Source organism: Pleurodeles waltl, chromosome 9 (genome assembly GCF_031143425.1).
Source record: "Pleurodeles waltl isolate 20211129_DDA chromosome 9, aPleWal1.hap1.20221129, whole genome shotgun sequence".
Classification (NCBI taxonomy): Eukaryota; Metazoa; Chordata; class Amphibia; order Caudata; family Salamandridae; genus Pleurodeles; species Pleurodeles waltl.
The window spans coordinates 258,009,084-258,081,172 of record NC_090448.1 but is presented as its reverse complement, the minus strand read 5'-3'; positions in this window follow the sequence as shown (position 1 = coordinate 258,081,172).

Sequence of the window (72,089 nt, the reverse complement as noted above, 5' to 3'; positions counted from 1 at the left end):
CCAAGCACAGGGGCTTCTTAACAAGCCCCTTGCACTGCTGGTGCGTCATGTTTTATGACGCTCTGGCAGAGCAGAGTGCAGACCCGTATCTATGAGGCCATGCAAAGCCATTTTGCATTGCTTTTCATGACCTTGTTGATATGGTGCAAGGCAAGGCAGCACAAGTTGCTGTGTTGCCTTACACAAAGCCAGGGTGGCGTTCCATGGGCGCTGCACTGGGTTTTCCCACACAACACCCATGGTTTTTGATGCATCCCCAGATATACAGGGATCTGTAAACCTGGGAATGTGTCAAAACAAGGAGGTGTAACAATGAGAAATATCTTGATTTCTCAGTGTTTTCTCCACTTTCTATGCATTCTGCAGCACACATATGAAGAAGGAAAAGCCTCCATCCATTGTTTTTGTGCAGGAAGGTGTCACATAGACACTGTGCTGACTACACCTGGCCCTTATTACGGGTGTAACATTAATTTTGATCCGACTAGTTACTGCATTTGCCACACGGATAAAAATTATAAATGTTGGTGTTTATTGTAAAACAGCAAAAGAAATATTCTAGTAGAGAGGAAAAATGCAAAAATTGATAAGGCAAGAAATAGTAAACATTAAATATGATAAGAAAAATTAAAATACAATTAAAAATCTGAAAAGAATGCACTGTACCTATGCTGGGAAGTAACGGAATTAGAAAAAGATTAATGGTGAGGGGAATAGATAAAAAAAGGGAGGGTTATTTGATCATGTTGAAAGTATATAACAAGATATACATGAAACAACTGTAAATGCTAAAACAAGTTAAGTGAATTCATCTAAAATATGCGATGTTAAAAATATTAAGATATCAATTTAAAGGGAAACAACAAGTGCTCAGGGTGGTATTCTAACCTCAGCTGATACAGTAATAATCTTACTAATGGAGATTAGGGAAAGATAATTAGTTAGAAGACACCATAACAAATCCCTCTTAATAGCCAATGAAACAGTCAAGCATAGTTAGTGTCCAATCTGTGATGAAAACAAACAGCATACTACTAAGCTGAAAAAGTTACAAAACTGGCTTGTTTCCCATTTGATGTTATGAAATGCAATGCAACTGCTAACAATAGATCTATCAGTTTATATTTCAAAGTTACATCCGGGCTGTGTGAAGCCAAAATACCAAGAAAAATATTTGTGAGGGAAAAGGGAAGGTTGAGTTTAAAATTCTTGTTAATTTGCTGCCAGGCTAATCTCCAGAAAAGGGCAATGGAAGGACATTCAAATACCATATGTTTTAGATCTGCAATTGGATATGAACAGGACCAACATGATGGGCTACTACTTCTAGAGAAGGAATTAAGTAATGCAGGAGTAAATAACAGTCTGTGGTAAACAAAATAAAGTGTTTGTGTGGTGTTAGCCGCGCTTGTAGTTTTATGGATTTTAAGCCATAGTTTGTCCCCTAAAGTAGTTGGCCAGCATTCTGCTCAATCTTTTTCCCAGGCCAATTCCATCTTAGGTTTGATTCTAACCAGGTTCGATTGTAGAGACTTGTAAATCGCAGATGCCAAAGGATTCATGTGTAATAAGGAGCAAAGTTTAGCCAACAAAGAAGGAGGAGGAGCTACAGATGACAAAGTGGAAATGTACTGTGTAATGGAGGTGTGTAAAAGTTTGTATTGTGGTTTACATGCTGAGCTTAAGGAGTATGGGCCTGATTCTAACTTTGGAGGACGGTGTTAAACCGTCCCAAAAGTGGCGGATATACCACCTACCGTATTACGAGTCCATTATATCCTATGGAACTCGTAATACGGTAGGTGGTATATCCGCCACTTTTGGGATGGTTTAACACCGTCCTCCAAAGTTAGAATCAGGCCCTATGTCTTTTGAAGGTTTGTGAAAGATACAGATTGATCATGAGCAAAAAGTTGTGACAACCAGTATAACACTCTGGAGTGCCATGATGTGCAATGTATAGATCTGTTGTTGTCTCGTATGAGTTTATTATGCCAAATAGATTATTGTAAAAAGATAGTGCTAGAGGGGCAAGCTGAAGGCAAAAGAGGAGACTGCAACAGTGGGAAATAACTGGTGTACGGAATTGGGCTATATTGGATGTAAAAGCAAGAGATTCTTTAAAATCAAAAGGAGAAATAAGAGATTTCTTTAGTTGTAGCCATACCGGAGGATGTAGGGTCAGTCAGAGGAAAGCCATCTAGCAGACTGTTTTATAGAAAATGCATGATGATATTTTTAGAAGTCAGGAAATCTAAGACCTCCATTTGACTTATCTTTTTTTAAAAGAGACAATGCAATATGCGGGGTTTGCCTTTCCATAGAAATGTGGAAAGTAAAGAGTTTATTTTATTTTAAATAATAGAAAGGAATATGGACAGGGATCATTGCAAGTATATATAATACCATAGGAGAAAGCATAATTTTAATAGAATCAAGTCTACCCTACCAGGAGAGGAAAAGCGGATGCCAACAAGAAATGTTATAATTTAGGCCCGCGTTACAACCCTGACGGTCGGTGATAAAGCGGCGGTTATACCGCCAACAGGCCGGCGGTAAAAATGTTTGAATTATGACCACGGCAGAAACCGCCAACACAGACAGCCACTTTAGCACACCGACATCCACGGCGGTAGCAACAAGCACTGCTGCAGTAACTGCCAACAGCCAGAAAGAAGACATTGTACTGACCACTGTATTATGAGAGGCAAATCCGCCACATTTTCTGGGGCGGTACCAACGCCATCAAAAGCACAATGGAAACAGTACACAGAAGGGAATCAACTCAGCTCTCGACACTCAAAGAAGAACCACTACGCCATGGAGCCCGAGTTGCACATATTTCCCACGCTGGTCTACCTCCTCCTACACCAGGAACAAGGAGAAGATCACCACGGTGTGTACCGCACCTAGCACATAAGGGAGGGGGGAGGAAAAAGAGAGTGACACACACACGCAACACGCAACACCCCCACCCCAACACCATACACACAAACAGATGCAACAACATTACGTATCCACCCTGTAACCATCAGGAATAACGCAAGGACAAAGGGATGTGAGTAAAGCCAGTGTAATAATACAAATTTAGATAAATACGTTCTTAAAGCACAAAACAGTATCTACAATACATACAAATTGAGGGACAATGTTCAGTCCAAAACGTCTGTGGCCCACAGGGCCATGTCACATAGGTGAAGGCCACACTTGACTCCTGCCTCAATACGGAAAGAACACTGCTGGAGCATCAGGTCGAAGATACACAGGCACCTCAGGAGGAAGGGGAACGGGGGGCACCTCATCCAGAAGATGGTACAACGCCACTGCTCCTGGAGGGGGCTATATGCCCTCTGCGATGTCCTGGGGAGTGCAAAGCTATAGTTTCTCTAGTGGGTGGTCTTCCCACTGCTTGGTCCTGGGGCGTGCAGAGGCACAGTCTCTCTAGTGGGTGGTTTGCCCACTGCTGCGGTCCTGGGGAGTGCAAAGCCGCAGTCTCTCCAGTGGGTGGTTTGCCCACTGCTTGGTCCTGGGGAGTGCAAAGCCACAGTCTCTCAACTGTGTGGTTTGCCCACTGCTTGCTCCTGGGGAGTGCAAAGCTGCGGTCTCTCAAGTGGGTGGTTTGTCCACTGCTTGGTCCTGGGGAGTGCAAAGCCACAGTCTCTCTAGTGGGTGGTCTGCCCACTACTTGCTCCTGGGGAGTGCAAAGCCACAATCTCTCAAGTGGGTGGTTTGCCCACTGCTTGCTCCTGGGGAGTGCAAAGCCACAGTCTCTCTAGTGGGTGGTCTGCCCACTGAGTGGTCCGGGGGAGTGCAAAGCCACAGTCTCTCTAGTGGCTGGTTTGCCTACTGCTTGGTCCTGGGGAGTGCAAAGCCGCAGTCTGTCTAATGGATAGCTTCTCCACTGGTTCTGGAGGGGGCCTTGTGCCCAGTGTGCTTCATCCTGACAAGGAGGCAGTGAGTGGATGCCTTCTTCAACTGGTTCTGGAGGGGGCTTTGTGCCCAGTGTGCTTCATCCTGGCAAGGATGGTGTGAGTAGATGCCTTCTTCCACTGGTTCTGGAGGGGCCCTTGTGCCCAGTGTGCTTCATCCTGGCAAGGAGGGGGTGAGTGGATGCCTTCTTCGACTGGTTCTGGAGGGGGCTTTGTGCCCAGTGATACAGATCTTTGATGGTGCAAGGTCACAATCTCTCACCTGGGTGTCACACCTACAGTTGTTGCAGGGGCCAGGATGCACTACAGCCCTTGTAGTCACGACTACACACTGCTCACCAGCGGTGACGGCTGCTCAGTGGTGGCAGTTGCAGGACTGGCTGAGGTGCTGTCAGTGGTGGGGGGAGGCTCCAGCCCTACCCCTGCAGCCTCGGACAGCTGACCACTGGGGCTGCTGCAGCTGGCAGTGTTGCTGCTGGCGGTGCAGGTGGCTGTGCTGGCAGCAGTGCAGATGGAGGTGCTCTCAGTGGTGGGGGGAGGTTCCAGCCCTTCCCCTGCAACCTCGTACAGCTGCCGACTGGGGCTGCTGCTACTGGCAGTGGTGCTGCTGGCAGTGGTGCAGGTGGCGGTGCGGGCAGCGGGGCAGGTGGCGGTGCTGTCAGTGGTGTGGGGAGGCTCCAGCCCTTCCCCTGCAGCCTCAGACGGCTGCCCACTTTGGCTGCTGCTGCTGGCAGTGGTGCTGCTGGCAGTGGTGCAGGTGGAGTTGCTGGAGGCGGTGCAGGTGGCGGTGCTGCCACTGGTGGGGAGAGGCTCCAGCCCTTCCCCTGCAGCTTCGGACAGCTGAAGTGCCATGGCTGGTGTTGTTTGCCCAGATGCTGCTCCAGCCCCAGGCACCAAATCCATCCTGCCTGCAGTGCCTGTGCCTTTTACATTGCCCTTGGCAGCTGTTGTTCCCTTCATGCCCTTGCTAGCTGGAGGTGTCTCCTTGCTTCTGCCAGTTGGTGTTCCCTTTCTGCCCTTGCTAGCTGGTGGTGCTTCCTTGCTTCTGCCAGCTGGTGGTGGCTCCTTACCCCTGCTAGCTGGTGGTGCCTCCTTGCCCTTGATAGCTGGTGGTGTCGCCTTGCCCTTGCTAGCTGGTGGTGCCTCCTTGCCCTTGCTAGCTGGTGGCCTCCTCTTGCCCTTGGCAGGTGGTGCAGGCACACTGGCAGTGCTGATGGGTGCCTTCTTGGAGCCTCTCACACATGCAGTAGCTCCAGAAACTGCTGTGGCCGTGGACTGAGTGGCTGAGGTGCTGGCCTGGGTTCTGCCCACCCTGGCCCGAAGTGAAGGACAGGGGGAGGGGCAGGGAATAGGTCAAAGGTGAGGAGGAAAAGCCTTTTATGGAACACTGGGGCTGGAAGAGGGAGCAGGTGTGAGAGTGGAGGAAGAGGGAGTGGTTGTAGGAGGTGTCTGCTGTGTTTGGGTGCAGGTGCATGGGCTGGATGCTGTCATGAGGTGGATGGCTGTTGGGTGTCTGAGTGCTTGCGTTTGTGTACTTTGGGAGGAGGGGCACAGACACAGTGGGAGAGGAAGCAGGTGACGTGTGCATGGATGTGGGGGTGGTGACTGCCAGTGAGGGGCATGTAGTGATAGGCGTGCTGGTGATGGAGGAAGTGGATGAGGATGTAGTGCATGCAGGTGTGAGTGGAGATGCTACTGGGAGGGAAGTGGACGAGGAGGAGGAGGGGACACAGTGTAGGCAGTGGATGTTGGTGTGTCTGCATCTGGATGGTGCTTGTGTGAGTGCCTGTGTGATGAAGTGTGGTAATTGTGTTTGCCTTAGCCACTTCTGGGTGTTGATTTGGGTGCATGCTGGTCTGAAGGTGTGCTTGGGATAGGCTGGGGTTAAGGGGAATGGGACTGGGTAGAGGAAGTTGGAGGTGGGAGGCTAGAGACAGGGACAATGGCTGCCATCGGTGAGTTGGCCAGAGCCTGGAATGATCTCTTTTGGGCCGCCACACCAGAGTGAATACCCTCCAGGAATGCATTTGTTTGTTGCAAATGCCCTGCTAGACCGTGGATGGCATTCAGTATGGTTGACTGCCCAACAGAGAGGAATCTCAGGAGGTCAATAGCCTGCTCATTGAGGGCAGCAGGGCTGAATGGGGCAGGGCCTGAGGTCCCTCAGACGAAGGAGATGCCCACCCTCCTGGGAGAGCGGGCACAGGCAACTCGCGGAGGGGCTGCTGGGAGGGTGTTGCTGGTACGGGGGTGGCGGCTGTACTTGTAGCTGGAGTTGCCACAGAGGTGTCCGCCACCACCAGGGAGCTTCCATCAGAGAAGGTGTCACTGTCAGCACTGTACCTCCGGTCTCCGCCGTGGTGCTCCCCTCGTCCTCCGTCCCACAGGTGCTCTCACTGTCAGTGGATTCGGCCTCCAGGACCATGTGGGATGAAGCTCCCTCCATCGCCGGTGCCTCTGCTCCTCCGCCAGATGATGCTAATGCACACAAGGAAATGGTGACAAAACAAAAAGGGGGGGAGAGCCAGAGGATACACTTGGTCAATGCCAGCAACAACACCACTGTTGGCATACACAACTCACAGGGAACAGCCCTATGCAATAGGCCATGCAATACCAGTTACAGTGCTAGTCACCAGGCCATGGGGTACAATGCCTAACACCATTAGCAGCACACCTGAAACCCACAGGACCCTGCCCAGTAGTAGATGCTCACTAGCATTATTGGGGTTGGAGTGCATCTGAGCCTGGCCATCATGGAACCTACCCTTCCATGTTCGTCCTGGCCTGGGGCACCCACAGGCCCACATTCCCCACCCAGGTAACACCTCAACACGTGCTATTTTCTAATTCTAAAACTGTACTCACCCAATTGTGGCTGCTGTCATGCCTTCAAGCGCCCATCCAACTACGGATAGGCCACCACCAGGATGGGGAACATCAGTGGGGTCAGGGTACGACAGGCACCCCTTCCTCGTTGGGAGGCCATCCCCAGCTGGGCCTCCGCCGTCTTCCTTGCCCAGCGGCGCAGGTCCTCCCACCCTTTGCGACAGTGGTGCTCCGCCTGTCAAAGATCCTCAGAGTCCTCACCGCCTTGGCGATGGCATGCCAAATACCCTTTTTCTGATGGGCGCTGACCCGCTGAAAAAAGATACACAAGAAAAGGTATTAGTAATACCGTCCGGAATGTTACACTCATGGCCCACCATATCCCTCCCATCCCTTTATGCACAGACATTGCCCACCAAACATGCAGCAGTCTGCCCAGGACCCATCGGCCCCCCTCTACACAAGGCTTACACGTACAGCACTCCATACATTCATGCCCCACGCATCATACTCACAGTGTACTCACCTGTTTGTCTGGAGGACCATAAAGTAAAGGGTACTGGGGTAGGACCCCATCCACTAGTCTCTCCAAATTCTCTGAAGTGAAGGCAGGGGCCTTTCCCCAGACACTCGAGCCATGGTCACTTCCAGACACAGGTCACAGCAGGACTTGCAGTGTAGGTCCTCTCCTGTTGAAGGTCAGGTAGCAAGTGAGTGAACAGAGAGAAAATGGCGGTCATGTCCGCGGCTGTGCGCACTGTCACTGCCGGCATACATCATCTTTGGCTAGTGTACCCTACAGAGCCCAATGATAACCAATGAGGTGTTGCACAGCGGTCGTCGAGCACATCCCGCAACATCGCAGAACGTAAGCGGAATTACCTAATTTCCACTTGTCCCTCCTCACAGGTCAGGCGGTTGCCATTTCAGGGGGAACAGGCCATGACACCTAACTGTGTCACAGCAGACATAGGCACATCAACGGACCTACACGGTCACATACTGTTTCTGTATAAAAATGCAAGGCATTTTAATCTAAGGATATCCTTGAATATGACCATCTGCTCACCATTTTTCACCCTAGAGTTCAACCGCTGTGGAAGAATAGGAGATGGAGACATACCCCTGTGTACAGACCCCTGGTGGACCTGGCGACAATTGAGGACAGGCACATTATCCTAACCTACAGACTTGATAGGGCCACAATCCATGAGCTGTGTGCACAATTGGAACCAGACCTGATCTCAGCTATCCGCCACACCACTGGTATCCCCCCTCTTGTGCAGGTCCTGTCAGTACTCCGTTTCTTGGCAAGTGGGTCCTTCCAAGCGACAGTGGCCATGGCACCAAGGATGCCACAGCCTATGTTCTCAAATGTGCTGACCAGAGTGTTGTCTGCCCTGCTGAAACACATGTGCAGCTACATCGTATTCCCCCAGGTGGAGGATTTGGCCACAGTGAAGGCTGACTTCAATGCAATGGGACATATCCCCAACATCACTAGTTCTATTGATGGTACACATATTGCCTTTGTCTCCCCCCCAGGAGAAATGAACAGGTGTTCAGAAATCAAAAGAGCTTTCACTCTCTGAATGTGCAGATAGTGTGCCTGGCGGACCAGTACATCTCCCCTATCAATGCAAAGTATCCTGGGTCTGTGCATAATGCCTTTATTTTGAGGAATAACAGCATTCCAAATGTGTTGTCTCAATTCCAGAGGCACAGGATGTGGCTAATAGGTGAGCCCATGATCCCCACCCAGTGTCTGTTGGAATATGGCTGTAGGTTTGACCCTAAGGGTGAGTGTCTGGCTAACAGGTATCCCTCGATACTTACAGGTGACTGGTTACCCCAACCTCTCATGGCTACAGATCCCAGTGAGAAATGCCAGGACAAGTGGAGAGGAACATTACAATGAGGCACATGGGCGAACAAGGAGGATTCTTGAGTGCACCTTTGGCCTCCTGAAGACCAGATTCTGGTGCCTCCATCTGACAGGTGGATCCCTGTGCTACTCACCCAAGAAGGTCTGCCAGATCATCGTTGTATGTTGCATGTTAACAACCTGGCCTTGAGACGCCAGGTGCCTTTTCTGCAGGAGGATGAGGCTGGAGATGGTCATGTGGCAGCGGTGAAGCCTGTGGACACTGACAAAGAGGAGGTAGAGGAAGAGGATGTGGACAACAGAACAACTATAATTCAACAGTACTTCCAGTGACACACAGGTAAGAGACTGTAACTTCACCTTCCATTGCAGTTTTGTGTTGGACATTGTACAGGGCAGGCTGATTTTCCGAATTCTATGGCCACTTACTGTACCCTTTGGCATCTCTGTTTTCAGATATCTGTGCCCCACTCTGGCTCCTGGTGTGTTTACTGCTGCCTACTAAGGGTCATACCTATGTATATATAACTGTACTTTTGAATTGCAATGTTTATAGTTTGTTAAACTAATACATATTTCAATCAATTGACAGACTCAATACATGTTTTAGTTCCAAGGGTGTTTATTTATGTGACAATAAGTGTAGGGGGTATTGCAATGGGCTGGGTTGATGATGGAGGAAAGTCAAGGATAGAGTAGAGTTTATTGGTATCACAGGTCAAGAGTGACATTTAGGGGAGTTTTATTTCCTGGCTGGGGTCTTGGCAATGTTCTCTGGCTTCTGCCTGGATTGCCAAGACCTCTTGCGTGGTGGTTCTCCTTCTGCAGGGGGAGGGGTGCTGGTGACCTGTTGTTCCTGTGGCGGACCCTCCTGTCCACTAGCATCAGCAGAGGTGGAGGGCTGTTCAGCGGTGTGGCAAGTGTCAGGGGCCCATTGGTGTGCCACTGCCTCCCTCATGGTGTTGGCCATGTCTGCCAGAACCCCTGCAATGTTGTCCAGGGTTGTGTGGATGTCCCCCAGGTCCGCCCTGATCCCTAGGTACTGCCCCTCCTGCAGCCGCTGGTGTAGGAAAGTACCATCTTGCCTGGCATGTTACCCCCATTTTCACTTGTGTGTATGTTTGTTTTTGCCTGTGTCACTGGGATCCTGCTAGCCAGGACCCCAGTGCTCATAAAGTATGCCCTGTATGTGTTCCCTGTGTGGTGCCTAACTGAATCACTGAGGCTCTGCTAACCAGAACCTCAGTGTCTATGCTCTCTCTGCTTTTAAAATTGTCACTGCAGGCTAGTGAGTAATTTTACCAATCTTGATTGGCACACTGGAACACCCTTATAATTCCCTAGTATATGGTACCCAGGAACCCAGGGTATTGGGGTTCCAGGAGATCCCTATGGGCTGCAGCATTTCCTTTACCACCCATAAGGCGCTCAGACAATTCTTACACAGGACTGCCAATGCAGCCTGAGTGAAATAATGTCCACGTTATTTCACAGCCATTTTACACTGCACTTAAGTAACTTATAAGTCACCTATATGTCTAACCCTCACTTAGTGAAGGTTAGGTGCAAAGTTACTTAGCATGAGGGCACCCTGGCACTAGCTAAGGTGGCCCCACATCAGGGCCATTTCCCCGTACTCTGTGAGTGCGGAGACACCATTACACGCGTGCAATACAAATAGGTCAATACCTATATGTAGCGTCACAATGGTAACTCCGAACATGGCCATGTAGCATGTCTAGGATCATGGAATTGTCACCCCAATACCATTCTGGTATTGGGGTGACAATTCCATGCATCCCCGGGTCTCCAGCATAGAGCCCGGGTACTGCCAAACTAACTTCCTGGGTTTTCTCTGCAGCTACCGCTGCTGCCAACCCTCAGACAGGTTTCTTCCCCCCTGGGGCCTAGGCAGCCTGGTGCCAGGAAGGTAGAACAAAGGATTTCCTCTGAGAGAGGGTGTCCTCCTTGCATAAGCCAGTGTACACCGGTTCAGGGATCCCCCCAGCCCTGCTCTGGCGAGAAACTGGACAAAGGAAAGGGGAGTGACCACTCCCCTGACCAGCACCTCCCAGGGGAGGTGCCCAGAGATCCTTACAGTGTGTACCAGACGTCAGCCATCTTGGAAGTAGAGGTATGAGGGCACATTGGACAGCTTTGAGTGGCCTGTGCCAGCAGGTGACGTCAGAGACCCCTCCTGATAAGTGCTTACCTCTCTATGTAGCCAATACTCCTCTAAGGGCTATTTGGGGTCTCAGCTGTGGGTATCTCACCAGATAATGAATGCAAGAGCTCACCAGAGTTCCTCTGCACTTCCCTCTTTGACTTCTGCCAAGGATCGACCGCTGACTGCTCCAGGACGCCTGCAAAACCGCAACAAAGTAGCAAGAAGTCTACCAGCAACATTGTAGCGCCTCATCCTGCTGGCTTTCTCCACTGTTTCCTGGTGGTGCATGCTCTGAGGGCTGTCTGCCTTCACCCTGCACTGGAAGCCAAGAAGAAATCTCCCGTGGGTCGACAGAATCTTCCCCCTGCCAACGCATGCACCAAACTTCTGCATCACCGGTCCTCTGGGTCCCCTCTCATCCTGACGAGCATGGTCCCTGGGACACAGGAGCTGAGTCCAAGTGTCTTTGACAGTCCAATGGCCCCTCTGTCCAAATTTGGTGGAGGTAAGTCCTTGCCTCCCTACGCCAGACAGTAATCCTGTGTACTGTGAGAACTGCAGCTGTTCAGGCTTCTGTGCACTCTTGCAAGACTTCCTCCATGCACAGCCTAGCCCAGGTCCCCAGCACCTCGTCCTGCATTGCCCAACTCACTCCTTTGTGGGACTCCCTTTTGTTGTGCTGAGTCGATCACCATCCTCAGATCTTTTGAGCGCCTGTTCAGGTGCTTCTGAGGGTGCTGCCTGCTTCTGTGTGGGCTCTCTGTGTTGCTGAGTGCCTCCTCTGTCTCCTCCTCCAAAAGGGTGACGTCCTGGTCCTTCCTGGGCCCTGGCAGCACCCAAAATCCTCAACCGCAACTCTTGCAGCTAGCAAGGCTTGTTTGTCGTCTTTCTGCGTGGAAACAAGTCTGCATCGTCCAGCACGCCGTGTAACATCTTATGACCAAAGGAGGAGTTCCTGGGACCTTCCGTTGTTGCAGAATCTTTGGCTTCTTCCACCTGGAGGCATCCCTTTTGCACCTTCATCCGGGGTTTAGTGGGCTCCTGCCCCACCTGGACACTTGCGTGACGCTTGGACTTGGTCCCCTTCCTTTACAGGTCCTCAGGTCCAGGAATCCGTCTTCAGTACTTTGCAGTCAGTTGCTGTCCTTGCAGAATCCCCTATCTCGACTTTACTGTCTTTCTGGGGTAGTAGGGTAACTTTACTCCTACTTTTCAGGGTCTTGGGGTGGGGTTTCTTGGACACCCTTAGTGTTTTCTTACACTCCCAGTGACCCTCTACACACTACACTCAGCATGGGGTCCATTCGTGTATCGCTTTCCTCTTTTGGAGTATATGGTTTGTGTTGCCCCTAGGCCTATTTTTCCCTATTGTATTCTAAAGTGTTCTACAGTGTTTGCACTACTTTTCCAACTGTTTACTTACCTGATTTGGTTTGTGTGTGTATATTTTGTGTATATTATTTACCTCCTAAGGGAGTATATCCTCTGAGATACTTTTGGCATATTGTCACTGAGATAAAGTACCATTATTTTTAGTAACTCTGAGTATTGTGTTTTCTTATGATATGGGCCCTCATTACAACCCTGGCGGTCGGTGTTAAAGCAGCTGTAATACTGCCAACAGGCCGGCGGAAAAAAATGGAATCATGACCATGGCGGAAACCGCCAACATAGACAGCCACTTTAACACTCCGACCGCCGCAGCAGTAGAAACAAACAGCTTGGCGGTCACCACCAACGGAGAGGCGGAAGACAATGTACCGCCCACACTATTATGAGAGGAAAATCCGCCACCTTTTCCAGGGCGGAACCAACGAGAACAAAAACACGGTGGAAACAGGACTTGGAAGTGAAAACACTCACCTCTCCACACCCCACGAGATACCAGGACACCATTGAGCCAGAACTCCAAATACTCCCTGCGATGGTATTCCTGCTCCTGTATCAGGAGCAACAAAGACGGCGGCGATGACCATGGTGAGTACTGCACCTACAACACAGGGGAGGGGGGAGGGAAAAGAGAGTGACACACATGCAATTCGCAACACCCCCACCCTCACCCACTACAACATACACACAAATACATGCTGCAACATTACATTTACACCCCCCAACCCCCTTCAAGAACACAAGGACAAAAGGAAATGAGTTGAACAATTGTAATCATTAAAAAAAAAACTGTAGTCAAAACTCGAAATACAGTATATACAATTCTGTACACCAACTACACAAGTCCGGATAGTGCACAAATTATTGTCCGTGGACCACTGGGCCCAAAATGCATGGGCGAGGCCCACACTCGATACCAGACTTCAAACGGAGAGAACACTGCAGGGGCATCAGATCGAAAAGAAACAGACACCTCAGGGGGAAGGGAAGGAGGGGCACCTCAGCCGGATGAGTGCACGACACCATTGCTCCACGAGGGGGCTCCATTCCCATTGATGTATCCTGGGGAGTGTCTATCAAGTCTCTCCAGTGGGTGGTTTGCCCACTGCTGTATCCTGGGGAGTGCAAAGCCACAGTCTCTAAAGTCTCGTCAGTGGATGGTTTGCCCACTGCTGTATCCTGGGGAGTGCAAAGCCACAGTCTCTCAAGTCTTTTCAGTGGGTGGTTTGCCCACTGCTGTATCCTGGGGAGTGCAAAATCACAGTCTCTCAAGTCTCTCCATTGGGTGGTTTGCCCACTGCTATATCCTGGGGAGTGCAAAGCCACAGTCTCTCAAGTCTTAGCAGTGGGTGGCTTGCCCACTGCTGTATCTTGGGGAGTGCAAAGCCACAGTCTCTCAAGACTTGTCAGTGGGTGGCTGTAGGAGGCTTGCCTGGCTTGCAGTGGGTACCAAGGGGTACTTACACATTGCACCAGGTCCAGGCATCCCTTATTAGTGTAGAGGGGTGTCTAGCAGCTTAGGCTGATAGAAAAGGTAGCTTAGCAGAGCAGCTTAGGCTGAACTAGGAGACGAGTGAAGCTCCTATAGTACCACTAGTGTCATATGCACAATATCTTAAGAAAACACAATACACAGATATACTAAAAATAAAGGTACTTTATTTTTATGACAATATGCCAAAGTATCTCAGTGAGTACCCTCAGTATGAGGATAGCCAATATACACAAGATATATGTACACAATACCAAAATATGCAGTAATAGCAATAGAAAACAGTGCAAACAATGTATAGTCACAATAGAATGCAATGGGTGCACATAGGGATAGGGGCAACACACCCATATACTCTAGAAGTGGAATGCGAACCACGAATGGCCCCCAAACCTATGTGACCTTGTAGAGGGTCGCTGGGACTGTAAGAAAACAGTGAGGGTTAGAAAAATAGCCCACCCCAAGACCCTGAAAAGTGGGTGCAAAGTGCACCTAAGTTCCCCAAAGAGCACAGAAGTTGTGATAGGGGAATTCTGCAAGGAAGACCAACACCAGCAATGCAACAACGATGCATTTCCTGACGAGAGTACCTGTGGAACAAGGGGACCAAGTCCAAGAGTCAAGATCAAGTCGGGAGTGGGCAGATGCCCAGGAAATGCCAGCTATGGGTGCAAAGAAGCTGCCACTAGATGGTAGAAGCTGTGGATTCTGCAAGAACCACAAGGGCTAGAAACTTCCTCTTTGGAGGATGGGTGTCCCACGTCGTGAAGAGTCGTGCAGAGGTGTTTCCGTGCAGAAAGATCACAAACAAGCCTTGCTAGCTGCAAGGGTCGTGGTTAGGGTTTTTGGATGCTGCTGTGGCCCAGGAGGGACCAGGATGTCACCAATTGCGTGAGGGGACAGAGGGGGCGTCCCGCAAGACAAAGAGCCCACTCAGAAGCAAGCAGCACCCACAGAAGTGCCGGAACAGGCACTACGAATTGGAGTGAATCGGAGCTCACCCGAAGTCACAAAAGAGGGTCCCACGACACCAGAGGACAACTCAGGAGGTCGTGCACTGCAGGTTAGAGTGCCGGGGACACAGGCTTGGATGTGCAAAAAGGAAATCCTGGAAGAGTGCACAGGAGCCGGAGTAGCTGCAAAACACGCAGTTCCCAGCAATGCAGTCTAGAGTGGGGAGGCAAGGACTTACCTCCACCAAACTTGGACTGAAGAGTCACTGGACTCTGGGAGTCACTTGGACAGAGTTGCTGAGTTCAAGGGACCTCGCTCATCGTGCTGAGAGGAGACCCAGAGGACCAGTGATGCAGTTCTTTGGTGCCTGCGGTTGCAGGGGGAAGATTCTGTCGATCCACGGGAGATTTCTTCGGAGCTTCTAGTGCAGAGAGGAGGCAGACTACCCCCACAGCATGCACCACCAGGAAAACAGTCGAGAAGGCGGCAGGATCAGTGTTACAAGGTCACAGAAGTCGTCTGTGCTACTTTGTTGCAGTTTTGCAGGCTTACAGCACAGTCAGCAGTCGATTCCTTGGCAGAAGATGAAGAGAGAGATGCAGAGGAACTCTGATGAGCTCTTGCATTCATTATCTAAGGAATTCCCCAAAGCAGAGACCCTAAATAGCCAGAAAAGGAGGTTTGTCAACTTAGGAGAGAGGATAGGCTAGCAACACCTGAAGGAGCCTATCAGAAGGAGTCTCTGACGTCACCTGCTGGCACTGGCCACTCAGAGCAGTCCAGTGTGCCAGCAGCACCTCTGTTTCCAAGATGGCAGAAGTCTGGAGCACACTGGAGGAGCTCTGGGCACCTCCCAGGGGAGGTGCAGGTCAGGGGAGTGGTCACTCCCCTTTCCTTTGTCCAGTTTCGCGCCAGAGCAGGGCTGAGGGATCCCTGAAACGGTGTAGACTGGCTTATGCAGAGATGGGCACCATCTGTGCCCATCAAAGCATTTCCAGAGGCTGGGGGAGGCTACTCCTCCCCAGCCCTGACACCTTTTTCCAAAGGGAGAGGGTGTAACACCCTCTCTCTGAGGAAGTCCTTTGTTCTGCCTTCCTGGGCCAAGCCTGGCTGGACCCCAGGAGGGCAGAAACCTGTCTGAGGGGTTGGCAGCAGCAGCAGCTGCAGTGAAACCCGGGAAAGGTAGTTTGGCAGTACCCAGGTCTGAGCTAGAGACTCAGGGGATCATGGAATTATCTCCCCAATGCCAGAATGGCTTTGGGGTGACAATTCCATGATCTTAGACATGTTACATGGCCATGTTCGGAGTTACCATTGTGACGCTATACATATGTCGTGACATATGTATAGTGCACGTGTGTAATGGTGTCCCCGCACTCACAAAGTCCGGGGAATTTGCCCTGGACAATGTGGGAGCACCTTGGATAGTGCCAGGGTGCCCACACACTAAGTAACTTAGCACCCAACCTTTACCAGGTAAAGGTTAGACATACAGGTGACTTATAAGTTACTTAAGAGCAGTGGTAAATGGCTGTGAAATAACGTGGACGTTATTTCACTCAGGCTGCACTGGCAGACCTGTGTAACAATTGTCAGATCTCCCTATGGGTGGCACAAGAAATGCTGCAGCCCATAGGGATCTCCTAGAACCCCAATACCCTGGGTACCTCAGTACCACATACTAGGGAATTATAAGGGTGTTCCAGTATGCCAATGTAAATTGGTGAAATTGGTCACTAGCCTGTTAGTGACAATTTGGAAAGAAATGAGAGAGCATAACCACTGAGGTTCTGGATAGCAGAGCCTCAGTGAGACAGTCATAACACAGGTAACACATACAGGGCACACTTATGAGCGCTGGGGCCCTGGCTGGCAGTGTCCCAGTGACACATATAACTAAAACAACATATATACAGTGAAATATGGGGGTAACATGCCAGGCAAGATGGTACTTTCCTACAGTGGCTTGCCCACTGCTGTATCCTGGGGAGTGCAAAGCCACAGTCTCACAAGTCTCTCCAGTGGGTGGGTTGCCCACTGCTTTATCCTGGGGAGTGCAAAGCCACAGTCTCTCGAGTCTCTGCAGTGGGTGGTTTGCCCACTGCTGTATCCTGGGGAGTGCAAAGCCACAGTCTCTCAAGTCTTTTCAGTGGGTGGTTTGCCCACTGCTGTATCCTGGGGTGTGCAAAGCCACAGTCTCTCAGGTGAATGCCTTTCTCCACTGGTTCTGGAGGGGGATTTGTGCCCAGAGTGCTTCATCCTGCCAAGGACTGAGGTAGTGGATGCCTTTCTCCACTGGTTCTGGAGGGGGCTTTGTGCCCAGAGTGCTTCATCCTGCCAAGGACAGAGGTAGTGGATGTGATACTCCACTGGCTCTGGAGGGGGCTTTGTGCCCAGAGTGCTTCATCCTGCCAAGGATAGAGGTAGTGGATGTGATACTCCACTGGTTCTGGAGGGGGCTTTGTTCCCAGAGTGCTTCATCCTGCCAAGGACTGAGGTAGTGGATGCCTTTTTACACTCATTCTGGAGGGGGCTTTGTGCCCAGAGTGCTTCATCCTGCCAAGGACAGAGGTAGTGGATGTGATACTCCACTGGTTCTGGAGGCGGCTTTGTGTCCAGAGTGCTTCATCCTGCCAATGACTGCTTTTCTCAACTGAAGGTGGTGCATCGTGGAAGCTGCCCAGGCTCCTGGAACTGACTACCAACCTCGGTCGACTGACCACTGGGGATGGCAGCCATTTCTGCGGTGTTGCCACTGGTTCAGGATGTCGCGGGGCCGCTGGCGGTGCTTGCGGCGGTGTCAGTAGCGGCGCTGCTGGCGGCGGGCTTTTTGGCATCGGTGCTGGCAGCGCACTCTGTGGCAGTGGTGCTGGTGGCGGACTCTGTGGCAGCGGGGCTTGCGGCAGACTCTATGGCATCGGTGCTGGTGGCGGACTCTGTGGCAGCGGTGCTTGCAACGGACTCTGTGGCATCGGTGCTGGCGGTGGACTCTGTGGCAACAGTGCTGGCGGTGGACTCTGTGGCAACAGTGCTGGTGGTGTACTCTGTGGCAGCGGTGCTGGTGGCAGTGCTGGTGGCGGTCTTCTCCGCCGTACCGGTTGGCATTGACATGGACAGAAGGTGTGACACTGGTCCCATAGTCAGTGCCACTATGCCCTCTCCTGACCTGCCCTTGATTTTCTGGCCCTTCCCCACCTTGGATGGTGGCGCAGCTGTCTTGCCACCATCCCCTTTTGTTTTCCCTGAACCCTTGGTGGCAGGTGTTTTCGCCTTCTCCCTCTAGGATGTGGGCAACTTTTTTACTTTCACAGGGGGCGGAATGTCCTTGCCCTTTAACGTGGCACACTGGCTGCCCTTGTGCATGGCGCACTCCAAAAGCCCGCTGTTGCTGGGACCACTCTGCCCGGTGATGTAGTTGGGACCTGGAAAGCCTGGCCCTAGGGGACGGACGGGTGGGGGGAGGTGTAGGGAAGAGGTCACTGTTAGACAGGAAAAGTTTTTTTGACACACTGGGACGGGTAGATGGAGGGGGTTTGGGAGTGGAGGAAGAGATAGTGGTTGTAGGAGGTGTACGAATCCTGTATTTGGGTGAAGGTGCAGGGGCTGGAGGCTGTTGTGAGGTGGATGGCTGTTGGGTGGGTGTGTGCCTGCGTTTATGTACTTTGGGAGGTGGGCTCACAGACACACTGGTAGAGGACACAAGGGATGTGTAAATGGTAGTGGGGTGGTGAGTGCACATGAGCTGTGTGTGGTGATGGGCGTGCTGGTGATGGAGGTAGTGGCTGAGGATGTAGTGCATGCAGGTGTGAGTGGAGACAAGACTTGGAGGGAGGAGGACGACTTGGAGGAGGGGGAACAGTGGAGGCAGTGGATGTTGGTATGTCTGCATGAGAATGATGCTTGTGTGAGTGCCTGTGGGATGTGTGGTGCTTATGTTTGCCTGAGCCACCCTCGTGTGATGAGGTGTGTGCATGCTGGTCTGATGGTATGCTTGGGATAGGCTGAGGTACAGGGGATTGGGTCTGGGTGGAGGGAGTTGGAGGGGGGAGGCTGGACACAGGAACAATGGCTGCCATCAGTGCTGAGGCCAGAGCCTGAAATGCTCTCTGTTGAGCTGCCTGGCCAGAATGAATGCCCTCCAGGTATGCATTTGTTTGTTGCAAATGCCTCTTAACACCCTGGATGGCATTCAGAATGGTAGATTGCACACAAGTGAGGGATCTCAGGAGGTCAATAGCCTCCTCACTGAGGGCAGCAGGGCTGACTGGGGCAGGGCCTGAGGTGCCTGGGGCGAAGGAGATGCCTGCCCTCCTGGGTGAGTGGCCACGGGACACATGCTGAGGGGCTGCTGGGAGGGTGGTGCTGGTAGCGGTGGTGGCGGCTGTACCTGTTGATTCGGGGGGGGGCAGAGAGGGGCCTGCCACCACAAGAGAGCTCGTTTCCAGCTTGTTTTGTGATTCAAGGGTGCTTATTTCAGTGCAAAATAGTGGAGGGGGTTGTAAAATGGGCAGGGGTGATGGTGGAGGAATGTCCATGGCAGAGTCCAGTCTATTTGTTTCACAGGTGCTTTGTCCAAAGGGGCATAGGAAGTGGAGCTAGGGCAGTTGATGGATGGACAGGGTGACGAAGTGGGACAGAGGGATGACATTCAGGGGGGTCTCATTTCCTGGCGGGTGTCTTGGCATTGTTCTCTGTCTTTGTCCTGGATCTCAGGGACCGTTGCGGGTGGTTCTCCTTCTGCAGGGGGTGGGGTGCTGGTGTTGTGGTCCTGTGGCAGTGCCTCCTGTCCACTAGTGCCGGCAGAGGTGGTGGGCTGTTCATCATCCAGGCTAGTGTCAGGGGTCCCTTGTTGTGCCACAGTGTCTCTCCTGGTGTTCACAAGGTCCTTCAGCACCCCTACAATGGTGACCAGGGTGGTGTTGGTGGACCTAAGTTCCTCCCTGATCCCGGGATACTGTTCCTCCTGCAGCCGCTGGTCTCCTGAAACTTGGCCAGTACCGTTGCCATCGTCTCCTGGGAATGATGGTACGCTCCCATGATGTTGGAGAGGGCCTCGTGGAGAGTGGGTTGCCTGGGCCTGTCCTCCCCCTGTCGCACAGCAGTATTCCCAGTTCCCCTGTTTATCCTGTGCCTCTGTCCCCTGAACTGTGTGCCCACTGCCACTGCCCCCAGGTCCCTGATTTTTTTGGGTTGGTGGGTTTGCCTGGGTTCCCTGTAGTGGTGGACACACTGCTGCTTGACGTGTTCTGAGGACAGAGGGATGGGCCTGCTGGGTGGGTGCAGTGCTGGTGTTTCCTGAGGGGGGAGGCTCTTTGGTGGCTTGTGCCAGTGTCAGGGGAAGTGACTATCCCAAGGTCCCAGATGGGCCAGGCTGGTCATCTTGATCCAGTTGGACAGAGCTGCTGTCATCACTGTGGGCCTCTTCTGTGGGGGGAGTGGACATGTTTGGAACCTCCTGTCCAGTGGCGTTGGCTAGGGGTCCTGCAGGGGTGTAAAGGCATGATTATTGCATCTGTGTGTGCCATTGTGTGCAATGGGTGGGTGACCCTGTACTCCAGTGCTTGCATTCTTGTGTAGGACCTTGTGTGATAATTGGTTTGGGGATCTGAGTGGGTATCTGTAGTGGACATGCTTTGGTGATGGGTGTCCATGCTTTGGTGTTGCATGCAGGGCTTGGTGTTGGGATGTGTGGGTTGTGATAGTGGGAAATTTGTGAGGTATTGGAGTGATGGGGGTGAGGGGGAGTGTGGGGTATGTGATAGCATGCAGGTAGGGTGGGTGATGTAATAGTTAAGATTTGAATTACCAGAGTCCATTCCTCCTGCTACTCCTGGGAGGCCCTCAGGATGCAGTATAGCCAAGACCTGCTCCTCCCATGTTGTTAGTTGTGGGGGAGGAGGTGGGTGTCCACCGCCAGTCCTCTGAACTGCAATCTGGTGTCTTGCGACCACGGAACGCACCTTCCCCCGTAGGTCGTTCCACCTCTTTCTGATGTCATCCTGTGTTCTTGGATGCTGTCCCACTGCGTTGACCCTGTCTACGATTCTGCGCCATAGCTCCACCTTCCTAGCTATGGAGGTGTGCTGCACCTGTAATCCGAACAGCTGTGGCTCTACCCGGACGATTTCCTCCACCATGACCCTGAGCTCCTCCTCAGAGAACCTGGGGTGTCTTTGCGGTGCCATGGTGTGGTGTGGGTGATGTGTGAGGTGGTGTATGTTGTGATGTGTGAGGGGATGTGTTTGTGTGTGTTGTCTGAGGTGCTTGGATGTTGTGTGAGTGATGGTGTTGTGTGCCTGTGGATGCTAGTATTGTTGATGGTGGTGTCTCTCTCTGGGTGCATCAAGAGCATTGCTGGAGTCCATCAAAAAGCTTACATTGGTGGTGTTGCTTCACTCACTGAAAACTGCCTGGACATCCTGCATCCTGTTGAAGTCTCTGCTCTGAGGCACTTCTACCTGCTGGAATCCATTGGTGGGCCAGTGCCAACGTCTATTTCTTGCACTTGTGGAGGATCATTAGATGGGTTGCCAAGGGACTGTATGTGTTCTCAATCTGGACCAATGCAAGACTGCCGAGCAGCCACTCGCAAGGGTAAATGGGTCATGGTCAAGACATGCTCTAGCCACTAGGATCAGGATGCAGGCTGGGTGAGCAGGTAGTTACTAGCTGACTGATTCTTCAGATGCTTATTGGCGTTTCTTGCCTGTAGTTATGAAAGCAGTGTTGGACTCCACTCTGGTTGTTCACTGACCTATAGGTGGTAGTTATGATGCACTACCCACCTACATGACAGGTGAATATGACTTGTCTTGATGGTCTCAAGTCCTCCTTCTTTGATCATCAACAATTTGGAGTAATGGTGGCCATGTGTTTGCATCCTTTCCTTGTAGAGGAATCCTTCAGCCTGGATGCTGTGAATTGCTGAGAAACCAGTTACTATGTCTGGATGGTGACACTAGGAAGTGAGGGGCAGAGACTCAGTTCATATGTGCTTGCAAATTACACTTGGTTCTCCTGCTGGGCTTGGGGTAGTGACTCGGTTTGTGCTTGCTTTTGGCTTGCTATCAGTGTTCTCGTTGTGCTGTCATTAGGTCATCCTGGCTTCATCTCTGTGAATCGCTTTTGTAGGTAGGTGCACACTGCCAGCAGCCTGAGTGGTTGCTGAGCATTTGTTAGACCTGACAGCCTTAGGCTGGTCTTCCTCTCAATGTTCTGCCTGCGTCCATTACTTTTCTGGCCTAGTTTTTGCTGACTTTAGGACTATGTGCACTTTACCACTGCTAACCAGTGCTAAGGTGCTTGTGCTCTCTCACCTAAAACATGGTAACACTGGCTCATACTCATTTGGCATATTTATTTACTTCTAAGTCCCTCCAGTGCACTACATGTTCCAAGGGAATGTAAATTAAATGTTACTAATGGGCCTGCAGCACTGATTGTGCCACCCACCTAAGTAGCCCCTTAACCATGTTTCAGACCTGCTATTGCAGAGCATTTGTGTGCAGTTTACACTGCCATTTTGACCTGGCAAGATAAACCTCTTGTCAGGACTAAACCTTCCCCTTTTATTCATATACGTCACCTCTAAGGTAAGCCCTATGTGACCCACAGGACAGAGGGTCATGTAGTTAAGAGGCAGGACATGTACTTTTAAGTTTTATATGCCCTGGTTATGAATTTGGTTTTTGCTACTGCAAGGCCTATCTCTCCCACAGGATAACAGTGAGGTTACCTAGTTACATTTTATATGTGTAATTCCCAATCTGGAAGAGATAAGCTGTCAAATGTTGTTTCTCTGAATTCACTATTTAAAATCACAACTTATGGTGAAGTAAGATTTTAAATTGCAGTTCTGCAAATGTGACTTTTAGAAAGTTTGTTAGAAAATACATGACTGAGGTGGTGTGACAGCTGGGCTTGTGCATTTTCTTTAGACAGACACACACAAAAGGAACACAAAGGGAACTTAGGTGTGACTGATAAGCCATCAACATCCTGATGGCCTATCCTGGGCAGGGTGTGTGGAAGGGGCTGACACAAATACCTGATATGACAATGTTCTGCCAAGTACAAAGAGCTGCATACCCTCTGTAGTGGGTCTGGAGCCAGGAAGGGAGGTCCTCTGTGCACTTCTAAGACCCGTCTTTGATTTCTCCCCTACTTCAAAGGTACAACTGGGTATAAGTACTGGACCTCTCACACCACCAACACAGTAAACTTCTGGACCTATGAAGAACTCTGCCAGGAAGAAGGACTGCTGTGCTGCTATAAGGATTGTACACTCTGGGCTGCTACTCTGGAAGAACTATTTTTCTGATATGCTGCCCTGCTGCCTTCTGCCCTCTTCCCTGCTGAGGAAGGACTGGGTTCATCTCATTTGAATGTGCAGTAACTCCCAGGGCTTGCTGGCTTACCTTCTGTTCTGAAGTCTCAGGGACATCAAAGACTTCACTTACCCCTGCTCCAGCCTCTGGACTCTGACATCTGTGAGTCCTGCTCAGCAAAGTGGTACCGATCTAGTCCTGGGCCCTTGGAAGTGGGCTCTGCAGCTAGTCTTTAAAAAAAACATGAATCGCCTTTGCATCACCGGCTGTGCGGCTAGACTAATGACACATTGCCTTCATCACAAAGGGTTTGATGATGCCCTTCTGTGATACTGCATCAACAACTTCACAGCTTGAGGATGATGCATCCCCGACTCCACGGATCAGAACCGACCTATCACCTTTGCATCAGCCATTCTGCTCCTTGCGTCAGATCCTTGACTTTGACAGAATCTTCCATACAAGGCTTTTTCAGTGGGATAACGATGGTCTCTTTAGCTGGCCTGCGCTCCACTGTGGACAGCCTGAATTTTTGGATTAGATTCTAATGCAACTGATAGCTCCGTTTGGAGCTTTAAACTTCTAAGCACTACCTTTGCAGACATTCTTTAAAAATTCATATCTTGACTTCTCTCTGGATTTTTGCCATTTTGGTCTTGTTCTACTCATAAAAATATAATATATTTTTCCAACTTGGTGTGGAGTGTTTTGTGGTGTTTTTACTGCTTTACTGTTTGAAGTGTTGCACAAATACTTTACAAATTGCCTCTTATGTTACGCCTGACTGCTCTGTTCCAACATACCTGCCAGTGAGCACAGGTTAACTTTTATTGTGTATATGACTTACTCAGACTAGCATTGTGGTTCCTGCTTGGACAGGGCACATACCTTTGGCAACCAGAAACCCAATTTCTAACACTGGGGATGAGGAGTGAGGACAGGACTGTAACAAGTGGATGTATATCTGCACCTGTAGAATTTGAGTTTGAGCTGGCCAACCTGCAGTGTTATATGTATCCCAGTGCAAATATTCCTGGAAGGGAGTTGTGCTTCCTGCTAAAAAGTTAAAATGATCTGCAAAAGAGGCTGAGGGCCTGGACAGAAGATTGAGCTGCTTTGGATGTGAACCCAGAAGAGAATAAGGAGATGGATGGCTCTGAACAATGTCCTTCACAGCAACCACCTATAGCATAGGGGAAGGAATGACAACAGAATTGAAACTTCCTGCAAGTGCAGGGAGCATTGTCTCTTCCTGTGGTCTCTCCCCAGAGGATCTGGCAGAGAAGAGGGAGGTAAGAGAATTAAGGCTACAGATGGCAAAATTTAAAATGGAGGAAAAACTTGCTTAGGAGAGGTTGACTCGTGAGAGTAGCCTGAAAAATCTGGAACTGGTGGCAAGGCAATTAGAGTCCAGCAATGGTGGCAGCATATATGCAGAACCTGATGTGGTGGGAGATGACATTAATAGTTGTATTTCTGCATATGAAGTTGCACTGAGTGTTCACAGGGTTCCCGATGAGCACTGGGAGGGTGGTCTATGAAAACACATGCCAGCTCTGAGAGGGACACACTTCTAACATTAGAGGTTGGGGACCAAACCAAGTATGCCCCCATGAAAGTAATCTTTTTTGTCAAATTTAGGCTGACCACTGAGAAGGATTGCCAAAGATTCAGGGACAGCCAGAAGCTCCCCAACCAATCATGGTTAACTTTTGTTGACTACTCCAGTAAGTCACTGAATGGCTGTGCGAGGGAACAGCAAAGTTAATGATTATGGGCCTGATATACAGTTTGGCAAAGGGGTTACTCCATCACAACAGTGATGAATATCACATCCACTGAAATATATATCCCACAGGATATAATGGGATTAACATTTCAGTGGACGAGACATCTGTCACCATTGTGATGGAGTAACCCCTCCGCCAAACTCAAAATCAGGCTCTTTATTGGGTAATACAACTTAATCATGAGAAAGCACCTGCTCAGTGTCTGTTTTACAGAGTTGCACAAGCATCTAGTTGACAGCAAGTTGTCTGACCCCAGGAACCTTGCTGAGGAGGCAGGCCTCTCGACTAATACCAGAGTGTCCAGAAAGGTATCTGGGGGACACACCCAAAAAGGTGGTCAGAGTTCCCACCATAAGAAAGAGGGGGTAGAAAAACTGAAAAATGTGGAGTTCTCTAAAGCCTCCAAAAATAATTGCCAAGGGCGTAGCGGTACCCAGTCCCAGTCTGGTTCTAAAAAGAAAAGGTTCTTTGACAATAGGGAGGTTTATACACCAATGTACAGAGGGCCCCAAGTACGGCCACTCTAAGGGTGACTCCAAATATCCAAACAGGCCTCCCTCTGGTGGGGAGACACCTGGGTTGGCAAGTGAGGCGTTCGGGGAGGAGGTAGTCCCAGCTAGTTTTGGGGAAGGCAGACAGAGGTAACCCTAGTGTCCCTGGGGGATAAATATGAGGTGCCAAAAGTTCACATGCCTACAAATACTTCCAAGTATAGGCAGTGGGACTCCATTAATGGGCATTGGGTGAAGGCTCTGCGTGACACCAGAGCCAGCATGACAACTGTCAAGTGTCAGCTAGATGCAGCAGATCAGGTCCTACCAAACGCCTTCCACCAAGTCATAGTTGCCGACAATCATGAGAGCCATCTACTGGTGGCTCTGGTTCCCTTTGAGCAAGGGGGCATTAGGGACTCTGAATGTTGCTGTGAGTCCTGTCATTCCTGTAAATTGTCTGATAGGCAATGACCAGGAGCACACTATCTGGTGGGAGGTAGCACATATGTCTCACTTGGAGATGATGGAATTGCCTGTGTGGATCTGTATGATCGCACAGTCCATGGCTGCCTGGGAAAGGACTCAAGGGCATCTGTAGCCTGAGACAATGGCTCGACAGCTGATAAGGAGATATGCAAGGGGTGCAGGAAACCGGTCCCTAAAGTTCCAGCGGTGGAGGTTGATGGGGACCTTGAGGAGGAGGCCTCTGAGCCAACCAGGGGGGACATTGCCTCCCTGGGTGACCTACCTGAGCTTCCTGGTTGGCAGGTTGAGGGGGCCCCACCAGGGAGGAATTCTGAAAAGCACAAAAAGAGGGTCCCACTCTTGGGGGCGTGAGGCGACAGGCTCAGTCCATGCAGCAGGTGAAGCCTCCGCGGATCACCTAATTTACTGGGAGAATGATCTCCTTTATAGCTAGCCCAAGGCTCCTGGTACTGGGGCAGCCCACGTGCTGGTGGTCCCCCAGTGTTTCGAAACCTTCCTCCTGATTTTGACTCATGACATACTTCTGGCAGAGCATTTGGGGCAAGACAAGACCTTTGCCAGGCTTGTCTTTGCCTCCCACTTTTATTGGCCCAGCATGAATGCAGCCTAAGATGCATATTGTATATCCTGTCCCACCTGCCAAGCCAGTGGGAAGTCAGGGAAAAAGCACAAACCTCCCCTGATCCCACTACCAGTCATAGGTACCCCCTTTAAAAGTGTGTACATCAACATCATTGGACCCTTTGACCTCAAGACAGCCCTAGGCAACAGGTTTGTCCTGGCCTTGGTGGACCATGCCACCTGCTACCTAGAGGCAATCGCACTGAGGTCATTGACTGCACCTGTGTTGGCTAGAGCTCTTATGGGGATCTTTACCCATGCTGGGTGTCCAAAGGAATTAGTGTCTGACTGAGACACAAACATCATGTCCGTATACATAAAGTCCATGTGGGATGAGTGTGGTGTAACCTACAAGTTCACTACACCTTATCACCCCCAAACCAATGGTCTTGTGGATAGAATCAGCAAGTCCTTGAAGGGCATGATTATGGGACTACTGAAGCCCATGAAACATAAGTGAGACACCCTCTTGCCATGTCTTCTCGTCAGCTAGAGGGAGGTACGACAGAAAGGGGTAAGGTTCAGTCCCTTTGAACTCCGCCATGGCTATCCTGTTAAGGGGCCTCTGAGCTTTGTTAAGAAAGGTGGGAGAAAGCTCTCAGGAACCACCCCCAGGATGTGGTCAGGAACATAGTGGCCCTTCATAGCCAGATGCATCGCTTCTGGAAAAAGGCAAAAAGCAATCTTGGGGGAAGCCAAGAAGTATTGAAGCTCAAGTATGACAAGAAGGCTACTTTTGCAGAGTTTTAACCTGGACAGAAAGTATGGGTCATGAATCCAGTAGAAGCACAGACTCTCCAGGACCACTGGACTAGCCCTTATGAGATAAAGGAGTGCAAGGGGCAGACCACCTACCAGGTGGATCTCTAGACCCCTGAAAGACCTAAGGGTCACCAATGTGGACAGACCTAATCCTCACTTTGAGAGGTCTGAAGTGAGCATGCTCCTTGTGACAGATGAGTGGAAGAGGAGTATGAACCTCTCACTGATTGCTACCAATTGCTGGGACAGTTTTCCTCTCTGTTCTCTTGCACCCTTAGACTCACACATCTATGTGTCCACAATATTGACAGTTCTCCTGTAAACAACAAAATGTCCAGGTTGTCAGAAAGGGTGAAAGCCAGCATCAGGAGCCAGTCTTTGAGATGCTGGACTTACGAGTGATTGATCCCTGTAAAAGTCTCTGGTCCAGTCCTGTAGTGTTGATCCCAAAGGCTGCCTCACCAGACACCACACTAGAACTCCGGTTCTGTGTGGACTACAGAGGACGCAACTCAGTCACCAAGAATGATGCGCACCCCATCCCTCGAGATAATGAACTCATTGACTGGTTAGTCGCAGCCAAATTCCTCAGTACCTCTGATTTGACCTCAGGGAGGTCTCCTTGACTAAGGACCTAAAGAGAGGTTAGCAGTTTCAACCACTGAGGGCTACTTCTAGTTTTGGGTGTTGTCCTTTAGATTGAAAGATGCCCCTGCTACCTTTGAAAGGTTGGTTAACTGGGTACTGGCTGGTAAAGAGGCCTTTTGTTCTGTTACCTAGATAACATTGCTGTCTATACTTCCAGCTGGGATGAACATCTGCGCCACCTCCATGAGGTGCTTCAGGCCCTACAATAGGCAGGCTTGACCATCAAGGCCAGAAAATGTCAGATTGGGCAGAGTTCTGTGGTGTATTTTGGACACGTGGTAGGTGGAGGCAAGGGGTACCCTTTCCAAGCCAGGATTCAAACCATCATGGCCTGGCAACCACCTAAAACTCAAACAGATGTGAGAGCCTTCCTAGGCCTCACAGGCTCCTACAGGAGATTTATTTTAATGGTTATGGTACCATTGTTGACCTCTTAACTGAGATGACTTTGAAGAAGCAGCCTAGACTAATGACATGGACAGACACTTTTCAGAAAGCCATGTATACAGCAACTGAACTCAAGGCACATGACTTTTCTAAACAATTCATCATGCAAACAGACACTTCAGAGAATGGCCTAGAGGCAGCCTTAGCACAGCTAAGTGATGTGGGCCTAGGCCAACCAATAGCCTTCATTAGTATTTCCATTGGAACAGAGGTAGGGGGTTATTGAAAGAGAAGCTTCTGCTGTATTCTGGGCACTGAAGAAGTTGCGACCATACCTGTCTGGGACTCACTTCCTGATTCAAACAGACCACGAGCGCCTCAGATGGCTTGTGCAAATGAGGGATGAAAATTCCAAACTGTTGAGGTGGTCCATCTGCCTACAGGAAATAGACTTTAGGGTGGAACACCCCAAGGGTAAGACCTAGCCAATGCTGATGGTTTTTTCTCCTTGGTGAAGCAAATGCCCAAGAGGTTGGGCAGATCTCCCTACCTTCAGCTGGGGCACACATGTTAGATCTGGAAGAATTAGTGTGGTCTTCCCCCAATGTTTTGCCTGCCTCCCTCCATGTTCCAAACTTGTGTTTGCTGGATTTAGGATTCTGTGCCACTTTACCATGGCTAACCAGTGCTTAAGTGCTTGTGCCCTCTCTTCCCTAAAACATGATAATATTGGCTCATACCCAATGGACATTTTTGATTTACTCATAAGATCCTCATAAAGTGCACTACATGTGCCCAGGACCTGTAAAGTAAATGCTACTAGTGGTCCTGCAGCACTGATTGTGCCACCCACTGAAGTAGTCCCTTAACAATGCTGCAGGTCTACCATTGCAGAGCCTGTCTGTACAGGTTACACTGACATTTCAACCTGCAAGATAACCCCTTGCTAGGCCTAAATCATCCCTTTTCATACATATATGGCACCCTTAAGGTAGGCCCTTTGTGACCCACAGGGCAGGGTGCCATTTATTTAAAAGACAGGATATGTACTTTTCAGTTTTACATACCCTGGTGATGAAAAAGAGATACGCTGTCAAATTAGCTTTTTCTGAACTCAAAATTAAAATTCTCAACTTATGGTGAAGTTGGATTTCAAATTGTAGTTCTGAAAATGCCATATATATGTTAACCTTGACTGCTCTGCGCCATTCTACCAGAGGGTGAACACAGGTTAACTCTTAATGTGTATCTGACTAGTATTGTGGTTCCTGCTTTGTCAGGGTGCATAACTCTGCCAACCAGAAACCCAATTTTTAACAGCATGTTTTTCAGACTTGGACACTCTGGATCTTCCTTTCTTCTTAGCTTGGTCAATTATGAGGTTTACCAGTGTGAACCGGCAGGTCACACTACCTTCTCTTTTTCTTCTCAGAAGTCTATTTTCTTTTTGTTCACTTGGTGCAGCGGTATGCACTAGTCAACAAGGCCTCTCAGTGGCCGATGGTCTCTGTAGTCTGGCCACCTTGATTGGTCTCCTTGTTTTCTTGGGTGCTGTGTAGGGCCTGGCCTTGTGTTGCATGCTCCCACTTCCAGGACTTTCTTCAGGCTCCCATTCCAAGCCCTGGTTCTGCTTGTTATTCTCTAGGTGGCCTAGGACTTGTGCCATGAGGCTTTTGCTACAATCAGTCATGGTCGGTGGGAGTGGCACAGGTTGGTCTGGCCTCACTTTCCTTGGGCCTCCTCTTGCCTGGGATCATGCACATGTGACAGGCTTATACACTCAACAAGGTATCTTTGAAATTCTCAGGGCTGAGTCTCTTTAGTCTGTAGGTTTGGTGGGTCTCACCTTGTGATCTGGGTGCTCTCCTGTGATGCATGTTAGAAATGTGGTAGTGGGTGGACTGGGGTGTGGACCCTGGTCAAGAAACAGCCACAATCTCCTACAGGGTGAACCACAAAATAGTCTAAATTTACCTGTCCCTAACCCTTGGCAGCTGAACACAAAAAGCGGTCATGCCTAAATTAGAGGTGATGTGTAAAGTATTTAAGCAGCACACAAACAGTAATAAAGTGAAAACACAACGCATGAAAAATCCTAAACCACTTCAGAAAAACAGAGCAAATTAAAAAAAATTATTTGACATCGGGCTATCTTGTACTTTTGGCCTGGGTCAAGGTCAAAAGTTCAAACCAACTGCGATGGAGCACAGGTGGGATACAGTCCCAAATTAGTCCCGTTGAAGTTTTTCCGTTTCAAATATTGTGCCAAGAGTCCTGTTCACATTGGTGAGGGTCAAAGGGAGCAAGGAGACCCTCGCGGGCAGCAGGCGGTGTGGTGTGAAGAGCAGACTAGGCGTCACAAACAGAGGGGCTGGAGGTTCACATCGGCGGTCCCCAGTTGCCTGTTGTGCAAAGAGATGGGCTTGGCTTGTTGGCCACTCACATGGATTTTTGGTGTGAGCAGCATGGTTCCAGTGCAAGCGGGTGCATTTACTGGTGGGAAGAGGCCAAAAGCTTAATTTCAAGAGCTTGTGAGCCCCAACAAGTGCCCAGGAGCTGGAAGGTACCACGTGGAGGTCAGGAAATCACCGAAGATGGGTCCAGGAGCTTTTGGGGAGCCTATTATGTCCCTGAGGCTCAAATCAGGAGGCCGGCAGACTGTCAATTTGAAATAATCTGAGGTCCTGATTTTAGGATGAAGTTACAAGTCCAGTTCATGTTCCCCAGGCAAGAGGGCACCAGCTTCTTCAGAGTAGCAGTCAAGAAGAATGACAGTCCTCTCAACAGCACATCAGTCCTTCTTCTTGACAGAGTATCCACAGATCTGGAAGTGTACTGAAGAGGTGGAGTGAAGACCCTATTTTCATACCTTGGTTCCTTACTCCTGGAAAGTGGGAGAAACTTCTGGAAAGATTTTTTAAAGTGCATGGAATTTCTCTAGGTATAAGCCAAATAAACCATGGTTGGGGGAAAAAGCACAAGCACTTAAGCACTGGTTAGCAGTGGTAAAGTGCACAGAGTCCTAAAGCCAACAAAAACAAATTCAGCAAAAAGTGGTGGGTAAAAGGTCAAATGTTTGGGGGTTGACCCTGCAGAGAGGGTCAGGTCCAGCATTACTCTACTCCTCCATCACAGGGAGGCTGGGTCCGAGCGTTCTGCTCCCTTTTGCTGCTCATCTCCACTAGTCCCTCCTTACTTCAGGAAGAATGAACAGGCTTGTGGCAGGGCCAGAGGGGGCTGCATCCATGCTGTGCAGCTAACCACTGTATTTAAGTTCTCCTGTGATGCTCTGGCTGCAACATTGTAAAGGGCCTTTCCTCCCTGGGCATCAGACTGCATCTGCAGGTTTATGTGCTTGGGCACTGTGGTCTGTTCTTGACTGGGTGGTGTTCTAGGCTTTGCTCAGCTGGTTCATCTCTGTGGTCTAACTCACTATCACTAACTTGTTTCTGTCCCCTTTTAGCAGTGTCTCTAGTTTTCTTTGTGGAGTGCTTGTCCTATTCTGGTCTCCCAAATGTATTTTCTTGCCTAACAATGTCACTGGGGGCAGGGCTGTGGGACTCATTGATGGGTTAAAGAACTGGTACCTTCCTTCCCTCGTGATAGTAGACCAAGAGTTGTTTGTCTGCTCCTCTTTGTATCTGTTTCTTTGGCAAGTGGTGAGGCACTGGTGCAGTATCCTTTGGGGTTTGAGAGCTGGGAGGATTTCTGAGGAGCTCCTGGGCTGATCAGCTGGGCTCAGTGGGCCTACCCCTGCAGTCTGGTGTTCTTCTTGGTGGGTCAACTCTCTTGTCAGGTAGTGCTAGGTTGCTCACAGAGCAGCACTTCTCTGCCTCCCGTTGCATGATAGTAACTGAAGGCTGTTGCATTGGGAGGCAAAGTAATTTAATCTCCCAGCTGTACCACTGGGTAACCACTAATGGGCATGTGGTGCTCTCTGTATCTGGCAACAGGAAGTAGCATGTTGTCATGTGGTGCCCCTGGGCCCTTTCCCTTCCTTTTCTGACCAGTGTGGTATGGTCAGTCTGGGCAGGTGAAACTGTCACCACAGTTCTCTGTCCTAATAAATCAATGGCTGCAGCTGGGCCCCTTGTCTGCCATTGTGGTGGCAGGTGACAGGGCTCCTCTCCTTCCTACAGCGGTGGCAGCCACCTGCAAGGGGGCGAGTGGTGTACCACAGGCTTGGATAGCCTCTCACCTTCAACCAACAACAGTGCAGTTGCAGTTGGAGGCCAGTTTACTCTCTTTTCTCCTCAATGTGTGTTTTTGACCGGGCAGCAGGTGACCACCAGGGTGTGTGCTGTGCACGTTTGCTTTCTCAGCTTTTCTCCTTCACAGCCTCCTGCTACTGCATCCTTGGCTTACATGGCAGGCAAGATTTTCTCTTGCAGGGTTGGTGACATAGCTCCAGTTCCCATGCCAGAGACTAGAGATTTCTTCTCAAAACAGCCGCTGGAGGCCTTGAGCTTCAGGTGCAGAGTAGTCTTCACTGTAGACCAGTAGCTTTTGATAACAGGGTAAGGAAGGTTCAGTGCTTTCCTTCATTGTTATTTTTTCTTAGGTATGTACTCCCCATAGTGGGCACCAGGATTCTGAGCTCCTGCAGGTTTCCACTAGGGCCTCCCTCTTTTGGCCTCTGCAGACCTGTGCCCAGGAGCGGCCTGCCTTAAGGCTACACTGCCTTGAGTGCAACACTTTTCCAACTCCACTGGCTGCGGCCCCCTTCATCTGCTCACACAGCCCTGTACTTTTCTTCTCAGTGGGTGTACACTGCTGGCAGAGATGTCTTCTCTCCTCAGGCTAGGTCAGAGTGTATTACTTTCACCGCTTCCATTAAGAGGTAAAAACCCTCATGGTGGGGATGCAGCAGGGGCTGGGTCCAGTCTGCCCCATTGCCAATGTAATGTTGTTGGCTCTAGGCCCACAAACAGAAATACAGATGACACAGACACTGCTTAGGTGGTTACTCAACTAGCCACAAGCACGTGCACACAAGCCCTTTTTATTGGCAGAGTCACCTGACTGTTAACACTTGTGATGGATGGGTGTGGGGTGAGAGTTAGTACACCCTCAAGGGAGAGGCTGCATTGTTACATGTCGATCAGGACACTACAACATTATCCTGCACGAAAATAGAGACCAAAGCAAGGAAGAGGTGTTACTGTCACACTGAAGGACTAAAACAATGTAAAACAATGTTCTCTGTATAATTCAGTACCTTTCATTGATTATCATTTTCAAAATCCTGTTCTCTGACCAATACTATGCACATTAATATGGAACCCAAGCTAAATAATTACAAGTTTAAATGGCAATTTGCTTAGTTCATTCCCCACAATACAATTCTTTTCACCAAAAATATATCACTTAGATACTTTAATATTGATTAGAAAATTTGAAGCCCAATGACTATCTTGAGTTTAAAAAAATCTGCTCAGAGTGCATGGTCTACATCAAAAGTGTTCACTATCAACCCACAAAAAGGATAAACTCACTCTCAATCAAACGTGTTGAATTGTCATTAGTAGTTTTGATTCATTCATTTTTTGCCGCATTTTGTGCACAAAATTACAAGGGCAAAGAGTATAACTTGCAGTATAAGATGAACTAGGTCATACGACATGAGGAAAAAGACATAGGGGAATATTTATGAGTTGTTTGCAGCATGCTTCCACCACACACCCTAAGGGTGGTTCTCTGATGGCACAGGGAGCACAGCAGTGCTGCTGCTGATTTTGGTGGGTGATAGTCTGGCTTTGTGTGGAGGAGAGGACCTCTGCCATCCTGACAGACAGCGGGTCCTCCAGCAGGGTCTCAAACATGTTTTGAGCACAAAAATCTTAGTTCTGCCCCAGAGTGTTAATTATGACAATGCACCAAGGAATTTTCACTGTCTCTTTACTTTTGCTTGGTCGATTGTGCCTTAACTATTTTAAAAAACATGTCTCAGAGACCCCTTGACCTATTTTAATTAACCCGTATTTTTATTCAATTGCTCTCTATTTTTCTAAATTTGTATGGAAATGTTTATGCTGTTTTGTTCCCTAGTTTACAATTGTTGTTACAGCGTGAACTAAAGAGGCCCTTCTCTGGGTATTCCATGCTCCTCGTACAATGGGGACAATGCACTAAGAATGTATTTAGGATACAGGGAAAAAACACTCCAGATCCCACCTGGCAAGTAAAACAAAACTCTTTTCTCAGAAAGGTGACCCATTTCAAAGCCCTCAAGAAAATGAAAGAGAGGAAACATTATTGTCCCCAAAACCAAAGGCACACCCCAGGATAAAAGACCACCTTTAGATTGATTACTGGAAAAGCAGTCAAGAAACTCAGGACTAAATAATATGAGACCTTCAATCCTTTTCAGGGATGAAAAAAATGTCAACAGCAGCCCACTGTACGTAAAGGATAGCTATATCTATACCTGATAGAACCTATCTTTAGAAAACCAAGGACATATATAGGAAGATAAGACAATAACTGAACATCTTTAGCAAAACACCTGGGTATAAACCCAATTGAAAGCATACACTCTTAAATACACTCTTCATTCAACAGACTCTTGGTTGTTAAAGAGAATATGCAGCATCTCCTTAAAAGCTCAACAACACTATCTCTAGCATTTTTCAATTCCAAACCACCAACCTCCTGCTACATAATGAAAGGGCAAACACTCTCGTACACAGAAGTGTTCTGGGAAACAGAGGTAGCACACTAGCTAGAGCCTCAGCCATATTCCGAACATGAAAAGAAAATCCTTTCAAGGCAAGTAAAATTGAACCACCTGAACTAAAAGTTTGTTCTCTGAAATCTTGAGAACCATATGATCCCAATGGGTAATGGAATGACTTTTCTCATGAGGTCCTGAACTGGTGACGATGACCCTTCAAATGCCACTTTTGGTAGTGCAGTGACCCAATGCCTTTTTCAGGCAAAAGGAAAATGATACATCTCCATCTTTTGCTCATAAACTTCTTGAAGGTGCCCAAAAAACAAAAAATGAACCAGAGACTCAAACCTCCAAATTTGAGCACTTATAAATCAAAATGAATTGATGTATGTGGTGTGTTCCAAAAAGGGAAGGTAAGATTCCAGTTGATAAACACATTGCACACCAAGTCATCCTCAAAAAGCTTCTTGCCACCAAATGGTACACACAACAGCAACCCATTTTGCCTACAATTCATGTGCCACTCACATACCCAGCTATTAGTTGGCATAGTAGAGCCACTGGTGAAGGCTGCAGCCCTAATAGAGTTGAAAGACATATCAGATGTACCATCTACATGCTGCTCAATCATGCTGACCTTATCTGAACAAACCATCCTACCCAGCATATGATCAAATCAACAGTAGAAATCTATCATTCGAGAATTGTTTTTATATACGGGGCATAGATGTAATCTCTTATGGGTAAATTAGACCCTGCTTACATCCATTTCAGTGTAGTGTCAACCTAATGGTCCATTGAGTCTCTTGGTAACATTATCCACTGACATGCCCATCAAACCGGCCAAACTGCATAGTATATCATCCACCAGCACTTCTTGGCCATGAGCCTGGCCTTTACTAATCCTTCTGGGTCTCTCGTTCTCCAAGAATTTTACTTTTCATGGACTTGTTGAGTGGAAAAGTAGAAGATAGTTTGTTCTTTTCAAACATGTTGCCCCAGAAACAAGAGAAAGTGACTAAGAACCGAGTTCTGCTTTCCCCCAAAATGACGCAAGAACTGTTGCATCATGTCATTTTCCATGAACCTGGACTGTAGGCTTAGCTTGACATCTTTATCTTCCTTTTCTGAGCATGAAGAAACACGACTTCTACTCCTCATATCATCAGCAAACAGCAAATGCATCTGCTGCATTTATTATTGCTTTTAGCTCATCAACTGAGCCGATCAGAGAGCCCTCAGCTGGAGGACTTCTCTATTTCATGGGAGAGACAGATCATGAAGCAGTAGTTGTAAAGGAGTAGGAACATGAGCAAAACTTGCTTCTATGCACCCTCTGACTTGCCAATTAATTTACAGAGCATTTCCACCCACACCTTGTCCTAGCAGGCAACAATGTAATACACTGTCATCTCAATCTCAGAGTGACCAATGATAAAAGTCACCACCACTGAAAACACTCTGCCATACTGATCCGAGGCTCATGAGATGCATGCTGAGCAGTGTTAGGATGCCACAGACTGCTTTCTTTCGGCACCATTTATTGCAGGATGCACTGCTTCACTCCAGATCAACTAAGTTACCTCTGCCTGGACCAGACATGCCCGAACCCTTACCACAATGTGTCACACAGTAAATGATGTACAACACCTTCTGACATGCTGATGTGCCCTGGAGAGACAGCTCACATTTTTATCCCAAACAACAACAGGTCCATCTTGCTGCCATTAAGCTGGAGTCATCTTGCATTCATCCAACTGTCAATTTTATTCAGAGGTCTACTTAGGTTGATACATTTGGGAACCAACTGCATCAACTTCTGTCAAAATCTGCTGATTGACTACATGTGTATGAAAATGAGGATCCAGTGCTCGATCTTAGCCAGTGGTGGTCCATAAGTATCTTGAAGAGACAGGGGGATAGCAGTAATTCTTATGGAGTTCTACAGTTCATCTGCATAGTTTCAGACAAGGGGCTAGATGTATGAAACAGTGCATCCGCAAATGGCCCTATGCAAAAAATCACACCATTTGCAAATGCAAAAATGGCTTTTCAGGTGTACAAAGCCCAAATTGTGATTCTGTGACCTATTACCGAATTCAATTTGGGTTTGCCAGCCAGTATTTGGAAGGAGCATATTTAGACATCACTTCCAAATACCAATTTTCATTGGTATGTACGAATCTTTTAGGACCAAAATGCGGTCAAAAAACATTCACACTTTATCGCCAACTCAAAATTTGTGGTAACTCATTGGCAAATGGGAAGTGGTCCTTTTGGGACTGCTTCCCCTTTGAGAATGGTTTAAAAAAGATTGTTTAAGATCAGGCAGTGGTTCCACTGACCACTACCCATTCTTGAAGAATAAAAATGAAACTTTTCATTTTTTTTCCAACCCATCTCATTTTCCTTTAAAGAAAATGAGATGCATTAAAAAATTGCTTTATTTAAAAGCAATCAGAGACTTGGTGGTCTGCTGACCCCAGCAGGCCACAATCCCTGTGATGGTAGCGATTCCTACTGGGTCACAAGTTGCGACCTACCTTATTAATATTCATGAGGTAGGTCTATTTGCGACCCATTACAAATCGCTAGTTAGGGAAAAAGTGCTAATGAACTTTTCTGTACATTGGTAATAGTGATTTCCAACTTGTGATTCACAAAAAGTAGCTATTAGGTAATCGCTATTTCTAATCTTCGTTCATCTAGCCCAAAGTTTGGCAAGGTTTGATTATGAAAACATGATTTAAACCACAAGAAATCCCATGTCATGAAATACTCTGAATAATGCTGCTGATAAGTTAAGTAACACAAAAATGAATAAGTGAGCAAAATGCACAAGAAACCAAATAGTCTCCACTATATTCAATATCACAGATTCCCTCCTAATGCCCGATCAAAAACTCAAATATGCCTGACTATCATTAAGACTGAGATGATCTTCTAGTTGACTGGAAATACATTTTACTAGCATCCTGTTTATTTTCTATGGATATTTAGGAAGTTGGAGTGTCAGAGAAAGGGTTCAATAAATTAGTGAGTGGTAATAAATCACGTTATAGGCAATGTATTTTTATTCAGGGACTGAAGGAGGAAAACAGTTTTTAGGATTGACTGCTGGCTTGATGGTAAAAGCTTTGATAGATGTCATGCCATGACTTGAACATAGGAAAAATGCCTTGATCTCTTTTGGTCTGGGGCCCAATCGGCTCTTTGAAAACAGTTTTTATTTAATTGTGACACCTATTTCAGCCCTGGCTTGTTTTCCTGGTATATTTACATATTTACTTGAATATTGTCTATTTCTGAAATCCGATGTGGGAGGATTTGCATTAATAATGACAGGACATTACCACTACGTGAACCAAGATGAATTTGTCAGGGATCCACATAAGTCATTTGATTGGGGAAAAAGGTAGAGGTCAGTGCAGAAGAGAGTTCAATGTTTGCAAACCTTTTATTGTGACATAACTGTTGAGTCCATAACGCCTAAGAACAGTATATTAATTTTCTGATCATTACGACAATGCTAACACAATCGCATCTACTGTTGAACAAACAATTAATTGCAAATTCAGTCATTCTCAAGCCACCCATACAATTTGTTCATGAGTCTGAACACCTGCTACCTACAGATGGAACCCGTCATTGCTTTCCAGGCTGGCAAGAAAACGCTGCATGGTGAGATTCCTACTGGGAAGGGTGGGTTGTTATGATGGGGTATATATGAGGTGGTGGGGTGATGGGGGTGAGGGTAGATGTAGGTGCATGTGATGGCATGCAGGTTAGGGGGGTGATAATAGTAGAGAGTTGACTTACCAGAGTCCAGTCCTCCTGTTACTCCTGCCAGGCCCTCAGGATGCATGATTGCCAAGACTTGCTTCTCCCACATTGTGAGTTATGAGGGAGGAGGTCAGGGCCACTGCCAGTCCTCTGTTTAGCGAGCTGGTGTCTTGCTGCTATGGAACGTACCTTCCCCGTAGGTAGTTCCACCTCTTCCTGATGTCATCCCTAGTTCTGGAGTGCTCTCCCATGGCGTTGACCCTTTTCACGATTCTCCGCCATAGCTCCATGTTCCTGGCTATTAATATCTGCTGCACAAATGCTCCAAATAGCTGTGGCTCTACCCTGACAATGTCCTCCACCATGACCCTTAGCTCCTCCCCTGTGAAACGGGGGCGTCTTTGTGGTGCCATGGGTGTTTTGTGATGTGTGTTGGTGAGGGTGTTTTGGGTAATGTGTTGGGGTGTGTGATGTGGAGTGCGTGAGTGGTGTATAGGTGTGAGTAATGTGTGGCTCTAGTTGTGTCAGTGGTATGGGTGTCTGTCTTGTGCCAATGCTTTGTAGTCGTATATTTTTGTGGGTGATGTGGGTGTGTTTTATAATGGTGTGGTTGTGTGGGTGTGGTGTGTATATGGGTGTCAGATGTGTGTTGTTTGAATTGTCCAATGGAGTGTTGTTTTGTCTGTGGGTGTCTAATTTGAGAGCAGTGGTATGTACCGCCAATGGTTTATCACCATTGAATGTCTGCCGTGGTGATTCGAAGGTCATAATTTGATAGGCGTTGTTCTGTTGGCGTAACAGTGTGGGTTTTGATACCGCCAGTTTATCACTGACCTTTGGGATGGGAGATTTGTGTGTGTGGCTGAATTCTGTCGGACTGGTGTGTGTGTCATAATAATGTGAACGGATATCCGCGGCTGTGGTGGGAAGTTGGCAGCCGTCACCGTGGTGGAAAGTAGGATTCACTGCCAATGTCATAATGAGGGACATAGGCGGTCATTCTGACCCTGGCGGTCAAAGACCGCCAGGGCGGAGGACCGCGGGAGCACCGCCGACAGGCCGGCGGTGCTCCAATGGGGATTCCGACCGCGGCGGTAAAGCCGCGGTCGGACCGGCACCACTGGCGGGCTCCCGCCAGTGTACCGCCGCCCCATTGAATCCTCCACGGCGGCGCAGCTTGCTGCGCCGCCGAGGGGATTCCGACCCCCCCTACCGCCATCCAGATCCCGGCGGTCCGACCGCCGGGATCCGGATGGCGGTAGGGGGGGTCGCGGGGCCCCTGGGGGCCCCTGCAGTGCCCATGCCACTGGCATGGGCATTGCAGGGGCCCCCGTAAGAGGGCCCCTAAATGTATTTCACTGTCTGCTGCGCAGACAGTGAAATACGCGACGGGTGCAACTGCACCCGTCGCACAGCTTCCACTCCGCCGGCTCGATTCCGAGCCGGCTTCATCGTGGAAGCCTCTTTCCCGCTGGGCTGGCGGGCGGCCTGAAGGCGACCGCCCGCCCGCCAGCCCAGCGGGAAAGTCAGAATTACCGCCGCGGTCTTTCGACCGCGGAACGGTAAGCTGACGGCGGGACTTTGGCGGGCGGCCTCCGCCGCCCGCCAAGGTCAGAATGAGGGCCATAATCTCCAAACATCAACTAAGGAGTTATGGTGTATGCAAGATTTAAATTGAGAGTGCATCTTGGAATGTACAAACTTAACTGTTGAGTGTTGGTCCAATACAGGGTCCAAAATTTGATTACAGTCTCCGCCAAATATAAAATATTCATCCTCTCATGAATGTAATTTATCTGATATGTTGTACCAAAAAATATTATCTACTGAAACAGGACCATAAACATTCAAAATAGTAAGAGGTATATCATTTATCAGGAGCTTGACAGTAATCCAGTGACCCCTAGAATCAGTTTCTTGGTGTATTTCCGTAAGATGCAACTGATTATGGTAAAGAATAACTACTCCATTTTTCTTCCCCAAAGCATGAGAAGCAAACACATTACCTCCCCAACATTTTCTTAATTTAGTTACTTCTGTCTCAGAAAGGTGTGATTCCTGAAGAAGCGCAACTTCTGTTTTTAGTATGGCTAAATGAGATAACACCCTAGTCGTTTGGTAGGATTACTTAACCCTTTAATATTCCATGTAGTATTCCGGAAAGTAACATAAAAACATTAGTAAGCATATATTGTATGTTTACATTTTCATTAATATTTACGGTAAAAAATAGAGAATGAGAAAAATAAGAACATTTATGAATAAAGGGAAGAAAAGAGAAAAGGACTAAGGAGAAGAAAACAAGAAAAGTTAAAGAATAAATTAGAAATATAAAGTAAAAAGTCAGAAAGTTGCAAAGGTCAAAGAGACAGTACAAGTCATACAAATGATGACTGAAAGCCATACCTACGAAAATAGAGAACAGAAGGGGAGTGTGGCAACACCCGAAGATGACGATGATAGCAATCAAGATCCACAGAAATGCAGGAACGACCCCAACTTGGATGAAGATGTCATATAAAGGGTGGCAAACCGGAACGAGACGCATTGACATATACCTACATTAACCCCTTCGCTGCCAGGCCTTTTCCCCCTCCTGTGCCGAGCCTTTTTTTGGCTATTTGGAGCAGTTAGCGCTTAGGCCCTCATAACTTTTTGTTCACGTAAGCTACCCACGCCAAATTTGCGTCCTTTTTTTCCAACATCCTAGGGATTCTAGAGGTACCCAGACTTTGTGGGTTCCCCAGAAGGAGGCCAAGAAATTAGCCAAAAAACAGTGAAAATTTCGTTTTTTTTTTAAAAATTGGAAAAATGGGCTGCAGAAGAAGGCTTGTGGTTTTTTCCCTGAAAAGGGCATCAACAAAGGGTTTGCGGTGATAAAATCACCAGCTTCCCAGCTTTCAGGAACAGGCAGACTTGAATCAGAAAACCCAATTTTTCAACACAATTTTGGCATTTTACTGGGACATACCCCATTTTTACGATTTTTTGTGCTTTCAGACTCCTTCCAGTCAGTGACAGAAATGGGCATGAAACCAATGCTGGAACCCAGAAACCGCAACATTTCTGAAAAGTAGACAAAATTCTGAATTCAGCAAGGGGTAATTTGTGTAGATCCTACAAGGGTTTCCTACAGAAAATAACAACTGAAAAAGAAAAATATTGAAATTGAGGTGAAAAAAACATCAATTTTTCTCTAAGTTTTACTCTGTAATTTTTTCCTGCAATGTCAGATTTTCGAAAGCAATATACCGTTACGTCTGCTGGACTCTTCTGGTTGCGGGGATATATAGGGCTTGTAGGTTCATCAAGAACTCTAGGTACCCAGAGCCAATAAATGACCTGCACCCTGCAGTGGGTTTTCATTCTATGCCGGGTATACAGCAATTCATTTGCTGAAATATAAAGAGTAAAAAATAGCTATCAAGAAAACCTTTGTATTTCCAAAATGGGCACAAGATAAGGTGTTGAGAAGCAGTGGTTATTTGCACATCTCTGAATTCTAGGGTGCCCATACTAGCATGTGAATTACAGGGCATTTCTCAAATAGATGTCTTTTTTACACACTGTCTTACATTTGGAAGGGAAAAATGTAGAGAAAGACAAGGGGCAATAACACTTGTTTTGCTATTCTATGTTCCCCCAAGTCTCCCGATAAAAATGATACCTCACTTGTGTGGGTAGGCCTAGCGCCCGCGACAGGATACGCCCCAAAACACAACGTGGACACATCGCAGAAAACAGACCTGTTTTTAGCAAAGTGCCTACCTGTAGATTTTGGCCTTTAGCTCAGCCGCCACCTAGGGAAACCTACCAAACCTGTGCATTTCTGAAAACTAGAGACATAGGGGAATCCAAGATGGGGTGACTTGTGTGGCTGGGACCAGGTTCTGTTACCCAGAATACTTTGCAAACCTCAAAATTTGGCTAAAAAAACACATGTTCCTCACATTTCTATGGCAGAAAGTACTGGAATCTGAGAGGAGCCACACATTTCCTTCCACCCAGCGTTCCCCCACGTCTCCCGATAAAAATGATACCTCACTTGTGTGGGTAGGCCTAGCGCCCGCGACAGGAAACGCCCCAAAGCGCAACGTGGACACATCACAGAAAACAGACCTGTTTTTAGCAAAGTGACTACCTGTAGATTTTGGCCTGTAGCTCAGCCGCCACCTAGGGAAACCTACCAAACCTGTGCATTTCTGAAAACTAGAGACCTAGGGGAATCCAAGATGGGGTGACTTGTGTGTCTCGGACCAGGTTCTGTTACCCAGAATCCTTTGCAAACCTCAAAATTTGGCTAAAAAAACACATATGCCTCACATTTCTGTGGCAGAAAGTTCTAGAATCTGAGAGGAGCCACAAATTTCCTTCCACCCAGCGTTCCCCCACATCTCCCGATAAAAATGATACCTCACTTGTGTGGGTAGGCCTAGCGCCCGCAACAGGAAACGCCCCAAAGCGCAACGTGGACACATCACAGAAAACAGACCTGTTTTTAGCAAAGTGCCTACCTGCGGATTTTGGCCTGTAGCTCAGCCGCCACCTAGGGAAACCTACCAAACCTGTGCATTTCTGAAAACTAGAGACCTAGGGGAATCCAAGATGGGGTGACTTGTGTGGCTGGGACCAGGTTCTGTTACCCAGAATCCTTTGCAAACCTCAAAATTTGGCTAAAAAAACACATGTTCCTCACATTTCTGTGGCAGAAAGTTCTGGAATCTGAGAGGAGCCACAAATTTCCTTCCACCCAGCATTCCCCCACGTCTCCCAATAAAAATGATACCTCACTTGTGTGGGTAGGCCTAGCGCCCGCGACAGGAAACGCCCCAAAGCGCAACGTGGACACATAACAGAAAACAGACCTGTTTTTAGCAAAGTGCCTACCTGTGGATTTTGGTCTGTAGCTCAGCCGCCACTTAGGGAAACCTACCAAACCTGTGCATTTCTGAAAACTAGAGACCTAGGGGAATCCAAGATGGGGTGACTTGTGTGACTGGGACCAGGTTCTGTTACCCAGAATCCTTTGCAAACCTCAAAATTTGGCTAAAAAAACACATGTTCCTCACATTTCTGTGGCAGAAAGTTCTGGAATCTGAGAGGAGCCACAAATTTCATTCCACCCAGCGTTCCCCCACGTCTCCCGATAAAAATGATACCTCACTTGTGTGGGTAGGCCTAGCGCCCACGACAGGAAACGCCCCAAAGCGCAACGTGGACACAACCACATTTTTGAAGGAAAACAGAGGTGTTTTTTGCAAAGTGCCTACCTCTAGATTTTGGCCTGTAGCTCAGCCGCCACCTAGGGAAACCTACCAAACCTGTGCATTTCTGAAAACTAAAGACCTGGGGGAATCCAAGATGGGGTGACTTGTGTGTCTGGGACCAGGTTCTGTTACCCAGAATCCTTTGCAAACCTCAAAATGTGGCTAAAAAAACACATGTTCCTCACATTTCTGTGGCAGAAAGTTCTGGAATCTGAGAGGAGCCACAAATTTCCTTCCACCCAGCGTTCCCCCACGTCTCCCGATAAAAATGATACCTCACTTGTGTGGGTAGGCCTAGCGCCCGCGTCAGGAAACGCCCCAAAGCGCAACGTGGACACATCACAGAAAACAGACCTGTTTTTAGCAAAGTGACTACCTGTAGATTTTGGCCTGTAGCTCAGCCGCCACCTAGGGAAACCTACCAAACCTGTGCATTTCTGAAAACTAGAGACCTAGGGGAATCCAAGATGGGGTGACTTGTGTGGCTGGGACCAGGTTCTGTTACCCAGAATCCTTTGCAAACCTCAAAATTTGGCTAAAAAAACACATGTTCCTCACATTTCTGTGGCAGAAAGTTCTGGAATCTGAGAGGAGCCACAAATTTCCTTCCACCCAGCATTCCCCCACGTCTCCCGATAAAAATGATACCTCACTTGTGTGGGTAGGCCTAGCGCCCGCGACAGGAAACGCCCCAAAGCGCAACGTGGACACATCACAGAAAACAGACCTGTTTTTAGCAAAGTTCCTACCTGTGGATTTTGGTCTGTAGCTCAGCCGCCACTTAGGGAAACCTACCAAACCTGTGCATTTCTGAAAACTAGAGACCTAGGGGAATCCAAGATGGGGTGACTTGTGTGGCTGGGACCAGGTTCTGTTACCCAGAATCCTTTGCAAACCTCAAAATTTGGCTAAAAAAACACATGTTCCTCACATTTCTGTGGCAGAAAGTTCTGGAATCTGAGAGGAGCCACAAATTTCCTTCCACCCAGCATTCCCCCACGTCTCCCGATAAAAATGATACCTCACTTGTGTGGGGAGGCCTAGCGCCCGCGACAGTAAAAGCCCCAAAGCGCAACGTGGACACATCACAGAAAACAGACCTGTTTTTAGCAAAGTTCCTACCTGTGGATTTTGGTCTGTAGCTCAGCCGCCACTTAGGGAAACCTACCAAACCTGTGCATTTCTGAAAACTAGAGACCTAGGGGAATCCAAGATGGGGTGACTTGTGTGGCTCGGACCAGGTTCTGTTACCCAGAATCCTTTGCAAACCTCAAAATTTGGCTAAAAAAACACATGTGCCTCACATTTCTGTGGCAGAAAGTTCTAGAATCTGAGAGGAGCCACAAATTTCCTTCCACCCAGCGTTCACCCACATCTCCCGATAAAAATGATACCTCACTTGTGTGGGTAGGCCTAGCGCCCGCGACAGGAAACGCCCCAAAGCGCAACGTGGACACATCACAGAAAACAGACCTGTTTTTAGCAAAGTGCCTACCTGCGGATTTTGGCCTGTAGCTCAGCCGCCACCTAGGGAAACCTACCAAACCTGTGCATTTCTGAAAACTAGAGACCTAGGGGAATCCAAGATGGGGTGACTTGTGTGGCTGGGACCAGGTTCTGTTACCCAGAATCCTTTGCAAACCTCAAAATTTGGCTAAAAAAACACATGTTCCTCACATTTCTGTGGCAGAAAGTTCTGGAATCTGAGAGGAGCCACAAATTTCCTTCCACCCAGCATTCCCCCACGTCTCCCGATAAAAATGATACCTCACTTGTGTGGGTAGGCCTAGCGCCCGCGACAGGAAACGCCCCAAAGCGCAACGTGGACACATCACAGAAAACAGACCTGTTTTTAGCAAAGTGACTACCTGTAGATTTTGGCCTGTAGCTCAGCCGCCACCTAGGGAAACCTACCAAACCTGTGCATTTCTGAAAACTAGAGACCTAGGGGAATCCAAGATGGGGTGACTTGTGTGGCTCGGACCAGGTTCTGTTACCCAGAATCCTTTGCAAACCTCAAAATTTGGCTAAAAAAACACATGTGCCTCACATTTCTGTGGCAGAAAGTTCTAGAATCTGAGAGGAGCCACAAATTTCCTTCCACCCAGCGTTCACCCACATCTCCCGATAAAAATGATACCTCACTTGTGTGGGTAGGCCTAGCGCCCGCGACAGGAAACGCCCCAAAGCGCAACGTGGACACATCACAGAAAACAGACCTGTTTTTAGCAAAGTGCCTACCTGCGGATTTTGGCCTGTAGCTCAGCCGCCACCTAGGGAAACCTACCAAACCTGTGCATTTCTGAAAACTAGAGACCTAGGGGAATCCAAGATGGGGTGACTTGTGTGGCTGGGACCAGGTTCTGTTACCCAGAATCCTTTGCAAACCTCAAAATTTGGCTAAAAAAACACATGTTCCTCACATTTCTGTGGCAGAAAGTTCTGGAATCTGAGAGGAGCCACAAATTTCCTTCCACCCAGCATTCCCCCACGTCTCCCGATAAAAATGATACCTCACTTGTGTGGGTAGGCCTAGCGCCCGCGACAGGAAACGCCCCAAAGCGCAACGTGGACACATCACAGAAAACAGACCTGTTTTTAGCAAAGTGCCTACCTGTGGATTTTGGTCTGTAGCTCAGCCGCCACTTAGGGAAACCTACCAAACCTGTGCATTTCTGAAAACTAGAGACCTAGGGGAATCCAAGATGGGGTGACTTGTGTGGCTGGGACCAAGTTCTGTTACCCAGAATCCTTTGCAAACCTCAAAATTTGGCTAAAAAAACACATGTTCCTCACATTTCTGTGGCAGAAAGTTCTGGAATCTGAGAGGAGCCACAAATTTCCTTCCACCCAGCATTCCCCCACGTCTCCCGATAAAAATGATACCTCACTTGTGTGGGTAGGCCTAGCGCCCACGACAGGAAACGCCCCAAAGCGCAACGTGGACACAACCACATTTTTGAAGGAAAACAGAGGTGTTTTTTGCAAAGTGCCTACCTCTAGATTTTGGCCTGTAGGTCAGCCGCCACCTAGGGAAACCTACCAAACCTGTGCATTTCTGAAAACTAGAGACCTAGGGGAATCCAAGATGGGGTGACTTGTGTGGCTGGGACCAGGTTCTGTTACCCAGAATCCTTTGCAAACCTCAAAATGTGGCTAAAAAAACACATGTTCCTCACATTTCTATGGCAGAAAGTTCTGGAATCTGAGAGGAGCCACACATTTCCTTCCACCCAGCGTTCCCCCACATCTCCCGATAAAAATGATACCTCACTTGTGTGGGTAGGCCTAGCGCCCGCGACAGGAAACGCCCCAAAGCGCAACATGGACACATCACAGAAAACAGACCTGTTTTTAGCAAAGTGCCTACCTCTGGATTTTGGCCTGTAGCTCAGCCGCCACCTAGGGAAACCTACCAAACCTGTGCATTTCTGAAAACTAGAGACCTAGGGGAATCCAAGATGGGGTGACTTGTGTGGCTGGGACCAGGTTCTGTTACCCAGAATCCTTTGCAAACCTCAAAATTTGGCTAAAAAAACACATGTCCCTCACATTTCTGTGGCAGAAAGTTCTGGAATCTGAGAGGAGCCACAAATTTCCTTCTACCCAGCGTTCCCCCACGTCTCCCGATAAAAATGATACCTCACTTGTGTGGGTAGGCCTAGCGCCCGCGACAGGAAACGCCCCAAAGCGCAACGTGGACACATCACAGAAAACAGACCTCTTTTTAGCAAAGTGCCTACCTGTGGATTTTGGTCTGTAGCTCAGCCGCCACCTAGGGAAACCTACCAAACCTGTGCATTTCTGAAAACTAGAGACCTAGGGGAATCCAAGATGGGGTGACTTGTGTGGCTGGGACCAGGTTCTGTTACCCAGAATCCTTTGCAAACCTCAAAATTTGGCTAACAAAACACATGTTCCTCACATTTCTGTGGCAGAAAGTTCTGGAATCTGAGAGGAACCACAAATTTCCTTCCACCCAGCGTTCCCCCACGTCTCCCGATAAAAATGATACCTCACTTGTGTGGGTAGGCCTAGCGCCCACGACAAGAAACGCCCCAAAGCGCAACGTGGACACAACCAAATTTTTGAAGGAAAACAGAGGTGTTTTTTGCAAAGTGCCTACCTGTAGATTTTGGCCTGTAGCTCAGCCGCCACCTAGGGAAACCTACCAAACCTGTGCATTTCTGAAAACTAGAGACCTGGGGGAATCCAAGATGGGGTGACTTGTGTGTCTGGGACCAGGTTCTGTTACCCAGAATCCTTTGCAAACCTCAAAATTTGGCTAAAAAAACACATGTTCCTCACATTTCTGTGGCAGAAAGTTCTGGAATCTGAGAGGAGCCACAAATTTCCTTCCACCCAGCGTTCCCCCACGTCTCCCGATAAAAATGATACCTCACTTGTGTGGGTAGGCATAGCGCCCGCGACAGGAAACGCCCCAAAGCGCAACGTGGACACATCACAGAAAACAGACCTGTTTTTAGCAAAGTGCCTACCTGTGGATTTTGGCCTGTAGCTCAGCCGCCACCTAGGGAAACCTACCAAACCTGTGCATTTCTGAAAACTAGAGACCTAGGGGAATCCAAGATGGGGTGACTTGTGTGGCTGGGACCAGGTTCTGTTACCCAGAATCCTTTGCAAACCTCAAAATTTGGCTAAAAAAACACATGTTCCTCACATTTCTGTGGCAGAAAGTTCTGGAATCTGAGAGGAGCCACAAATTTCCTTCCACCCAGCGTTCCCCCACGTCTCCCGATAAAAATGATACCTCACTTGTGTGGGTAGGCCTAGCGCCCGCGACAGGAAACGCCCCAAAGCGCAACGTGGACACATCACAGAAAACAGACCTGTTTTTAGCAAAGTGCCTACCTGTGGATTTTGGCCTGTAGCTCAGCCGCCACCTAGGGAAACCTACCAAACCTGTGCATTTCTGAAAACTAGAGACCTAGGGGAATCCAAGATGGGGTGACTTGTGTGGCTGGGACCAGGTTCTGTTACCCAGAATCCTTTGCAAACCTCAAAATTTGGCTAAAAAAACACATGTCCCTCACATTTCTGTGGCAGAAAGTTCTGGAATCTGAGAGGAGCCACAAATTTCCTTCTACCCAGCGTTCCCCCACGTCTCCCGATAAAAATGATACCTCACTTGTGTGGGTAGGCCTAGCGCCCGCGACAGGAAACGCCCCAAAGCGCAACGTGGACACATCACAGAAAACAGACCTCTTTTTAGCAAAGTGCCTACCTGTGGATTTTGGTCTGTAGCTCAGCCGCCACCTAGGGAAACCTACCAAACCTGTGCATTTCTGAAAACTAGAGACCTAGGGGAATCCAAGATGGGGTGACTTGTGTGGCTGGGACCAGGTTCTGTTACCCAGAATCCTTTGCAAACCTCAAAATTTGGCTAACAAAACACATGTTCCTCACATTTCTGTGGCAGAAAGTTCTGGAATCTGAGAGGAACCACAAATTTCCTTCCACCCAGCGTTCCCCCACGTCTCCCGATAAAAATGATACCTCACTTGTGTGGGTAGGCCTAGCGCCCACGACAGGAAACGCCCCAAAGCGCAACGTGGACACAAACAAATTTTTGAAGGAAAACAGAGGTGTTTTTTGCAAAGTGCCTACCTGTAGATTTTGGCCTGTAGCTCAGCCGCCACCTAGGGAAACCTACCAAACCTGTGCATTTCTGAAAACTAGAGACCTGGGGGAATCCAAGATGGGGTGACTTGTGTGTCTGGGACCAGGTTCTGTTACCCAGAATCCTTTGCAAACCTCAAAATTTGGCTAAAAAAACACATGTTCCTCACATTTCTGTGGCAGAAAGTTCTGGAATCTGAGAGAAGCCACAAATTTCCTTCCTCCCAGCGTTCCCCCATGTCTCCCGATAAAAATGATACCTCACTTGTGTGGGTAGGCATAGCGCCCGCGACAGGAAACGCCCCAAAGCGCAACGTGGACACATCACAGAAAACAGACCTGTTTTTAGCAAAGTGCCTACCTGTGGATTTTGGCCTGTAGCTCAGCCGCCACCTAGGGAAACCTACCAAACCTGTGCATTTCTGAAAACTAGAGACCTAGGGGAATCCAAGATGGGGTGACTTGTGTGGCTGGGACCAGGTTCTGTTACCCAGAATCCTTTGCAAACCTCAAAATTTGGCTAAAAAAACACATGTTCCTCACATTTCTGTGGCAGAAAGTTCTGGAATCTGAGAGGAGCCACAAATTTCCTTCCACCCAGCGTTCCCCCACGTCTCCCGATAAAAATGATACCTCACTTGTGTGGGTAGGCCTAGCGCCCGCGACAGGAAACGCCCCAAAGCGCAACGTGGACACATCACAGAAAACAGACCTGTTTTTAGCAAAGTGCCTACCTGTGGATTTTGGTCTGTAGCTCAGCCGCCACCTAGGGAAACCTACCAAACCTGTGCATTTCTGAAAACTAGTGACCTAGGGGAATCCAAGATGGGGTGACTTGTGTGGCTGGGACCAGGTTCTGTTACCCAGAATCCTTTGCAAACCTCAAAATTTGGCTAACAAAACACATGTTCCTCACATTTCTGTGGCAGAAAGTTCTGGAATCTGAGAGGAGCCACAAATTTCCTTCCACCCAGCGTTCCCCCACGTCTCCCAATAAAAATGATACCTCACTTGTGTGGGTAGGCCTAGCGCCCGCGACAAGAAACGCCCCAAAGCGCAACGTGGACACAACCAAATTTTTGAAGGAAAACAGAGGTGTTTTTTGCAAAGTGCCTACCTGTAGATTTTGGCCTGTAGCTCAGCCGCCACCTAGGGAAACCTATCAAACCTGTGCATTTCTGAAAACTAGAGACCTGGGGGAATCCAAGATGGGGTGACTTGTGTGTCTGGGACCAGGTTCTGTTACCCAGAATCCTTTGCAAACCTCAAAATGTGGCTAAAAAAACACATGTTCCTCACATTTCTGTGGCAGAAAGTTCTGGAATCTGAGAGGAGCCACAAATTTCCTTCCACCCAGCGTTCCCCCACGTCTCCCGATAAAAATTATACCTCACTTGTGTGGGTAGGCCTAGCGCCCGCGACAAGAAACGCCCCAAAGCGCAACGTGGACACATCACAGAAAATAGACCTGTTTTTAGCAAAGTGCCTACCTGTGGATTTTGGCCTGTAGCTCACCCGCCACCTAGGGAAACCTACCAAACCTGTGCATTTCTGAAAACTAGAGACCTAGGGGAATCCAAGATGGGGTGACTTGTGTGGCTGGGACCAGGTTCTGTTACCCAGACTCCTTTGCAAACCTCAAAATTTGGCTAAAAAAACACATGTTCCTCACATTTCTGTGGCAGAAAGTTCTGGAATCTGAGAGGAGCCACAAATTTCCTTCCACCCAGCGTTCCCCAGCGTCTCCCGATAAAAATGATACCTCACTTGTGTGGGTAGGCCTAGCGCCCACGACAGGAAACGCCCCAAAGCGCAACGTGGACACAACCAAATTTTTGAAGGAAAACAGAGGTGTTTTTTGCAAAGTGCCTACCTGTAGATTTTGGCCTGTAGCTCAGCCGCCACCTAGGGAAACCTACCAAACCTGTGCATTTCTGAAAACTAGAGACCTGGGGGAATCCAAGATGGGGTGACTTGTGTGGCTGGGACCAGGTTCTGTTACCCAGAATCCTTTGCAAACCTCAAAATTTGGCTAAAAAAACACATGTTCCTCACATTTCTGTGGCAGAAAGTTCTGGAATCTGAGAGGAGCCACAAATTTCCTTCCACCCAACGTTCCCCCACGTCTCCCGATAAAAATGATACCTCACTTGTGTGGGTAGGCCTAGCGCCCGCGACAGGAAACGCCCCAAAGCGCAACGTGGACACATCACAGAAAACAGACCTGTTTTTAGCAAAGTGCCTACCTGTGGATTTTGGCCTGTAGCTCAGCCGCCACCTAGGGAAACATACCAAACCTGTGCATTTCTGAAAACTAGAGACCTAGGGGAATCCAAGATGGGGTGACTTGTGTGGCTGGGACCAGGTTCTGCTACCCAGAATCCTTTGCAAACCTCAAAATTTGGCTAAAAAAACACATGTTCCTCACATTTCTGTGGCAGAAAGTTCTGGAATCTGAGAGGAGCCACAAATTTCCTTCCACCCAGCGTTCCCCCACGTCTCCCGATAAAAATGATACCTCACTTGTGTGGGTAGGCCTAGCGCTTGCGACAGGAAATGGCCCAAAACACAACGTGGACACATCACATTTTTTCATAGAAAACAGTGCCTACGTGTGGATTTTGGCCTCTAGCTCAGCCGGCACCTGGGGAAACCTAGCAAACCAGTGCATTTTTGAAAACTAGAGACCTAGGGGAATCCAAGATGGGGTGATTTGCGGGGCTTTGACCAGCTTCTGTTACCCAGAATCCTTTGCAAACATCAAAATCTGGCCAAAAAACACTTTTTCCTCTCATTTCGGTGACAGAAAGTTCTGGAATCTGAGAGGAGCCACAAATTTCCTTCCACCCAGCGTTCCCCTAAGTCTCTCCATAAAAATGGTACCTCACTTGTGTGGGTAGGCCTAGCGCCCACGAAAGGAAATGGCCCAAAACACAACGTGGACACAACATATTATTTCACAGAAAACAGAGGTTTTTTTTGCAAAGTGCCTACATGTGGATTTTGGCCTCTAGCTCAGCCGGCCTCAGGGGGGGGAAATGCCCTAAAATAAATTTGACACCCCACCCCCCCAAACCCCCCCTGCCCAGGTGCGACCCTTGCCTACGGGGTCGCTACCCCTGCGTGACATTGGCGCCAAAAAACAAATTCCCGGTGCCTAGTGGTTTCTGCCCCCTTGGGGCAGATTGACCTAAAATCGACCAATCTGCCCCCAAGGGGGGCAGAAATGGTCTAAACACAGTTTGCCCCCCAGGGGAGCGACCCTTGTCTGATGGGTCGCTCCCCATCTCTAAAAAAACAAACAAACAAAAAAAAAAACACAAAAAAAAATTTGCCCTGGCAACAAGAGGTTTCTGCCCCCCCTGGGGGCAGTTCGGCCTAATAATAGGCCGATCTGCCCCCAGGGGGGGCAGAAATGGCCTAAAATAAATTTGCCCCCCGAACACTCCCCCCGTTCCCCTCCCCCCCCGGAGCGACCCTTGCCTACGGGGTCGCTCCCCCTGCGTGACATTGGCGCCAAAAAACAAATCCCCGGTGCCTAGTGGTTTCTGCCCCCTTGGGGCAGATTGACCTAAAATCGACCAATCTGCCCCCAAGGGGGGCAGAAATGGTCTAAACACAGTTTGCCCCCCAGGGGAGCGACCCTTGTCTGATGGGTCGCTCCCCATCTCTAAAAAAACAAACAAACAAAAAAAAATTGCCCTGGCGCCTACAGGTTTCTGCCCCCCCTGGGGGCAGATCGGCCTAATAATAGGCCGATATGCCCCCAGGGGGGGCAGAAATGGCCTAAAATAAATTTGCCCCCGAACACCCACCCCCCCCACCCCCCGGAGCGACCCTTGCCTACGGGGTCGCTCCCCTTGCGTGACATTGGCGCCAAAAAACAAATCCCCGGTGCCTAGTGGTTTCTGCCCCCTTGGGGCAGATTGACCTAAAATCGACCAATCTGCCCCCAGGGGGGGCAGAAATGGCCTAAAATAAATTTGCCCCCTGAACACCCCCCCCGTTCCCCTCCCCCCCCGGAGCGACCCTTGCCTACGGGGTCGCTCCCCCTGCGTGACATTGGCGCCAAAAAACAAATCCCCGGTGCCTAGTGGTTTCTGCCCCCTTGGGGCAGATTGACCAAAAATCGACCAATCTGCCCCCAAGGGGGGCAGAAATGGTCTAAACACAGTTTGCCCCCCAGGGGAGCGACCCTTGTCTGATGGGTCGCTCCCCATCTCTAAAAAAACAAACAAAAAAAAAAATTGCCCTGGCGCCTACAGGTTTCTGCCCCCCCTGGGGGCAGATCGGCCTAATAATAGGCCGATATGCCCCCAGGGGGGGCAGAAATGGCCTAAAATAAATTTGCCCCCGAACACCCACCCCCCCCACCCCCCGGAGCGACCCTTGCCTACGGGGTCGCTCCCCTTGCGTGACATTGGCGCCAAAAAACAAATCCCCGGTGCCTAGTGGTTTCTGCCCCCTTGGGGCAGATTGACCTAAAATCGACCAATCTGCCCCCAAGGGGGGCAAAAATGGTCTAATACAATTTGCCCCCCAGGGGAGCGACCCTTGCCTGATGGGTCGCTGCCCATCTCTGAAAAAAAAAAAAAAAAAAACACAAAAAAAACACAAAAAAAATATTTGCCCTGGCGCCTAGAGGTTTCTGCCCCCCCTGGGGGTAGATCGGCCTAATACCAATAGGGCGATCTGCCCCCAGGGGGGGCAGAGATGGCCTAAAATAATTTTGCCCCCCCCAACCCCCCACCCCCCCGGGGAGCGACACTTGACTACAAGGTCGCTCCCCTTGTGTGACGGCGCAAAAAAAAGATCCCTGGTGCCTAGTGGTTTCTGCCCCCCTTGGGGGCAGATTGACCTAAAATCGGCCGATCTGCCCCCAAAGCGGGCAGAAATGGCCTTAATAAATTTTGCCCCTCCAGGGAAGCGACCCTTGTCCAAGGGGGTCGCTCCCCATCTGTAAAACAGAAAAACAAAAAAATCCCTGGTGCCTAGTGGTTTCTGCACCCCTTGGGGGCAGATCAGCCGAATCAAAATAGGCTGATCTACCCCCCCAGGGGGGCAGAAATGGCCTAAAATAATCCCCCCCCCCTTGCGTGAAATTCAAGCAAAAAAAAACTCCCTGGTGTCTAATGGTTTCTGCCCCCCTTGGGAGCAGATTAGCCTCATCAAAATAGGCCAATCTACCCCCAAGGGGGGCAGAAATGGCCTAAATATAATTTGCCCTCTAGGGGAGCGACCCTTGCCTAAGGGGTCGCTCCCCACCTAAAAAAAAAAGAAAACATAACAAAAAGAAAAAAAAAAAAAAGATCCCTGGTGCCTAGAGGTTTCTGCCCCCCCCCCGGGGGCAGATCGGCCTAATAATAGGCCAATCTGCCGCCAGGGGGGGCAGAAAAGGCCTTCCTAAAAAAATGCCCCCCCGGGAGCGACCCTTGCCCAGAAAGTGATCCTAGGTGCAGCTGTTTAAAAAAAATATTCACAAAGGAGAAGAGATCCTGGGGGAGCCTTTCCAGTTTGCAAATGGGTTACCAGTACCTTTCAGTTGTGGGTAAACTATTATTGTTTTACCACTGGAATTGAGTCACAAAACATCAGTACATCCCACTTGAATCACTATTTGGAAGGGACACCCTAACATGCCTCTTCCATATTTGTGATTTAGTGTGAAGTCGCAAACCCAAATTGCCATTCGATACCATGTTAATACATACAAGAAGGACGTTTTGTGGGTGCATTCTTAAAATTCTTTAGTACATCTGGTGTTTTGACTGCCAGGGTTAATGTGGCAGGATCACAGCCAACAGGCTGGCGGTGTATACCTCCACATTATGCTGAGCCAGCAGATGAAAAATAAAACAATAGCTTGCTATTGTTTTATTTTTCACCATTTTTCATCTGCTGGCTCAGACAGCAAAGTGTACGAGGTGGGGCAGTGCTGGGCCACGGGAGGTGGTGGGAGGGGTGTGAAGGGGAGAGAGCACTAAGTGCGCATGTGTGTTAAGCTGGCCATCTGAGGCCGGCTAAACACACATGGGCACTTAGGTGTCTCCAACCCGGCTGTATACACAGTCGGGCTGGAGAAACAGCACAGAGCCCAGGCTTGTGTCTCAGCGGCAGTGACTGCCACTTAGACCAATCCTCATGCTGCTTACATGCTACGTTAGCATGTAAGCAGTAACAGGATTGCTGTGGAGTCTGTGCTGGTGTCCCAATGAATGCTGAGACACCACAAGAGGAGCGGGCGTCAGAAAACGGCGATGGGAGACCCCTCTGTCATCCGCCCCACACTCCCTTGACATATGCGGGGGCCACCGCTGCATATTAATAACCCGTTCCTGACACCTCTGTAAGAATCAAGGGAAAGATCACAACAGATAAGCATTAGGCAAAATACAGGAAAAAAAAAAAAACACTCCAGGTCCCACCTGGCAAGTAAATCAAATCTCTTTTATAAGGAAGGTGATCCATTTCAAAGCCATTTCAAAGTCCTCAAGAAAATGAAAGAGAGGAAACATTATTATCCCCAAAACCAAAGGCACACCCCAGGATAAAAGACCACCTTTAGATTGATTACTGGAAAAGAAGTCAGGAAACTCAGGACTAAATAATATGAGACCTTCAATCCTTTGCAGGGATGAAATAAAATGTCAACAGCAGCCCACTGTACGTAAAGGATAGCTATATCTATACCTGATAGAACCTATCTTTAGAAAATCAAGGACATATATAAGAAAATAAGACAATCACTGAACATCTTTAGAAAACCACCTGGGTATAAACCCAATTGAAAGCATACACTCTTAAATACACTCTTCATTCAACAGAAACTTGGTTGTTAAAGAGAAAATGAAGCATTCCCTCAAAAGCTCAACAACACTATCTCTAGCATTTTTCAATTCCAAACCACCAACCTCCTGCCACTTGATGAAAGAGCAAACACTCTCATACACAGAAGTGTTCTGGGAAACAGAGGTAGCACACTAGCTAGAGCCTCTGCCATATTCCGAACATGAAAGGAAAATTCTTTAAGGCAAGTAAAATTGAAGCACCTGAACTAAAAGTTTGTTCTCTGAAATCTCAAAAACCATATGATGCCAATGGGTAATGGAATGACTTTTCTCATGAGGCCCTGAGCTGGTGACGATGACCCTTCAAATGACACTTTTGGTATTGCAGTGACCCAATGGCCTTTTCTGACAGAGACATCTCCATCTTTTGCTCATAAACTTCTTGCAGGTGCCCAAAAAACACAAAATGAACCAGAGACTCAAACCTCCAAATTTGAGCACTTGGAAATCAAAATGAATTGATGTATGTGGTGTGTCCCAAAAAGGGAAGGTAAGATTCCAGTTGATAAACACATTGCACACCATGCCATTTAAGTCATCCTCAAAAAGCTTCTTGCCACCAAATGGTACACACAACAGCAACCCATTTCTTCTACAATTCATGTGCCACTCACATACCCAGCTATTAGCTGGTATAGTAGAGCCACTGGTGAAGGCTGCAGCCCTAATATAGTCGAAAGACATATCAGATGTACCATATACATGCTGTTCAATCATGCTGACCTTATCTGAACAAACCATCCTACCCAGCATATGATCAAATGGACAGTAGAAATCCAATATTAGAGACTTTTTTTGATATACTGGGCATAGATATAATCTCTTATGGGTAAATTAGACCCTGCTTACATCCATTTCAGTGTAGTGTCAACCTAAGGGTCCATTGAGTCTCTTGGTAACTTTATCAACTGACATGCCCATGAAACCTGCCAAACTGCATAGTATATCATCCATCAGCACTTCTTGGCCATGAGTCTGGCCTTTACTAATCCTTCTGGGTCTCTCATTCCCCAAGAATTTTACTTTTCATGGACTTGTTGAGTGGAAAGGTAGAAGATAGTTTGTTATTTTCAAACATGTTGCCCCAGAAACAAGAGAAAGTAACTAAGAACCGAGTTCTGCTTTCCCCCAAAATGACACGGGAACTGTTGCATCATGTCACTTTCCATGAACCAGGACTGTAGGCTTAGCTTGACATCTTTCTCTTCCTTTTCTGAACATGAAGAAACACTACTTCTACTCCTCATATCATCAGCAAACAGCAAATGCATCTGCTGCATTTATTATTGCTTTTAGCTCATCAACTGAGCAGATTAGAGAGCCCTCAACTGGAGACCTTCTCAGTTTCATGGGAGAGACAGATCGTGAAGCATTAGTTGTAAAGGAGTAGGAACATGAGCAAGACTTGCTGCTATGCATCCTCTGACTTGCCAATTAATTTACAGAGCATTTCCACCCACACCTTGTCTTAGCAGGCAACAATGTAATACACTGCTATCTCAATCTCATAGTAACCAATGATAAAAGTCACCACCACTAAAAACACTCTGCCATGCTGTGACGAGGAACATGAGATGCATGCTGAGCAGTGTTAGGATGCCACAGGCTACTTTCTTTCGGCACCATTTATTGCAGGATGCACTGCTTCACTCCAGATCAACTAAGTTACCTCTGCCTGGACCAGACATGCCTGAACCCTTACCACAATGTGTCACACAGTAAATGATGTACAACACCTTCTGACATGCTGATGTGACCTGGAGAGCCAGCTCACATTTTTATCCCAATCAACAACAGGTCCATCTTGCCGCCATTAAGCTGGAGTCATCTTGCATTCATCCAACCGTCAATTTTGTTCAGAGGTCTACTTAGGTTGATATATTTGGGATCCAACAGTATCAACTTTTGTCAAAATCTGCTCATTGACTACATGTGTATGAAAATGAGGCTCCAGTGCTCGATCTTACCCAGTGGTGGTCCATAAGTATCTTGAAGAGACAGGGGGATAGCAGTAATTCTTATGGAGTTCTACAGTTCATCTACATAGTATCAGACAAGGGGCTAGATGTATGAAACATTTTTGCATCCGCAAATGGCCCGATGCAAAAAATCACACCATTTGCAAATGCAAAAATGGCTTTTTCAGATGTACAAAGCCGAAATTGTGATTCTGTGACCTATTACCGAATTCAATTAGGGTTTGCCAGCCAGTATTTGGAAGGAGCTTATTTAGACATCACTTCCAAATACCAATTTTCATTGGTATGTACGAATCTTTTAGGACCAAAATGCGGTCAAAAAACATTCACACTTTATCCCCAACTCAAAATTTGTGTTATCTCATTGACAAATGAGAAGTGGTCCTTTTGGGACTGCTTCCCCTTTGAGAATGGTTTAAAAAAAGATTGTTTAAGATCAGGCAGTGGTTCCACTGACCACTACCCATTCTTGAAGAATAAAAATGAAACTTTTCATTTTTTTTCCAACCCATCTCATTTTCCTTTTAAAGAAAACGGGATGCATTAAAAAACTGCTTTATTTAAAAGCAATCAGAGACTTGCTGGTCTGCTCACCCCAGCAGGCCACAATCCCTGTGGTGGTAGGATTCCTAGTGGGTCACAAGTTGCGACCTACCTTATTAATATTCATGAGGTAGGTCTATTTGTGACCCATTACAAATTGATAGTTAGGGAAAAGGTGCTAATGAACTTTTCTGTACATTGGTAATAGTGATTTCCAAATTGTGATTCACAAAAAATAGCTATTAGGTAATCGCTGTTTCTAATCTTCGTTCATCTAGCCCAAATTTGTCAAGGTTGTGATTATGAAAACATGATTGAAACCACAAGAAATCTCCAAAACCACCAATTCTATTAACCCTAGCGAGAAGTATGTCATGAAATACTCTGAATAATGCTGCTGATAAGATCTGTAACACTAAAATGAATAAGTGAGCAAAATGCACAAGAAACCGAATAGTCGCCACTATATTCAATATCACAGATATCCTAATGCCCTCCCAAAAACTCAAATATGCCTGACTATCATTAAGACTGAGATGATCTTCTAGTTGACTGGAAATACATTTTACTAGCACCCTGTTTATTTTATATGAATATTTAGGAAGTTGGAGTGTCAGAGAAAGGGTTCAATAAATTAGTGAGTGGTAATAAATCACGTTATAGGCAATGTATTTTTATTCAGGAACTGAAGGAGGAAAACAGTTTTTAGGATTGAGTGCTGGCTTGATGGTAAAAGCTTTGATAGATGTCATGCCATGACTTGAACATAGGAAAAATGCCTTGATCTCTTTTGGTCTGGGGCCCAATCGGCTCTTTGAAAACAGTTTTTATTTAATAGTGACACCTATTTTCAGCCCTGGCTTGTTTTCCTGGTATATTTACATATTTACTTGAATATTGCCTATTTCTGAAATCCGATGTGGGAGGTTTTGCATTAATAATGACAGGACGTTACCACTACATGAACCAAGATGAATTTGTCAGGGATCCGCATAAGTCAATTGATTGTGGAAAAAGGTAGCGGTCAGTGCAGAAGACGGTTCAATGGTTGCAAACCTTTTATTGTGACATAACTGTTGAGTCCATAACGCCTAATAATAGTATATTAATTTTCTGATCATTACGACAATGCCAACACAATCGCATCCACTGTTGAACAAACAATTAATTGCCCAATTCAGTCATTCTCAAGCCACCCGTACAATTCGTTCATGAGACTGAACACCTGCTACCTACAGATGGAACCCGTTATTGCTTTCCAGGCTGGCAAGGAAACGCTGCATTGTGAGAAATGGGCTTTAGGAATGTAAATCATAATTTTAAATATTATAAAGGACTAGTTTTATAATGCAAATAATAAAATGTGACTTTTGCCCTGTTCTAAAATGAGTATAATCATTAGCATCTTAGTAAATATTTTAGGCCAGATGTGCAAAAGTGCAATTTTGCATTTCTTAAACAGCGACTTCATAGAAATCGCTATTTAGGAAATGTAAAACGTTAACAGAGAGACTCGTTTCCTAATAGCAATTCCTACAAATCGCTAGGAATCGCTAGGAAGTAGGAATCACTATTAGGGAATCGGTTTTAAGAAATCACATTGCATTTTAGTCAATGGGATGGAAAAACAGGGATGGAAAAGGGCAAAAGGCCCCTATTGGTGCACCGCAAAAATAGGGGTGCACCTGTAGAGCACACATATGCCTAAGGGGCATGTGTGTGCTCTGTTGCAATTTAATAACAAGCATTTGCAATGCAACAGGTCTCCCATTTGTTCGAGTTAGCCTTATTAGCATTGTAAACTCTTAACCAGACTTTTCTTGCCACATTAACTGATAATAAAAAGTAAAACAGTTTTGCATATGCGAGCTAACGGTCCCCATGAGCATGAAGGAGACACAGAAAAGTAAACAGAAGTACACTTGCAGTGAAATGTATCAGCGAAAGTGCAATTATCCGTGTAGCTGGCAAAAGCAGAATTATCCATAAACCAGCAAAAGTAGAATTATCAATGTAACAGAGTCGATGTCATGCACAGTGCTCGAATACTGCCCGGCGAGATCGTGCTGCGTGAGAAATAAAAAGAAATATTGCAGAAGCCATTCAGAAAACACAGAGCCACGTATGTTTTCAGTAGTTTACCAGTGCTGTAGAGGAGCGCTAAACACCGGAAAAGGCATGACATATGCCTGTTTTTCACTAATGAAATCAAGCCAATTTTAAAAGGCATGCCCATGAGCCAACCAAACTGATGGGCGTGGTTAAAAGCTCACAGAGAGATTTCAACAAGGGCCAGAGCGCTTGCTCGTGCTCAACCCTAAGAAGCACTATGGGGCACTTTTTTTTAAATTGCACCTGGTTACCACTGACTTCAAGTCAGTGGTAATTGCATTGCTAAATGCCCAAGACACATTTAGGAAATGCTTTGTACATCAGAAAAAGGAATCTCAAATAGGGAATCCCTATTTGAGATTTCCTGTTCTGGTATTCACAAAGGATTTCTACACGGTAGAAATCACAATTTGTGATTCCTAAGGGGCCTTTGTACAAAGGAAAATACCGTTTTGCATTTCTTAAGGGGCCGAAATATCGATTTGTACCGTTGAGAAATGCAAAAGTGCTTTGTACATGTGGCCCATTGTTTGTCTTATTGTGGAAGATGTTACCATTTTATTAAAACATTATAATAAACAATCTATGCCTTTCATATGTGGGGCCTTTGTACATAAGAGAAGGACGTTTTGCATTTCTTAATGGCCCGAAATACTGATTCGGACCGTTAAGAAATGCAAAAGGGCTTTGTACATCTGGCCTATTGTTTCTCTTATTGTGGAAGATGTAACCCTTTTATTAAAACTTTATATTAAACAATCTATGCCTTACATATACCTTATTCTAAAACTGGGCCCTGTGCCTCTCCTTTTTCTAATAATTAATAACAGGAAAAATGCATTGGACATTTCATTTTGTGCATGTTTTAAGGCAGAATGCATATGAATCTGAATGATGTGTCAGATACATGGCTGGGGTATTCTTGACATGAGCAAAATTGCCTTAAATCATCATCGATGAATCAAATCAGTTCGATTATTTGGTTTATATTTAAATCTGTGCTCAGCCAAAACGGGGAAATTGTTAAAATTGTCATTCGAATTCTAGCAGATCTAATCTAGGTGTGCATGTTACATTTATCATTTGGAGATGCGAAAGCATATTTGCATAATTAAATTCATTCTAATGAGCGTTTTGTGGAGATACAGTAGATTAAAAATTCCTGGCGTGAGAACAATAAAATATGATATATGATTTACAGTTGTTTTGTTCAGCTTTCAGACAGTTTACGTTGGCTCATATGTATACATGGGTGCGTTAAATAATCTCAGGTTATATGTTGGTCCAATGACCGTCAAATCATTCAATGCGAAGGTAATAAAAAAGTATAAAAAACTCTAAGTACAAAGTCTATATAATTATGCAACACATCTGGTCGATAGTATGTCTATTTGGTGACATATTGAATTTGAAGAAGCAAAGCTTTGAGCAAATAAAAAAGATATTACACAGTTGTTGGTGGATCAAAGAGAGGTTGAAAAGCCAACACCACCATCAACATTAGATAGAGTCAAATACACACATGGCCATTTAAACCTTAGCTGGAGGTCCGCCTTTCCACCAGGTCTGAAGAGGCTCCATCCACATTTTGAAACCCTTTGCTACCTGCTCGGATTATGTAAACCTTCAAAGCAAACACTGGTTTGAAAATTACTCTGAAGGCTGAAGAGTTTCCTGAGTTGGTAACATGTTTTTTGCAGCCGTTTGGCAAACCATTTTGTGTTACAGGAAAAAACAGTTGTTCCCAAAATGGGACTTTTTCTTGAAAAAATATAAAAACCAATAGCCCCGAATCACAGAAAGTGTTATACCTGCTGAATGAGTTTTCAAAGAGAGAAGCCTTGCCCTAAATAGGACGGGGTGACTGCCACTATAAATTGATGGCCTATGATAGATAAACTATCAGTTTAGAGGTTTCTAACAGCAAAGCTAGTCGAGTCTCTGCCCAGTGGCAGGTGTGATTGCAAAAAGTGGCAGGGTATAAGTCCATACCAATAGAGAACAAGCCTTGATGCAAGGCCATCCCAGTTCATGAAGTTCCAGCCCAGATGGTCAGATTGCCAGACTACCTTCCCACATCCAATGCTTTTGTCTGAGCTCTGAGAGAAAGTTCATGTCTATCTAAATGGCTATTCCACTCCTGGGTGACAGCCGGAAGCTCATGCAAATGGGCTTCTACAGCCTTTATGAGGCATTGTAGATTTTGAATGTGCAGTTTTAAGTAACAAATTATTCTGAGTATTCATGATTTTTATGATGAATTCTAGTCGTAACCAATGAGTTGATAATAATTCACTTGAAATGAGTTTCCAAAATCATGTAAAAATGTGTTTATTACCGTGTTTTAGTTAGAACACATTTTCTTATTGGGACACCATTTTAGTACTGATCTACTATTCAACACTGCTCCTGTTTATTCCTCCTCCTAATCAGGCCCAGTTGGATGTCTTCTCTCTTGGTTTCTGCAGATTTTGCGGAGCGCACAGTTCACAGTAACATAACTAATTATTTTTCTCAAGCTCAAGTACTACAAATGAACTTTTTTTGTGAATGTAAAGAAACTATTTCCAAAGGCTTTCTGCTGTAGCTTCATGATGCTGCCTAGTTGAAAATGGTTATTGATATTAAATGAAACATATTGTCCAACAGCCGGATTCAAAATAACCCACGCAGCCTTCCCATTCCTGACTATGAACCCTGCTGGCAACTGACAACTCACTTGCATGACTCCCTGCACCCATTTCAGATGAATATAGCAATCAAGCAATGGAAAAATCACAACATCCTAAAATAACACCAGATTAATATATTCATGCTGTATGAATACCTGCATGGAAATCATGGCAGGAGCACATTTTCTGTACCTACTAAACCTACAACCAACACAAGACAATGTGAAAGCACAACAGGACAACGAAACATGCAAAGAAAAGAGATAGTCATTGACATTAATTAAGCAATACAAGGGACAAAAATGTCTATTCGTGTATTGGATTTCAAAGAAGATAGGCAAGATAATGCAGCATTGCAATTGACACTCCTGCAGTGTTGCAGTCTCATTACACGGAGATTCAGAGGCCTGCACATTCTGAGCATCCATATCTGCAAAGGAGTTGCATAGGATCACCAAATCATACAGTTTCAGTTTTTACTGTAAAATAATTAGTTAGGGAACAAAATCACCTATGTACTGCAGAGGCTGCTGTGCCGATAGTTTCCTTGTTTTTTAGGAGATCTGGTGCAGAATTTGTCATAATCATTGTGGATGTGTCTCACAGTTTACCCACAAAACCCTGGTAGAATCACACATTTGGTATGTATGTTAACACATATTATCCAGTCTCTGAGTTATGCCAATGTGATGTGCTTGTGCATTAAATTGTTCACTGATGGTCTCCTAAGTGGACGTCATCCAGTGAATGTCTGCTATGTTAGAATGGATGAGAATCTTCAGGTGTGGGAGTACCTCATTTTCAAGGTGATAACAGTTCTAATTCTATTTTTGTGAAATCTGGAATATTGTTAGCTCCCCCTCATCTCCTTGTGCCACCCCTCATTGGTACTTGTTGATGTGGTTGAGGGGTAGTTTTGCTATTTTAGCTGGTAGTGTATGTGCTAGTGTCCTATGTGTCAGTTGTGTACTGGTTGCACTGCTACAGCACTGAGCAATGTCCCCTTCATGCACTACTTTGAAGTCTCAATGTAGAGCCTTATGATCTTGGTATATGTTAAAACCAGAGCTCTGTATGTTCTTCACTGTTGAATCACCACTTGTATCCAGTAATCATGTGTAGTACATGTGTTTATTCAATGAATATAATGTGATCACATATCCGTATGTCAGTGTTGAGTTACTGTTCCCGTGTACATGCAAGCATATTCAACTATCCCAGTGCATTGTGGGCCGTACCCAGTCTCCAGGGGAAATCATCCTGCAAATGAATACACAGTCCACTGTACAAGAAAGGAGCCTGAGAACATGACAGTTGGGTTATCTTTACACTCCCTCCAGGAAAATCAGGTGATAAAAATCAACATGCTGAGAGTTTTGTAACCACGTGCCCCCAGGTCTATTTCACTCGCTGCCCCAACATTGTTTGTGAAGTTCTCTAATGTAACCAGTGGGAAAATTATCTTAGATGTGATGGTTGAAAGGACTGAAAAGAAAGAGTGACAGCACGACTGCGAGTCTGGAATAAAAATGTGGCAATCTCGTCAAAAGTACCGAGCGTATACCTAAGCTTAAGGTGTTCTTATCCTTGCCCTTTGATTTTCATATTCAAAGTCTCGCTGGTGTGTACCACCTAACCCCATGCTGTTAATCAAGTAAATGTCTAGCAAAAAAAGAGTGTTCTCAGGGCCATATGTACACAAATGCAATTTTGCATTTCTTAAATTGCAACTTCATAGAAATCTCTATTTAAGAAATGCAAAATGCTATGTACAGAGAAACCGATTTACTAATAGCGATTCCTACAAAGTAGGAATCACTATTAGGAAATCAGTATTAATAAATCCCATTGCATTTGAGCCAATGGGCTGGTTTTGCATTTCCCAAGAAATCGCTATTTTGGAAATGCAAAACCAGGGATAGCAAAGGGCAAAAGGCCCCCTTTGTGCATCCCAAAAGTAGGTTGCACCTGTTGAGCACACAAACACTAAGGGGCATGTGTGTGCTCTTTTTCAATTTAAAAAAGCACCTTGAGTCAGTGGTAATTGCATCTCCTAAATGCCAAGTCACATTTAGGAAATGCTTTGTACATCCGAAATGTAGAATAGAAATAGAAATCGCAAATAGGAAATCCCTATTTGTGATTTCCTATTTTGGGAATTGCAAATTGCGATTTCTACAGGATAGAAATCACAATGTGCAATTTCTTAAAGGCCTTTGCACATAAGAAAAGGCCATTTTGCAGTTCTTAATGGCCCAAAATACTGATTCGGACCGTTAGGAAATTAAAAAGGGCTTTGTACATCTGGCCCACGGTAAGAATATTCCCCTGGAAAGGTCATGCATATCGCTATATTTCAACATTCAACATGAGTGTGTATAAAAGTGCTGGAGGTGTCCGTACACTCCCCGCTATTTTGTTAGTCATGGATTCACTGGAATGTTAGTCGGGATATCACTGGTGTAACAACTGAATGCCACGGCCCTGATCATTTAAAGGGGATCAGGTCGCCAAAATAAAGGAAGGATGTACTATTGTCAAATTGCCGGTGTCATATGGTGCACACAATATTTGAACACAAAAAAGTGAAAAGGTGGACATGTAAAAATGGATAAGAAGGAGCTGCCCTAAACCGTAACAAGGTATGATGATTACATAGTAATACGGAGATACATATGAATGAAGGTGAATACAGCAGAGGTGAAAATGAATTCTATGCTTGTGCTTCTCAAAGTAATGGTATCTATGTTCATGCTAATAATTCTGATTCCATAATACGTATCCCTATATCACTGTGGATAGCACTCTTGTGTCATGAATAACCATATTCAACATACAGGTGTATATGTGCCTTTAAAAATGGAAGCAAACATAACCAATGTACCAAAACGGGGTTCCCCATTATTATACCTTCAACTCCGCAGTCCTAAATCTTTTAAGAGCTAAGATGCGATATCAAAGAGAGTACTATCATATAAACTGTAGAAATGAAAATGAAAAACCATATTCTTTTCATAGAAAAAAAACTAAATTCAAATCTGTCATTTAGTCTTCTATGGATCAGTGTGTACAGTCTTTTGACCCAGTAGACATCTATCTGTAATAGTAATTTCCTTATGTCCACTCCTTCCCTGGGATATACTGTCTCTAATACCAAAAGGCTTAGCTGGCAAATGCTGTGCCCAAATGAATTGAAATGTACTGCAACCGCAGACTTGTCATTCTTAATGCGAATGGTACTCTTGTGTTCAGTCAACCTTGTTTTGATTTCACGTTCAGTTTTCCCTACATATTCTAAAATACATGGACATTTCAAAAGATAGAAAACTTTTTTAGAATCACATGTGGCATTGGTCTGTAGCTTGATTTTCGTTCCTTTGTATGAGTGAGTGACTGTAGTGCCTTTGATGATGTTGCTGCAATCTGAGCATGGTTCAGTTCCTTTATATTTTCCCATCTCATGAGTCTTTTTGCAACGTTCCAGAAGTTCTTTTAAGTTGTTGAATCTTTCATATACAAACAGAGGGGAGTTGTGTACTTCTCATGGAGTATTTGGATGGTACACATTCTTTCAGTGTTTCTGACAGGTTTCCTTTATGACAAAGACTGGGTTCTGTCAATGAGGCTAACCCTAGTATCCGCACTACTCATCACTGTTCCTGGATACCCTTGTCCTGTAAACCTGTTACTTATGTGGGTTTTGCCATTCACAAAGTTGTTGGGATCTAAAATAATCTGTTTTATTTGCAGTAATTGAGAATAAGGAAGATGTATTTTCAGTGATGGCTGCTGAAAACTGTTATAGTTCAATAAGTTATTACAGTCAGTTGGTTTTACATAAACATTAGTTTCCAATCCTTGGATTCTCCTGCTGATCTCGACAACGTGGAAGGTAATGGAAGTCTCACTCATGGTGTGTGTGAATCAGATGTGATTGACAATTTGATTGTGTATATCTATGGCTTAGGTAAGTTCAGAATCAGCGCCATTTGATATGATAAATATATCATCAACATGTCTCCAATAACACAGTAGGTCTACTTCTAATATTCAGTTGGTCAAAATATTGTCAAGCTCGAATTTGTGCATAAACAGGTCGGCATAGCAAGGGGCTGCACAATTGCCCATACAAGTCCTTCATGTTTTCACTTTTTTCTGTTCAAATATGGTGTGCACCAAATGGCACAGGCGATTTGGCAAAAGTACGTCCTTCCTTTATTTTGGTGACACAATCCTGTTTAACAATCAGGGCTGTGGTGCTCAGTGGATAGGCCAGTGGGATCCAGACTAACATCCTGATGAACAAAATAGTGGTGAGTGTATGGACACCTTCAGCACTTTTATGCACACACATGTTGAATGTTGAAATACAGCGATATGCATGACCATTCCGGGGGAATATTCTCACTGGCTATTTCTGTACTAAGAGCACTCTTTTTTTGGAGGGGCGTGACCAAGCAGCCAAGACGACCCACGCTTGAGAACGTGGCTCCGGAGGGGCCTACAATTAATCCTTGAAAATAGCCCAATCTCGGGGACCATCGACTTGTAGAGTCGGTACCCGGGGGCGCCATGGGTCCAGAGGGATGAGGGGGAGTCTGATCCCAGAGCGTGGGGGCCCCCGCTGGAACCGGGGCCGCCAGGCTCGCGGCCCTGGCCGAGACCGGGGACTCGCGTAGTGACGCGGTCTCACCGGCGGCTCTGGCGCTTGCCAGAGGAGCACATTGAAGGGCGGACTCGTCCCGACTTAGCAGAGAACACGCTGCAGTGCATTGGATAAAGCGCCCATGTGCGCTGGGAACGCGGTAATGCGGCGGTAACGGTGCGTGCCCGGCACCCATAACGAGGAAGCAACATCGGGGAATGAGGAATGAGGCGTGGAGCAGGCCTCCAGGGGACTGGTAGAAGACGTTGAAGGGCGGTCTCCCCCGGCCTGGCAGAAAATACGCCACAGTACAACGGACAAAGCGCTCGTTTGCACTGAGGGCGCGACGGAGCGCGCGACGGAGCGCGCGCTCCACCGGCGGTGTCGGTGCAGGCCCGGCGCCCACAACGAGGAACTAACACTGGGGAACAAGGATCAAGGGACGGAGCGCACCACCAGGGGAATCGTAGAGGTCGTTGAAGGGCGGTCTCCCCCCGGACGGGCAGAGAACACGCTGCAGTGCATCGGATAAAGCACCTGTGTGCACTGGGGGCGCGGCAGAGTGCGCGGTCTGCCGGCGGTGTCGGTGCGGGCCCAGCACCTACAACGAGGAGGCAACGCTGGTGAACAAGAACCGAGGTACGGAGTACAGCCCCTGGGGACTTGTAGAGGACATCAAGGAGCGGCCTCCCCTTGGCCTAACAGAGAACACGCTACAGTACATCGGATAAAGTGCCTGTGTGCGCTGAGGGCGCGATGGAGTGAGCGGGCCGCCAGCGATGCTGGCACAGGCCCGGCACCCACAGCGAGGAAGTAACGCTGGGGAATGAGGAACGAGGCACGGAGCACGGCCCCAGGGGACTTGTAGAGGACGTGGAAGGGCGGCCTCCCACCGGCTTGGCGGAGAACACGCTGCAGTGCATCGGATAAAAGCGCCCACGTGCGCTGAGGACGCGAAAGAAAACACTGTCCGCTGGTGGGGTCGATGCGGGCCCAACACCAACAATGAGGAAGTAACACTGGTTAACAAGGAGTGAAGCACGAAGTGCGCCCCCAGGGGACTTGCAGAGGACGTTGAAGGGCGGTCTCACACCGGCCTGGCGGAAAATACGCTGCAGCACACAGGATAAAATGCTTGAGGGCACGGCGGAGTGTGCGGGCCGTCGGCAGTGTTGGTACAGGCCCGACACCCATAACGAGGAAGTAACGCTGGACAACAAGGACCGAGGTGCTGAGCACAATCCCACAGGACTGGTAGTGGACGTTGAAGGGCGGTCCCACCTCGGCCTAGCAGAAAACATGCTGCAGTGCATCGGATAAAGCGCCCGTAAACACTGAGGGTGAGGTGGAGTATGTGGTCAGCCGGCGGTGTTGGTGCAGACCTAGCGCCCACAACAGGGAAGGGATGCTGGGGAACGAGGACCAAAAGTAAGTGAAACACCTTGGTGAGCAGAGCAATCTCACACTACGCACGAACCTTAGACACCAGGAGTGAGCCCATCTCCCCATAAGGACGTAAAGCAGAAGTGAGGGGGTGAGTCCTACCGAACTTAGCTGGAAGGAGGGAGCGCACTTGGACTAGGGTGAAGGTGGAAATGAGAAGGCCTGTAATAACCGCTGCTGCCCTGGGTAGTGTACTGCACCTGATAGAGGAAACGCTGGAAGTGGAGAGCAGTAAAGACCTGGGCCCGGTGCTTAGGGCAACAATAAGAAGGGTCAGCTAGGCCCCTAGGAGTGAGAGAACCAGGTGAAAGAGGGGGAACACTCTAAGAGAACCACAATACTACTGAATGGAAGAGCTGAGTTGGACTGCTGGATGTAACTGACTGGCCCAAGATAAGCCTTTGAGCTTACGTGAATGAGTGGAATATAACAGGCCGGCTCACCTTCCCCTTAAAACCGAAGTGAAGCACTGCAAGCCCGATGTCATCCAACAGCCGGCACGAGACCAAAGCTATGGACCGTCAAACACACACTGATCTTAAAGAGGGGGAACCTCCTAACTTCTCACAGGCTAGAGTGTAGGATACCCTAGACAAGATCCTGGGGGCAATCGAAGACACCAAAGCTACACTACAGCACAATATCAATCAAGTGGCTGTAGATGTGGGGCTTCTGAGGGCAGACCATCAAAAACTAACTGACAGAGTTAAAGAGGCGGATACCGCATTGGCGGATCTCACACCTAAACAAAGAGACACAACAATTATGGTAGAGAATCTCAACGACAGAGTGAAGCGGCTGGAACAGAGAGCTGAGGACGCAGAAGGGAGGAACCGAAGGAACAATATCCGAGTGGTAGGCCTGCCGGAGGGAGCGGAAGGGATGAATATGGTGGCATTTCTGGAAAATTGGTTGCGCACAGTTGTAGCAGCAGACAACCTGACTCCGTTTTTTACGCTTGAACGAGCACACCGAGTGCCCTCAAGACCCCTCGCCCACCCAGAGCGGTGATAGCCAGAGTTCTGCATTATAGAGACAGAGATGCCCTAATCCAGAGGGCCAGGGAGGCAGGCCCCTTCAGAGTTGCGAATGGAGAGGTGACGTTATTCCCAGATTTCACCTTTGAGGTCCAGATCAGGCGAAACTCGTACATGACACTCAAAAAGGCCCTCAGAGCGGAAGGAATCCAGTATTCGCTACTCTTCCCGGCTCGCTTGAGAGTGACACACAAGGGTAAATCTTTGTTTTTTCAGAACCCCAAGGAGGCCTGGGAATGGTTTGAAGCTCATGGAGGCCAGTCGGCACAGAGCGCAAAAGTTAACGTAAGAGAGACTGGAAAGCGCAGAGTCCTAGGAAGGTGGAGGAACAGAGACCGCTCACGGGGGATGCCAATGCAGACACAGAAAGAACTTGGAAATTGAGCAGCCCTTGAGGCGGTGGCGTCCATGAGCAGAGAGGCATCCCCCCCGGGAGGTTCCGGGGTAGACTCAGATGGCACGGCCGGGTCCTCCATAGGATGCTCGGAGTCCACGCCGCGGGCTCCGAAGGTGACCCCCAGACATCAGACGAACTTGTGTAACAGATGTGATACCACGACTCTGGGGCAAAGGGAATTGTATGTACATGTGGCCCCTCCGAACTATGCCCGCCCACACGAGTTCTTGTCTAACCAATCAGACTGGCGAGAATTTTAGATACTCTGTTGAACATGTTGCACTGTTTATTGGGCTACCTACTGTTTGCGAGGCACCCTGGGGTTAGGGAATTGGGTCTTACAGTTACAACTTTCGCAGGTTGGAGAGAAATACTTATGTACACATTCCGAAACACGGGGAGACTGTACCCAGGGCAGGGGTGGGCAACCTGGAATGCTAATAAGACAATCCCATGGCCGAATATAATATACTAACATGGAATGTACGCGGTATGGGGTCCCCATCCAAACGTCACAGAATACTGTATTTTTTTAAAAGAAGGGGTGTGCAGGTGGCAATGCTACAAGAGACCCACTTAACCACAGGAGAGGTGGAGAGATTGCGGCGTAGATGAAGAGGGCAGGTGTTTGCCACTGGCTATTCAGCGTATGCGTGGGGGCACCTTGATTTGGATACGAGCGGGGGTTCCCTTTGAAGTCATATCTAAGGACATAGACCATGAGGGTAGGTTTGTGATAGCGGAGGGGAGGCTTCATGGAACTCCAGTTGTTCTGGGCAGTGTCTACGCCCACAACCAAGATCAGGTCCCCTTTATAACACAACTGTCGAGTCATCTCACATGCCAACAAACCGGGGGTATATTAATCAGGGGAGACTTTAACGGAATAT